This window comes from Phyllostomus hastatus, unplaced genomic scaffold (genome assembly GCF_019186645.2).
Source record: "Phyllostomus hastatus isolate PE091 unplaced genomic scaffold, TTU_PhHast_1.1 phas_scaffold_755, whole genome shotgun sequence".
NCBI lineage: Eukaryota > Metazoa > Chordata > Mammalia > Chiroptera > Phyllostomidae > Phyllostomus > Phyllostomus hastatus.
In genome coordinates, this window is record NW_025334039.1 from 3,616,901 (window position 1) to 3,687,550 (window position 70,650).

A 70,650-nucleotide genomic window follows, 5' to 3' on the forward strand; every position below is an offset into this window, starting at 1 on the left:
TTCTTCCATGCTCCATGCTTTTCCCCCATTCATTTAAAACTTTTATTCCCTCCCTGCTTGACTGGGCTTGGAACTCTTGTATTCAGTGATTTAATTCATTTGTAACTTGTCATAATGGGTGGGTGAGCTGAGCATCTGAATTGGTCATTTTCCCTAAACTTTTAACACTATGGAAGCCTCCCTTCCTCAGATTTGTAAAGATGAAAGAATTCTGATTGGTGGAGAGGTGAGGTGGTGCAGAGGAGCGGGGAGCGTTGCTGAAATTGCTTAGCTTAGGAAGCCGGTCTCAGAAATGACGAGGAATCGGGGAACTGCAAGCTGCTACTAGGTGGTAGAGTTTGTCTGGAATAAAGGGTCCATATATCGTAGTGATTCTTAACTAGGGATGGATGTGCCTGTTTATTACCACTCAGGGGCCTGGTCCTGAGTGGGTCTGCCTCAGGCCCGCTGTAGTGTGTGGGTTCTTGTCTTCACACAGGAGAGATTTTACAACCCGAGTCCAGGTGACTATGAGGATCCATTTATTAAAGCAGGGACAGTGAAACAAGGAAGGGCTCAGCATAGAGGAATCACAGGAGAGCCCAGGCCGGGCCGCCTGAGCTCCCGGGGAAGACAGGTTCAGGGGGTTAGCCTGGGATGCGCTGCCAGCTGCCCACCAGACGCAGTGCCTGTGAAGAAGGAGGTGGGGAGGCAGACGGGAATGGCCTGGGCTGCTCCCCAGGGGGAGTGCATGTGCTGGGTCCTTTAGCTTGAGGCTTTTAGCTGGGACTCAGGGCGAGGATCTCAGTAGCACATTCATCCGTCCTCTAGGTGTGCCTTTTTAGGGTCACGGTCTCCACTGATTGGTCAGTGACAGGGCGAGGAGTCTTTAGTCATTGCAGTTGGTTCTTCTGGGCTTGCCCACCTGGTTTTGCTGCTTTTCTGGGCCTGGAGCTGAAACGCAACTGAGGCCTAGATGTTATCTCCGGGGAGGCGACTGTCTGCATCTGGCTGCAAACTGCTCCGCCATTATGTTCAGCTTTCTGCCTCAGTTTCCCTATCCCACTTTCCAAGGAATTTTCCTTGCTTCTTACTATCCTGTCTCACGTTGATGGGGGAGTTAAAAGAACCACCCATGCCTTGGCTCTGTCATTGGTAGGTTTGACGCAAGGCAAGGGTTTATCTGTTTTTCAGATGCTCCCTGGGCATTGCCAGTGCAGGCCATGGCGGTGGAGACAGCTAGTCAGAAGAACAGGGAGCAGATTGAGAGAGGTGTCCATGCCCAGACGGATTTAGTTGTAGGTCCAGGAAGCCTCTGAGAGCAGAGTAGAAAAAACATGGGCTTTGGACTTGGGCAGATGAAGGTTTCAAACCCATTTCTGCCACTTGCAAGCTGTGTTACTGGGGTAGATTGCTGGTCCTCTTGGAGTCGCATCTTTCTGTCCTAAACGGTTCTAATAATATTTGTCTAAGAGGGTGGTGATGATTCCTCGGGAAATCAATGATAAAAATGTCTCGCTCAGCGCCTGACACCTTAATTCTCCCTTCTTCCTCTTGAGTGAGGCTTTGGCTCCAGCCATGCCTGCGTTAAGCCACCTTTGAGAAGAACTAATAACGCAAGACATTTCTAGAGAAAACATGCAAATACATGTCAGGGTGAGAGCGGGAAAGAGGTCTAAGGTGTCCTTCAATCCCCGGGGTCTCGAAACCTTCAGAGAAGCTGCACCTTTTTTGGAAAGGTACCCTTTCTCCTTAGAAAGGCGGAGAGATGCTTTGAACCTCACAAAGCTCTTGCCTTCATAAGCTTGGCAGAGGCAAAATCGGGCTTCCCTATCTGGCACCTGGGCTCAATAGCAAAGATAATCTCAGCCCCTGGGCAGTTTAGCATATAAAGCAAGGGCAGCTGTTGTGGGAAAATGCGCGCACGCACACACACACACACACACACACAGGTGTAGTCATTTTTATTAAAAAATCTCATGCAAATCTGCCTACAGAGCGAAGAATCTCCTTACTCAAGGATGAAAAATGCCATTACTTCTCAGAAGACCCTCCTGCTCTAATTTTGTGTCATTGACAGTCACTCGGTGATTGGGCAAATGTTTCCTGGTGTCACTCCTGTTGGACAGCTCCTTTGGAAGTGGCCTCTGCACAGTGCTCATTTAAAACCGGTTTTCCACACCGCCCTGTGTTACACGTGTACCCCACATATTTATTATTTTAGAATTGCGTCCTAATTAGAATTTCTTGGAGGTCACCCATCCAAAAAACAGCAGGGGCTGGTGAAAAAGGGAGAGGAATTTGGAATCACACACACAAGGTGGTCTCCAACCTCGACTCTTGATAGGGATGAGAGGTGTGAGTTCAGGCCAATTGCTAAAACACTCCGGGCCCCGCCTTACTTTTCTCTAAAGTGAGAATGCTATTCTTACTCTGAAGCTGGTGTTCTCTTCCTGGGAGGGCAGCCTTGGGTTGTGCGGAGAGGAGGAAAGAGCTTGTTCATTCTGGAAAGCAGGACTTGCGGGGTACTATGGGGGGCAGAGAGAGAGAGAGAGGGGCCTGCCTGCCCACAGTGGAGGGTATTATTTCGGGAACAATGAGAGAAAACACTGGGACAGGAAAAGAAGGGCCCTCCTGCTTTGTACACTGATCACATGCCAAAAGCCCTGGCCTTAGGACAGGTGCCTGGGAAGCCCCTGGAAGACAGATGGAGGGGCTCGAGCTGCAAGGGAAACAAATGCATTTTGAGTCACGTGGCGACTGAACTGAAAGCGTCTTATGAATAGAGTTCTTGTCTGCTTTGCCCTCCCTGGACATCAGAGAAACAGATCAAGAGAGGGATGGTATTTTTTTTTTCCCCTTGAAGAAAGAACAAGGGGACCTAGCTTCACAGGAACAAGAGGGGCTTAAATTAGACAGTGATACTGACTTCCTCGCCCTGAGAAAAGAGTATCCTCTGTCCTAAGGAGCCTCCTTTCTAAGAGACTTGACATCTCCCAGCTGGCAGAGGCTCAGGGAGGAGTTCGTTAGTTCATTAGTGACTCTCAATCTCTTCCACACACTGGACAAGTTTCCATAATTACTGAGACGATCATCAGGTTGGAAAGTTTCCTGGTGAGCTGCAGAGTTCCCACACTCCCGACCACTCACTTCCAGGCTGAAGCCTTTTCAGACGCAAATCTGAGCTGCCAAGAGCAGACCCTGAGTTCAGGCGGGTGGGGTCTCAGGTGACGTCCCCTCAGAGCCAATGACGATGCTGGGCCCGCCCAGAGCCCAGGCGCTGGCCACTCCTCTTAAGGGTCCCTATGAAGGGAAGGGGCCCAGAACTGATCGGAAGTCACACAACTGGAACAACAGCTTGACTTCCCTCTCTATCTTTCTGAAGGTTGAGAAATTCAACCGAATTGATATAATAGTGTGTTTATATAAATCCTGTTATCACTTTAAGGCCTAGGGATTTTCAGAGCAAAGGCCAGTGTGAGAAAACAGTATGTCTCCAGTGCAGCTAAACTTCAAGGGATAGCCAGGTGTCGATGGTGGAGGACACCCGTCTACACAGGACAGTGAGACTCAGTTCACAGAACAGTTACTGAGTTCTTACTAGGTGCCCGGTCTTGGTTTAGGTATTGGGAGGTGGGATGGAGGAAATCCAGACATAATAGTAATAATGACAATGATAATAAAAACAGCGACATGTGGGTACATGCTAGGCATTGAGCTCATTTATTCATTTATTCAATAAAAAGTGGAGGCTTCATAAATGTTTGTTGAACCGTTCACTTGCCCCAGCTGCACTGGCTCTCAAATGCACCTCAGGGCCTTTGCGTGCGCTCTTTTCTCCGCCTGGAAGGCTCTTCTTCCAATATTTGCGTGGCTGTCTCCCTCACTTCCTTTGCTTCCGCATGGAGACGACACCTTCTCAGAGGTCTCCTTGACCACTCTCCCTCCAGTTCCACAGACTTCCTGTCCCCCCCCACCCCCCAACTTGGCTCCCCCTGAGCGCTACCTCGGTACTGTATCTACCAATGCACTGCTGCCTGATCTCCCTTGCCGGTGGGAGAACTCCGGGAGGGCAGGGATTTCAGACTGCTCACCGCTCTAGCCCTCTTGCCTAAGTCGGATGCTCAAATTTGTTCGATGTGTGAATGGAATAGAATAATTTCTCAGTGTCAATTATGCACCCAACAATAAGCGCTAAGAACAGGGCCACAAACAAGGCAGACAGGTTTTTGCCCCCGAAGGCCCCACGGCCTGGTGGGAGTACCACACTAATCACACAGTAATCTCCAGGCCGCTGAGATAGAGCCTTCTGGACGCTTTACTGATATTATTTGACGGAAACCTCATCACAACCCCAGGCCATTGGTACTATAAGCCATGGGTTATAGACACTATTTCACTTTTTTCTATAGAGAAACTATCCAGAGGGGGCTCTGAATTATAGGGGGGCTGGGTTTATTTAGTGGACCCATAATAATACCTATGTATATGTAACTTCATTTACAATAGTCTTTTTCATATGCATTACGTTCCACGAACCCTGCGCAGTATTCATCCTACTCTATAAATGTGGATTCAGAGGAGTCAGAGAACATTCCAGAACCATACAACTGAATTAGTTTTCCAGATGGCATCCAACCCAATCCGTAGCCTTATTACTCTTCATTCGGAGGAACTCAGATGATGGAGGGACCAAAGGATGGGATGGTGGGGGGATGGGACAGGTGGTCAGGGACTCGATTTTCCTAGAGGGGGAGGAGGTTGGGACGTCAGGTTGGAGGGCTGGGGAGAAGGAGCTGAACAGCACAGGCTGGCAGCTGGCTGTAGGGCAGGGAAGGTAGGTTGCAGAGACTCCCCACTGGGAGCGGGGGCACAGTGCCCACACCCCCTTCCCACGAACACCCTCCTGGTCATTGTGAGTTGATTCTAATGAGGGGTTATGGGAGATTCCCGAGTAAGGCTGGGGACTGATGAAAACGGTCTCTGAGGAGTAGGGTTTTTATAGCAACTTCTCCATCCCATTCACTCAGTCACCCATCGTATCCACATGCCCCTTCTACTTTTTGGTTAAATTAGCAACATACATTTGTAACGTGCTATCTGAACCTGTCCTAACACACTGCATTTCCACATAACACCTACTTCTACTGAACTTCCAAACTCTGGTCCTTTCCCAATACCCCACCCCCTGAGGAGTGGGCACTCTGGCAGTGTGGAATGCTGCAAACGAGAAGCCTAGCATTGTAAGTTATGCACTGCTATCTCCATCCATTATGCATTAAGCGCCTCCTATAATCCAGGCAAATTACCTGGCACTGGGGATAAGAAAAGGAGCAGATCAGTATCTGCCCTGAAAGCTCTAGTGTGGATGGCAGTGAAGTACTACAAATAGACACTAGATCACCTAAGTGCTATCACCTCTCTGGGCGCTGAGGGGGTACCCAGGAGGGACACTTATGCAGGCCAGGGGTGGGGGCAGGAAAAGCATCAGGGAAGCTGAGTTCCTTGGAGAATGTGGCACACTAGGGCCCCGTAGGGACGTTCCATCTGGCTACACAGAGAAGGAAGGGATTTGAGGGAGAAATGAGGCTGGAGAAGGGGTCCAATCCTGAAGGGCTTTTTAATGCCTTGTGAACACAGGGACTCTCATTACACATTACGTATGTGATATGTGCAGCGGCGTGGTGAGAGGGAGTCGTTGTGGGAGTGAACTACCAGTGTCAGGTTGAGCTACAGGCCTGCCCAAGCCTTCCCAGTATGAGATGCATTGAGTGCTCATCAGCAGTCTGGGTTTTCCCCCAAGGCTGGCCGGCCTTGGACGAACTTCCCTTTGCCCTCGCATCTGACTATATACATCCCTGCACTGGTCGAGAGCGCGAGCTCCAGGAGCCGCTGCCTAGATTCCGGCCTGACTCCTGCCATTCTCAAATCGTGTCACATTGTGTGAGCTGTCCACCCTCACGGGTACACTGGATCAGCACACCCGCAGTGCCAACAACACCAGAGGCTCACTGAGGACAGAAGGAGGTGACACACAGTGGGCTCCGGGCGGGGTGCCGGCCAACAGTGAGCGACTGGCAGACGTCGACATGCTGTGATGTTGCAGCACCCCTGCAGCCTCATGTTGCTGGCACCCACCCCTTCTTCGTCATCACCGGCCCCATCACCATGGCCATCACCACCGTCACCATCGTTCCCACCGTCACACCACAGAAGTTCTAGGAGGTCCTTCCTCACTGGGCTCCTCCCTGCATACTCCTTCCTTGTGACTGTCTCAGGGCAAAGAAGGCTCTACCTGGAGGGACTTGAATAATATGAAATTCATAACCTTTATTCTTGCAGCAGACATTGTTCTAGGTACTGGGGATAAAAGACGGAGCTAAATAAAGTTCCCACACGTGGAACTGACAATCTAATGAAAAGAGACAGGCAATAATAATTAAACCTGCAACTCTGTAGTAGGTGAGAGAGAAATGAAGACTCCAGTGAAAAATAAGGCAGGGAAAGGAAGCGTCTCACGGTGGGCAGTTGTTACAAAGATGGTCCAGGAAGAGCACGCCTGGAGATGACCTCTGACCTGAGGACAAGAAGGACACTGCAAAGTGGAAGGGGTCAGTGGGGGCGGTCAAGTTCGTCAGGCACAGAGAACAAAACTGTAACAGGCTCAAGGGCGGACCATGCCTGGCACACTGAGGAGCAATGGGGCGGCCTCCGTGTCTGATGCCGGGGGTCCGGGGGTGAGTGAGAGGGGGTGGGATCAGATAGGGCAGCAGGGGGCAGAACATGGGGGCTGTGGAGGTCATTGCCAAAGTTTTGCCTTTTACTCCCAGTGACTTGGAAAGTCACTGCAGGGTTTTAGAAGAGGGCGTGACATGGTCTGACACATTTCCAGGGATCGTGTGTTGTCTGGCTCGTGCGTTGAAAAGAGGCCACGGGGCAGCAGGTGCTTCAGCAGAGAGGTCAGTGAGATGTTATTTCAAGAGTCCAATCGTTGGATGGAGTGCAGGCTGCGAACCAAAGCATCGCAGGTTCCATTCCCAGTCAGGGCACGTGCCTGGGTTGCAGGCCACGGCCCCCAGCAACCGCACATTGATGTTTCTCTCTCCCTCTCTCTTTCTCCCTCCCTTCCCTCTCTAAAAATAAATGAATAAAATCTTTTTTTAAAAAGTAGACTTGGTTTAAAAAAAAAAATGGTCCAATCGTGAGCTGGTGGCGACTTGGATCAGTGGTAGCAGGCGGTGCGGGTCGTGAGAAGTGGGAGGTGCTGGAGCTATCTGGAAGGAAAAGGCGAGATTTGCTAATAGGCTGCATTGGGTGTGGGGGAATTGGGTGACAGAGAGGAGTCTGGGATCGTCCCTGAGCAACAAAATGGATGGTATTGGCACGGGCGGGGGTGAGGAAGGCTATGAGCACAGCAGTTGTGGAGAGAAAAGCAATTTAATATGCACGTTGCCTCTACAATGTAAGGTGCCATGGTTACCTTAACAAACTGGGACTCGGTGAGGTGAAGCCTGTGGTCTGGAAGCCACACAGGGTGCGGGGAGGAGCTCCAAGACATAATTCCTCTACTGCATGGAGCTACAGGATTTGAAGCTGGGGAGCTGCTGGGAGTGTGAACCTGGAGGCTGGTGGGGCGGAGGAGGGGGAGATCCTAGCTGAGCCAGACAATCAGGGAGGCCCCCACCTCTAGTACATACCCTGTCTGCAGGGCATTCAGGCTCACACCTTGGCTCCTGGGCAGAGGGGTCGGGTGGGTCTTATCAACCTGGATCAGAGAAGAGGCAGCTTGCAGTCATAGGGGCTTCCTATTCAGGCATTCTAACTGAAGTGCGGAAAACCCAGAGGGCTGCAGGCTTACAGAGCTCTACCTTATAATTTATGATCCACGCAGTCCAACGACGTCCTGAAGAGGCTTTGCACAAGCTGGGGAATCATCCAACACTCTTGAGGGTGGATGAAGAGGAAAAGGGGTGGAGGAGAATAAATCCAGAGGAAAGGAAGGGCAACTTCCTCCAAATGCGTGCTGTGCTGACTCGGAAAATGGGGCAGAAGAATGGAAACCTCCGTGAAGACCCGCCGGTGCCTTCCTGTCCTAGAAGATGCACTTTCACGACTAATTACAACCTCCTCCTCTGGCCGCAGCCAAACACCGCACTGGAACCACGCTTCAGAGGAAAACACTGCCTGCTTTTTCAAGCGAAACACATCAGAGCCTGTGGTCTGTGAGCCTCATATGGTGCTGGGAGCTCCGAGAACTAGGGATGAAAGAAAATCATTGAAACCTAGACACAGAAGGTCTGTGCAGCTACACTTTCCCGCAATGACTCCGGAATTGTGTTAGCTGGCCTCTTTATTCAGTGAACCCTCTCCTGTGCCCAGTATTATATGGTGCCTCTCATTGAATCCTCACTACAACCCGGGGAAGCAGTTCTCATAACCCCATCTCACAGATGAAGACACAGAGACTCAGAGAGGTCACATTCCCCAGTCTGTCATGACGCTGACTTTGAACCCAGGTCAGCCTATTCCAGACCCTGTGTCTTAACCACTGCACTCACTACCTCCCAGAGGGCAAGGAGGAAGGAGGGAAACTGAAAACAGTATCAGACCCTTCCTCCTCCCCTCTATCCATCCAGGGCTCCGTAGAGTCAGAGCTGAAAAACCTCCCATTTTTATATCTGGCCTACAGTCTAAATCAACGTAAAAGCATTTAAATATTTAATTATTTCTGACAAAAATCAGATGACGATTTTCTCTAAGACGTAGATTAGTAATAAGAAAGGCCTTTAGAGATGCAGAAGGGGCGACCTTGAAATCCAGAGTCGAGGTTAAGTACGCTTTTCAAGGTCGCAGTTTGGTGGCAGAACTAAGGCTAACAAAGCTGGGCTCCTGCCTCCCAGGCCAGCGTGTGGCTGGCCCCCCAGAGCAGCTCTGCCAGTTATTGCTGTCTCTTCCCTGACACGGATGACTGCGTGAAGGATGATGGCTCTTTCTGTGTCTAGAGATTCTAAACACAGTCCGAACTTAGCTGAAGTTTCTAAATAAGGGTTTTCTAGCACCTTCTGATGAGTTAGTGGGTTTTTTTTTTCTTTTACCATCCTCTCCCCACCTCCCAGTCAGGGTCAGAGTCGTGTGCCCTGTTGAACCTGTGTGGGGCAGATGATTATATTTCTAGAACTTATTGTAATTTACTCTGCCCTCCCACACTGTGACTCTTCAGCCTGGCTGACTGGCTGGTTTATACAGACCTTTGCAATCTGGGCCCACTCCACCCAGATCGTATCTTTCTTCCCTATAGCGCAGCTCACACCCTTCCTATCAGACAGGTGGCCTGGGCTTACCCCATTTCCGGCCACAGAAATATCCTCTCTGCCCTCCTTCTATGCAAATCCATTCTTTGAGGCTTTGCTCAAGAGCATTCTGCTCAAGAAGACTTCCCCAAGTACAACCCAGTGGTTTGCTTTCCAAGTTCCCTTAGCATTTATGTTCTCAACCAGCTACTTTAGCCTCAAAATGTTTCTGCACATTTTTCCAAATGTAATGCAGGCCCCTTGAGGGTAGGCACACATGTGTGTATTCATTCACTGTAGATTTTTTTAAACCCTCACCTAAGGATATACTCACAGATTTTAGAGAGGGGGAAGGGAGGGAGGGAGACGAGAGAGAAACATTGATCAGTTGCTTCTCCCGCAACCTAAGCATGAGTCCTGACCACGAGGTGAACCAGCGACCTTTTGGCTTACAGGGCGATGCTCCAACCCCCTGAGCCACATTGGTCAGGGCTCATTCACTGTAGATTCTAAAAAGCACCTTACAAGGTGAGACACAAAGAGAAATGTAAGCAATGGTTGCTTCCTGTCCCCAAGGAGGGGGGACTCTAATAGTTTGCAGACGTCTGTCTGGCACATAGCGGGACCTGAACAGAGGTTTGCTACATGGAACATACACATATGTTCAATCATTTGCTGTTTCTAAGTCCCATGAGAGGTACCAGGTGGTGTGACAGGGAAGGCATCATGAAAGAGGTGGCATTTGAACTAGGCCTTAAGGACAGGGAATGTTTCTTAAAACCAGAATGGGGAGAACAGGCAGAAGGATCCGTGTTCCTTACAGCACATTGCTAGGCATACCCAGTGCCGGGCACACACCAGGAACCAGGTTCAGGAGGAAAGCAGTGGAGTCCGGCCCCTGCCCCAGCACCAACTAGCCTTAGTGAGAGGGAGCGAGTTGCTTCATTTCCACGGGGCCACGTTTCCTTCCCACTCTGAAGCGATTAAACGGCACAGGCTCTGGAAGAAGCCGCTGAAGGTGACTTTAAGCCAGTCATTTGGGGTAGCTGGTTCAGCCTCAGTTTCCTTCCGTTAAAATGGGTAAAATAATTCCTACCTTGGGAAGTTTTTTGAGGTTTTAAGAACACGTGTAAGTTGCTAAGCACAATACTGACATTACTGTATTTCCTTCTACCAAAGTAGGTGCGACAACCCTCTCTGCCTCCCTGTCAGTGCTCTGAGGCTGGTCCCTAGTAGGGGCTGTTGACAGACTGTGGGGGGCGTGGGGGAGGGGGTGCAAAGACAAAACGCAGTTGGCAGGGCTTCAGAAAAAAAGACAACAGCGTTGACAGTGGGCTGCCTGGCTGAAGGGACGCTCAATACGTGTGTTTCCACGAAGAGACTTCACATAGTCCAAGAATCTTTGCTCACTGTCCCAATCATGCCCTTCGGGGTTGACTGGGTTTTATACAGACAGCCCTTTCGGCCTCCGCCTTCAAACCCAGGGGATGAGACAAGGCCCAGACCCGTGGCGGGCTTGGAGGATGGCACGGAGTAGGGGGCAGGGATGCCCCAACTCCCAGTGGGAAGGAATGGTGGGGGTCTGTTCCCGCCTCCTTACTCCCACTCCCGGTCCGGGCAGGGCAAACGGGGCTCCCTCCTTCACTTCCTCTTCGCTCACGGGTCGAGAAGGAAGGGGGGTTCGCGCTTGGCCCACTGCAAGGCTCTCCTCCGTCCCATCCGCCAGGCCACCCCCACGTCGGCCGCCTACCCCTGAGGCCCCTGTGGACCCGCCCAGTCGCCAGTCTCCGACCCGGTCCAACCAGTCCTTCTCCCTTTGACCACCTAGGCTGCCCGCCCCCGGGCTCCGCAGACCCCGCCCGGCCGCTCTTCCTCCCTCCGTCACTTCGCCCGAGGCCCCCCCCTCCATCCCTCCACCCCGCTCCCCAGCTCCGCCGCTCCGAGGTCCCGGTTTGGCCGCCCCTCACCCCTCGGCCCCGCAGACCCCGCTCGGTCACGCCCCCGCCCCAAGGCCGCGCCCACCTCCACCTCCATTTCCATCACCACCCCGGCCCCCGTAGACCCGGACCGGCCCCTTCTCGCCCCCGTAGATCCCGCGGGGCCACCCCTTCCCGGCCCTCCCTCCGTGGGGTCGTGGCGCAGGGGGAGGGGCCGCCCCCGCCCCCGCGTGCGTGGCAGGCTCTCCCCGCTCCGCGCTCCCGGCCTCCCTTCCCGGGGGGCGGGGTCGGCGCCGCGGCGGCGAAGCCAGCCCCCTCCTCCTTCCTCCCTCGGCCGGCCTCCTTCCTCGCCGCCCGCCCGGTCGCTCTCTCTCGGCCGCTCCGACGCCAGCTGCGCCGCGTGCCGCTCGCCCTGCCCCGGGGGAACCCGAGGAAGTGTCCCGGGCCGCGCGTCCCGCTCGCTCGCCTCGCAGCCCGCGGCCTCCGCCGCCGCGCCCGCCATGCCCTCGGCCAAACAAAGGGGCTCCAAGGGCGGCCACGGAGCCGCGAGCCCCTCGGAGAAGGGCGCCCACCCGTCGGGCGGCGCGGATGACGTGGCGAAGAAGCCGCCGGCGCCCCAGCAGCCGCCGCACCCGCCGCCCGCGCCGCACCCGCCGCAGCACCCGCCGCAGCATCCGCAGAACCAGGCACACGGCAAGGGCGGCCACCGCGGCGGCAAGTCCTCCTCCTCCTCCGCTGCCGCCGCCTCGTCCTCGGCGTCCTGCTCGCGCAGGCTCGGCCGGGTGCTCAACTTTCTCTTCTACCTCGCCTTGGTGGCGGCGGCCGCCTTCTCCGGGTGGTGTGTGCACCACGTCCTGGAGGAGGTCCAGCAGGTCCGGCGCAGCCACCAGGACTTCTCCCGGCAGCGGGAGGAGCTGGGGCAGGGCTTGCAGGGCGTCGAGCAGAAGGTGGGTACCCCCGGCCCCCGTACCTACAGCCACGTCTTTGCCCAGCACCCCCGTCCGGCTCCCGAGTCCCCAGGCTGTCCCCAGACCCTCTTGGTAATGGCTGCGGAGGGATCGGCCTCGAGGGATGGACCGCCGGGAGGGTGGGCCGAGGGCCTGTCACAGGACACTAGCGGTGACCTGTAAGGAAGCCGGAGGCTTTGGGGAGCCCGTTCTTTCTGGGTTAGGGACCGTTGAGTGGGCAGAGTTCTCTGGAAAGGAGGTTGGAAGCCAGCGCATCCCTGGAAGCCTCTGGCAAGGCCGCAGGCACCTCAGCCTTCCCCGTGGGAGACATCTGAGCCAGTTTTTAATAGACCCGGAGCCTGGGGAAGGAAAATTTAGTAGTGTTCATTTGCGAAATTCCAACGAAGTGGTACATGTGTTCAGGCCCCTTCGTCCTTTATCGGACCAAGGTACCCATGTGGGCTTTTGGAAGCAGCACAGTACAGCTTTAGATGAAAGGAAAGGCCAAGAATAGTAAGCCATATGGGTGAATAATACCACTTATATGGTATTTAGAAGGTTTACTCACTTATTATCTAATTGTCATAGTACCTCTGGGAGGCGGGAGGGTGGTGGCAGTTTCGACTCCATTTTCCAGACCAGAAAACTGAGGGTTAGATTAAGTCAATGGATCAAGACCCCAGCTGGTGCATGGCAGACTGCATGAGAATGGCTAGGCCCCCGCCCAGTTCGGGGTCCGCAGGGGCCTATGGCAGGTGTGTGGATGGACCCAACTTTCAACACAGAGCCGCTTGGCGTGCACTCGTCTGTGTTTTTCCACACCGAGCGCAACTCCCTCAAATCTCATTCCTCCTCCTCCGTCCTCCACTTAATGTCATTGCTCAATGGAAGCTGGTTGCCTCATGAAACAAAAAATCCCGCCACCACTCAGGAGCCCGAAACTGCTGCCTCCTTTTCCCAGCATGCTGTCTGTCTTGCCAGGTCCCTTTCCACTTTTGCAGAGTACGCAGGACTCGGCATTTGCTCTTCAGACAGGCAGAGCAACTAGGATGAGTCAGCCTGCTCGGGCTGCAGGCCGCGGGAGGTGACTTTTGAGTCAAGTAGGCAGTGGTGCTTTGCCTGTCCCGAATGTGAAATCATTCCTAAGAAAATAGACGTGCTGCTGGGGCGGAATCACTAGGCTCCCATTTTCCTCCCCGTCGTCCACCCCCTTACTCATCAGTCATAATATTTATTGAAGTCTGATAGTCACATGGCTTCGAGTAGGCCCTGTGGATGGTAGGAAGCAGAAAAGACACAAATCATATTTGTGAAGCTGCACATAAGTGGGTTTCCATCCAGGGGAACTGGGGGAGTGTCCAGAAGGGAGAGGGTGTGGGGTTTGCCTAGGCCTCTGTCTTATCCGGGTGGTCAGTCGCGATCTCGTTGGTGATCCATAACTTCAGCGAAGGCATGAGGAACACACAAGCAGTGGACAGTCTTGAGCATGTTTGAGGGACAGCAGGTGGCTACTCTGCCTATGACAAGCAACAGGAAGTTGTGAGGGGTGATTGAAACTGAGGCCCCAATAGGGGAGGGAGGTCATGAATCCAGATTGAAGAAATTGGGCTTTATTCTCTGAGTCCGCCCTGTCCCTCCTGTTCTTTCCTTTCTGGTTCCCACCCCTTCTCCGTCACACGGCACAGCTGCACACAGATTACTTTCCTCTCTGGAGCTTAGTTTGTTCGTCTATACAGGGGAGGGTCCCATCTAGATTTTTAAGCATCTCCCTGGCAATAGAAGTATTGAACGAGCGATCACTATGGAAGATAGTGACCTTCCTTTTAATTTAGCATTGTCATCAAGCTCTTATTTAGTGCATCATATTTATGGTTCGCTCATGTCTTTCACAACAGCCCCCAAGGGACAGCAACTACAGCTGACCCTGGAACAACATGGGTCTGAACTGCATGGGCCCACTTATATGTGGGTTTTTCCCGATATCTGTCTACAGCACTGTAATGTATTTTCCTTATGATTTTCTTAATAGCACTTTATTTTCTCTAGCTTACTTTACTGTAATAATACAGCATATAATATGTACATATATCATGCACAGTGCGTGTTAATTGACTACGTTATTGGTAAAGCTTCCAGTCAATAGGCTATCAGTAGTTAGGTTTTGGGGAGTCAAAAGGTATATGTGGATTTTTGACTGCGGGGGCGGGGGGTTGGCACCACTAACTCCTGCCTTGTTCAGGGGCCAGCTGTGCTGTTGTCCCCCTTTCGCAGATGAGAGAAGCGAGGCACAAAGAGGCTAAGTAACTTTACGCAGTGACACAGCTGGTAAGTGGCTGGGCTAGGGTTCAACCCACATTTATCTCCTAGGATACTTTTCGTCACTCATCTGCTCATGTTTGTCTTTCCTGTGCCTTGCCTGGTCAGTAGTAGTGCTCAGTTTATGCTCATTCCATTGGTTGGGAAGTCAGAGCATGCCCAGAAGAGTATAGGATTTGCCATAGTGTGCAGTCACTTGTGTGTGCACCTCTGGGTAGACAGTGAATAAGTTATTTCACATGGAGGAGTGAGTAGTGATGGGTCCTCTGACAACCTAAGCTTGAACCCTTTTTAAACTTGCTAAAAGGCTTGGTTGGGGCTGGAGTTTGGTTCTCAGCTGGGACATATGTTTACAGTATTATCTATAATTAGTATTCACTATTATTCATAGTATCATACCTACAGTGTTGTTCATAGTTAGTTTTCACATATTAACACCAGGCATTCTGTTAAGTGTTTCCCAGCCATCCACTGAGGCAGATACCCTTTATTAGTTCACAGCTGGGCCAGCTGAGCCTGGAGTTACTCGTTCGGGGTCACACCAGACCCTACGTGGTGGAGTTGAAGGTCCCAGGTTGCCCTGGTGGATCCAGGGTGGCCTGAAGTGATTGTAGGAGTCGGCCCAGGCCTAGCGGGGGCCATTTAATGAGGCTGCTTGTGATTTGTTGAAGAGTGAGTTCACTGATAGTATTTCTTTGTTTTCCCATTTGGCTCTGGATCAGGAACTAGGGCTTTGGGTTTAGGGAGCATCTCCGATGCTCTTAGTGCACTTGGAACGCGCCTCTGCCCGAGCATGTATCGCACAGAGGCTAAAGCCCAGGTTCTGCAGTTGCACGTGCTGGGACTCCCTCCGGTGCGGGGCTTTGCCACCTCTCAGTCTCCTTGCTTGTGAAATGGAGATCAGAGGGAGCCGCTGGGGAGATGATTAGGAGGATGTCATGAGGTGATGCCTCTTTAATTCCACAGCTGTCAGACTGCCATTCAACTCTGTTTCTGACAGTTCTGAGTGACGGCTGTTCTGTATCTTCGTTGTAATTCTGATGTGGTTGTGTGAGGAGGTGAGTGGTGTGCTCATGCTGCCATCTTGACCGAAAGTCAGAGAGGATGTCGCTGAAGTCCTTGGCATAACTGTCGTGTACAGTGAGTGCTCTGTTGAGTGACAGTCAGCGCCGCCCCCTTCCCCAGGTCGTGAGCCCCTCGAGGGCAGATGTCCTGTCTTAGCTGTTGCTTTATCTCTGCCATGTTGCCCAGCACCCGCCACTTAGTGGCATCCTGCATATATTGGGGGAATACATGCACCCGTTGCATGGTAGTTATAAGAAGGGCTTTGCATGTGAAAATGAGCAACCGACAGCATCAGTAAGGGGACACTGTGTTCTTTTTATAGCGTGGGGACTTGGTTGGTTTGGTTTCACCCGTAATTTCTGATCTAGTCCCTTTCCCAGCCATTCGTAAAACGCCAGCCCAGGATGTAGGTGATAGTCAGGGATCAGAGAGGAAATGGACCAGCTCGGTCTGAATTCGACTTTGCTGTGTTAATTCATTTATTCTTTGATTCATTCACTGGTGAATGCCTGCCATGTTGCAGGTACTGCACTCACCTGCTCACACCTCTATTCTGAGAGCAGGCAAGTACCGTGATTACATAACCTACTTTCAGAGGTGAGCTCTCGCCAGTGTTCTGTATTACTCAGGTTATATTTGGTTGGGCAGGGAAATTGTCTAATATCCTAGAGTCCCTGAGAACCATAGTCTAATTTGTCTTAAAATCACAGGCTGGTGTGGAAGCCAGAAGGGACTTCGGAAACCTGTTTGTTAATAGACAAGGAGCTTGGGACTTGGGAAGCGAGTGTGACCACTGTGTGCTCACGGCCCTGGTTATTATTGGTGGGGCTGGAACTCGAGCCCGGGGGTCCTGTTCCCGTCCCTGAAGTGTGTTGCCTTTGGCAGTGAACTGGAGATGGTCTAGGAATCCCCAGACTTCTGAGCTACTTTAGAAGAAAGACGAAACAATAATGAAGATGACAGTTACCATTTACTGATCATTCACTAGGTGTTAGGCACAATGTAAGCACTTTACGTAGATCAGCTCACTTCATCCTCACAAAACAGTCCTGAGTCGGGGACCTTTGTTCCCGACCTGCAGCCGAGGAAACCAGGGCACAGAGGAAACCAGGGCACAGACGGGTTCAGTAACTTGCCCGCGAGCGCACGGCCGGAAGTGCCCAGGCTGGGCTATGGACGGAGGCAGTCTGCTTCTGGAGCCCGCACTGTTGTGTCTGTTCCCTTTGTACGATGGAAGTGTTGAAGCGTCAACAAAAGGAGAGATCAATATGATGAATCCCAATTTCAGCAATTATCTTTTTTCTCTAGTTGTATCCGATCCCCACCCCTTCCCACCTCTGTTGCAGTGGTCTGGGTCGGAAGCACTCTGCTCCACTGCCCTGCCGGGTCCCCACCTGGCTCCTCTCGTTCTCCAGCGTTGGTCAGTTTTGGGAAAAGGCCCAGGTCTTCCGAGCGGCCACAGCACGGGCGAAGAGGCTGGCCTGTCCTTACCGGGAGGATTCGGCGGGCAGCAGCGGGTGGAGGGCTTCGGACATTGTTGCAGTTTGGTTCCGGGCCTTCTGAAGGGCGCCAGCTGCCCTGACACACCTGGCGATAGTGGACTAGGAGCTATTGGGTTGGCCAAAAAGTCCGTTATGTTTTTTTCTGTAAAATAAAAAACAGGGTTTTCATTTTCACCAATAACTTGATTTAGATATTTTGAGTATGTTGGTTGTCTCCCACCATTGGCCTCTTGCGGGTAGAGGCCAGGGGCACTGCTAAACGTCTTCCAATGCACAAGACAGCCCCATAGCAAAGAATTATCTGGCCAAAATGTCACTTGTACCAAGAAACGTCGCAAACTGCTTTTGATACATTCTGTCAGTCACAGCACCTTCTCCATACACTGCACTATCATTTTTATTTATTTATTTATTTATTTATTTATTTATTTTTTAGAGAGGGAAGGGAGGGCAAAGGAGAAAGAGAGAGAGAGAGAAACATCAATGAGCGGTTGCTGGGGGCCGTGGCCTGCAACCCAGGCATGTGCCTTGACTGGGAATCGAACCTGCAATGCTTTGGTTCGCAGCCTGCGCTCAGTCCACTGAGCTATACCAGCCAGGGCCTGCACTATCATTTTTTGGGTTTCAGTTGCATTTTACCTTCCTTGAACTAATAAAGCACACTACACTGAAAATGTTGCATATTTTCTTCCATCTTCAACATAAAAATGGCTGCACAAAAATTCATCAATTTTGATAATTTTTAAAAGGTGCACAGCTGATAAGACAGCTGTCACAACATAGTCTAACAAAATTGTTTTAAATGAAGTTAAAGACAAGTAAGCACTACTAGAGCCAATGTATGGAAAAAATGAAATGGATTTTTGGTCAACTCAGTAATTTTAAAATTAATCTCTGACACATCTGGTCACCCAGACTATTTTAGGATTTATTTCTAAGAAACAAAAGTTTGTTTCCTCTTCTTTGTTTTCATTTTTTTTTCACAAAGCGTATATTATCCCTAACAAAATTAACAATTCTTTTTTTAAATTTATTTTTTACTTAGAGAGAGAAGGAGAAAGGGAGGGAAAGAGAAACATCGATTTGTTGTTCTGCTTATTTATGCATTCACTGGTTAACAGTAATTCTTGACTGTCTTCTAATATCCAGTCCATAATAAGATCTCCCTGATTCTCTCAAAAATATGTCTCTTTCACAATTGTTTTTTTTGGATCAGGATCCATTTAACTCCACACATTACATTTGATCGATGAATCTTAAATTTCTTTCAATCCATAATAGTCTCTTGTCTTTCTCCTTTTTTCTTTTTAAAGGTTTTATTTATTTATTTTTTTTAGAGAGAAGAAAGGAAGGAGAAAGGGAGAGAAATATCAGTGTGTGGTTGCCTCTTGTATACCCCTACTGGGGACCTGGCCTGCAACCCATTGGTTTGCAGGCCGGCGCTCAGTCCACTGAGCCACACCAGCCAGGGCTCTCTGTTCCTTTTAAAATGCCATTTACTGGTTGAAGATTTTGGTCACTTGTCCTGTAGAACTTTACACCTTGTGGGTTTAGCTGATTGTATTCTCCTGGCATGTTTGTCTCTGGTATGTTTTCTGTGAACTGGCGATTAGAGCTAAAGACTCGATAGGTTTAGTTCTTTCCCCCCGTGTGTGTGTGTGTGTGCACGCGTGTGTGTGTGTACGTGCAAGAAAGTGTTCTAGGTGGCCCTGTGTGCCAGATTAGGATAAAGCCGAGGCCATTACTCATCTGTCAGCTCCTCAGTGCGTGGAACCAGCTCCTTGGGGTAGTTCCCAGTTCAGACCTTGTTTAGGGTAGAATGTATGTACAATGAATGTGTAATGGCCAGCAGGATCATAAGGTACTCACTAAGCCCGGGCGTGCTGAGGGATCGTCTGGTCCACCGCCCCCATTTTGCAGGTGAGGACAGTGACTTTTCAGTGACTTCACTGCACAGCTACGAGGGGTGAGCAGAGCTCCGAGTCCTTGTCTCTGGCCTCCCAGCCCCGTGTCTCCATGTGCCTCAGCTTGTTTCCCTGTGAAAACGTGTGAGGCTCCTTCACCTGCAAAAGCTAGAAATGTAGCTCAAAGTATCCTTAGCGGGGTGGGGAGAACTTACTGGCTCAAACTACTCGAGAGTTGAAGAGGAGATATCTCCAGGTGTAGCTGTATCCAGGGATTCGAATCGTGTCTTCAGACCTTGATCTTATCTTGTTTCTCAGTTCTGCTTCCCTCTGTGCTGGCTTGATTCCTAGACCTGCGTTCTTCTCCGCTAGTCTGTGTAGCTCAGCTCCAGGCTGCCCTCCTTCTGCAGCTAGCAGTCCCCTGTAGGAGGAGAGGTTTTCTTTCCAACCAGATTTAATGGGAGTTCTGGTGTTGACTTGGCCGGCTCTAGGCTACATACCCACCCCCGGCTCCACTTTTGGGGACCGAGGTGAATTGGGTGCTGGTTGGTCAGGCCTGGGTTACAAACCATCCCTGGAGCACTTGGAGGGGGGCCCTCAGGTTGGTCCCCCAAACCACAGGGATCGTGTGTGTGAGGGCAGTTGTCTGAAGGAAAGTTGTGGAGCCCTTTTAGAAGAGGAGGGACCCGGAAGCCGGATGGACAAAAAGAAAAACATCTGTAGCTGTGTTGCCTAACCCTCTCAGCTCTTCTTAGTTAACATCTGGACTTTGGTTACAGGTGCAGTCTCTGCAAGCCACACTGGGGGCTTTTGAGTCCGTCCTGAGAAGCTCCCAACATAAACAGGAGCTCACGGAGAAAGTCGTGAAGCAAGGGGAGAGTGAGATCAACCGGATCAGCGAGGTTCTGCAGAAGCTCCAGAACGAGATCCTCAAGGACCTGTCGGACGGGATCCATGTGGTGAAGGACGCCCGGGAGCGGGACTTCACGTCCCTGGAGAACACGGTGGAGGAGCGGCTGACGGAGCTCACCAAGTCCATCAACGACAACATCGCCATCTTCACCGATGTCCAGAAGCAGAGCCAGAAGGAAATAAACGACGTGAAGGCAAAGGTCGCCTCCCTGGAAGACCCCAAGGGCTACAGGCAGGACTTGAAAGCCTTGAAGGAAGCTGTGAAGGAAATGCAAGCCTCTGAGATGTCCAAAGAAAAGGACCTGGAGACCCTGAGGAGCATCCTGCAGGCCATGGAGTCCGACGTCTACACTGAGGTCAAGGAGCTGGTGAGCCTCAAGCAGGAGCAGCAGAAGTTCAAGGAGGCGGCCAAATCGGAGCGCCTCACGTTGCAGGCCCTCACGGACCGGGTGGCCCAGTCCGAGGAGTCCGCTGCTCGCCTCCCGGAGGAGATCAGGAGACTGGAGGAGGAGCTGCGCCAACTGAAGGCCCAGGCCCTCGGGCCGGAAGAAGACCGGGTTCTCAAAAACTCCGACGCCCTGGAGGCGCTCCAGAGACAGAGCGAGGGCGTGGACTCCCGGCTGCACACCGTGGAGGACGGGGTCCGGGCCGTGCAGACCGCCTCCGCGCGGCACGGCGAGAGCCTGGAGGCCCTGCTGGCCAAGAGCGAGGAGTGCGAGCAGCGCCTGGCCGCCCTGCAGGAGCGCCTGGACGGCCTGGGCCCCTCGGCCGAGGAGGCGGACAAGGGTGGCCTGGCCAGCACCGTGAGGAGCCTGGGGGAGGCCCAGCTCGCACTCTACAGCGAGGTGGAGGAGCTGAAGAGAAGCCTGGGCGAGCTCCCCAGCACGGTGGACACGCTCCAGAAGGTTCAAGAGCAGGTCCACGCGCTGCTGGGTCAGGACCAGGCGGCCCGCTCGCCTCCTCAGGACTTCCTGGACAGACTTGCCTCCCTCGATCACCTCAAATCCTCCGTCAGCCAAGTGGAGTCGGACTTGAAGATGCTCAGGACTGCCGTGGACAGTTTGGTGGCCTACTCAGTGAAAATAGAAACCAACGAGAACAACCTGGAATCCGCCAAGGGTTTGCTCGATGACCTGAGAAGCGACCTGGATAGGTTGTTTGTGCAAGTTGAAAAAATTCATGAAAAAGTCTAAGTGGATTGTGTTTTCAGGGTGCGGATTGAAAGTCCAATTTCTCATGACCAAAAAAAAAAAAGAAAAAAAAGTGTTGTTTTTCTCCCGTGCGCCTCCCCCTCCCCCCACATTCTTGTCCCCTCTTAAAGAGCAGTGGGCAACACTTGGAACACTGCAGCATTTTGTGTTTCTGTGCCCGGTTAATTTATTTACAATGATTACCACACACCACTGGTTTTTCAAGTGCTCTGCTTCTGCTTTTGGTGGGTTTCCTGGAGGCCCAGCCCCTGGGGATCGGAGGTGCCTGTTCGCAGGGATCTCTCTGGTGTCCAAGAAGAAGGGTAGTGGTTCATCCGAGGATTAACAGAAGCAGATTAACCTCCAAAAGGCCTGGCTGGCTGGCAGATGTCAAGTGCAAAAAAAAAAAAAAATGGGGGGAGGAGGCATTATTTTTCTTCCTAATTGTCTTTAAGGGAAAATTAATTTTACTTTTTTTATACTTCCGGCCGAAGTCTTCAGGGGATGTCACTCATGTTTTGTCTTCCACTTTAAACTGGTTAAAACAGCGTCAGTGCCAGCTCTGAGCCGGGGGGCAGCCCCTCGGTGGCCAGTGGAGAGAAGCAGCTGCTTGACCGTGGCCTCCCGTGGCGTGGGTGCCTCCTTCCTTTCCCGAATCGTATCTCACGATCTCAAAGGTAACTATGCAAAGAATCCAGACGGTTCTGAATGTGAAGGCGCAACACCCCCCCAGAGTCCCCTGTGGCTGACCTGCGTCACCTCTTGGTAGGGTCCCCAAATGAGGCGTATGTTTATCATCCCTGAAAGGCGGGGAGTCCTTGGATTCTTCCAGGAAGTGTATTTTGGGGGCTCTTCATAGGGCTTCCCCCCTGGGGGACGGAGGCCACGTCTTTTTATTTTGCCACGGCGTCCGTGCGGAGGCCCGCGGTCAGAGCGGGCCCCGGCTGCCGGCGAGGAGCGTGTGCGTTTTCTGTAGGTTGCTGTTTCCCTTCCCCTTCGAGCTGAAGTGTTCTTCAGTGGCTGTCTTGCCTTCAAAAAAAAAAAGGAAAAAAAAGAAAAAAGAAAAAGATTTAAAAAAAGGTTTGTTTAGTTTACTGTGAAATGAACTGTATGGCTTATTTACAGTATTTTTAATTCTTAATAAACACTTGAGCTTTGTTACAACTTTTCCAGAGTGGTTCCTTTCCGAGAATTTAGTAATTATGTGTATTTTATTAATGTGCAGTGTTGAGGATTAGAAAGGCAGGTATGTTTTCGATTTTCAGACCCTGTTTTTTCAATTCTGAAACCAAGATGGCCTCACTCAGGCCTGGGGACATACCTTTGATTGACTACTAGCAGGTTTGCCTGTAGGTCATCGCTAGACTCCAACTCTTGTTCGCAGAGAGTCTCAACCCCTACGACCTCTGTGGACTGACCTGAAGCTTTAACCATGCCTGGGCCCGTCCTATGAGTGTGGGAGTAAGTGCGTGTAGGAAGGGCTGGCACTGGAGTTTTAGAGGCGCCGGAGCGGACTTGGATGTGCCACCAGGTTTGAGACCCTCTGTCTCAGAGCATCTGAGCGGCCCTCAGGCTGCCGCAGCCCTGGGCACAGTTGCTTCCCACCGCACCCTCCCTGCTGGCTGGTAAAGGGCTGGTGATTGAGCACCTGCGTGCCAGCGTTATGCTAAGCACTTCACAGGCCTCTGTGAGTTCTTCCTCATATTTCCAGGAGGTAAGTGTTATTTTCCATTTTACAGAGGGGCGGCAGGCTGGGAAGCTTCGTGCAAGATCATTAGCTAGGATGTGGACGTGGCAGGGCTGAGGTTTGAACCCAGTGTCTGTTTAAAAAAAAATTCATTTTTGGAGAAAAGGAAGAAAGGGAGAGAAACATCAATGTGTGGTTGCCTCTGGCACACCCCCTACTGGGGACCTGACCCACAGCCCAGGTATGTGCCTTAGACTGGGAATCAAACCGGCAACTCTTTGGTTTACAGGCTTGGCGCTCAATCCAAGGAGCCACACCAGCCAGGGCTGAACCCAATATCTCTAAACAGCATCCTTCAGCTTCTAACGCCGCCAGTGCAGGAACCCTTCTCTCCCCACTAGGCGGTAGAGGGGAGCAGGAGCTGAGCGCACGTGTAGCTTCATGCCCTCCTTCCTGGCCAGAGGGCTCCTCATCTCTGAACCACCTCTGTCAATCATTCTGGGTCCCTGAGGCAGCATCCCTGAGGTGTCACGACCCTGAGCAAGTTTGTTTTCCCCAAAGCAGTTCTCGAATCAGGACTGGCCCTTTGTAGGCATTGGAGATCATTTGTAGTTTTGTTTTAAACTCTAAGCATCAGTGTATGCAGTACAAGAACTAGTTTTGCCCTTGTTTGGGGAAGGGGTTGGGCCACACAAAAAGTACAGAGAAAGTAAAATTCAGTTCTTTCTCAGGCGGTTGGTTGCATCAGGGACATTCTTGCTCTTCCATCATTTCTGCCGTTTCTAATCTCAGACTGGAGGGAGAATGAATAGATTCTTATTTAACAGAGCAGAAGACACCTACAAGGGTCGGAGAGGTAATCAGACATACATTCAAGGGGTGAAAATAAAAGGGCTGCGTTATGGACTCACGTTCCTGATGGTGGGGCGGTTGGAGCTCGATCCAGCCCCAAGTGGTGGTCACAACTCGCTCGTGTTCACGGGTCTGCTCACTCAGCTACTCCGCGGGCATTTGTTGAGCCCGTAGCTGTTTGTCAACGAGGTTGAGGTGGACGTGACAGGCTCCTTGTCCTCCAGTGTCCCCGCATCCCAGTGGGGGTGCCAGTTGTGGAAACGGGTGGATGTCGTAAGGAATTACAGGTGCTACAGCCAGGTGTGATCGGGTACAGGAGGGAGTGGCCGGTTCTGCCGGGGGCTGGGCTGGGGGTGGTCAGAACAGGTTTGCAGAGGCCAGTGGGAAGTCCCTTGGAGTGCTTCCAGGAGTGATGGGAGACCTCAGGAAGCGAGGTTGCCTTGTGTTTTGAACAAGGAACGTGTACAACGTATTGAAGGTGGTGATTAAGTTGCAGAGGACCCAGCACCGTGATCAGAGGCTGCCGTGGCCTTTTCCCAGACGAGATGATCTGCACACTCAGGAGAGTGTACTGCTCTGCCCCTTCCTGTGTGTGTGAGCGTGGAGAAGATGGGGAGGAGGAGGACGATGCTGGTGACGGTACCTCACGGGGTGGCTGTGGGGTTGCAGTGAGGTCCTGGGTGGGGAGGGTTGAGCTTAGCCCAACACCTGGCACACAGCGAGCGCTCCAGTGCTTGTTCCTGTGCAGCCAACCGGAGGTTACAGGGCTGAAATACTCTGTGCTGCCTGGTATACATAGCTGTAGCCCCGAGCCCCCTGGGCGCCTGCCTCCCTTGGGACTGCTAGACCTCCTCACAGCCCAGTAACTTAGAGATGAACTAACACCTCAGCACAGTGAGGGCCCCCGGGCCCCTGCTCCGGCCCAGTGGCCACCATTGATTCTAACGGGTGGGCACCCATGCTTTGCCAGTGGTTAAATAGTTTGAAATCGCCCTGTGTCTTCCTCAAAGCATCTCACTGCTCTACGGGTCTGGTTTTTTCCCCAGTAACATCTGGACACACACACACACACACACACACACACACACACACCTCACCAGGTGTCCCATGGGGCTCTGGACCAAAGCCATGGTTCCCCCCCCAGAGTCAGTGCGACCATTGCCCCCTCACGGCTTGAGCCCTTAGCTCAGGAGTCAGCCCCAGTCTCTCTGCCTCTGCGTCTTCCTGCCTCTCCACAGCCGCGTGGCCTACCTCTCGCAGCCTTCCCTCCGCTCCGTCGTGAGACAATGCCCCCTCGCTGCACCCCCTGCCTGTTGATTGAGAACGGAAATGTGGTTTGTGCACTGAGTATTCATTCAGTAATGCTCAGAGAGCACCGCCCTTTGCCGGACACAGAGGAGGTGACTGAGCACAGGACAGACACGGTTCCTGTCCTCCGGACGCCATCCGGCTGGGAGGAGGCCAGCAGTGAATACAGTCTGAATGTACAAACTGGAGCATGTGTCTTGAGGGGCGGGAACAGCCCTCAGCTGGCTTCCCTGTCTCTAGCCCGGCTCCCGATCAGAGAATTCCCTGCAGGTGACCAGCACGGTCTTCCTCAAAAGAGATCTGCTGGTGTCCCTCCCCTGTTAAATCCTGCAGGGTCTCCCCTTTGGCTTCGGGAGAAAACCCCAGCTCCGTGGTGTGGCCGAGAAGGAACTTCGGGCGCTCTCTCTCCCTGCCGTCCGGCTTCCTCTTCCACGGACTCTGCCCGGAGCTGCGCTGAGCACCTGGACCGTTCCTCGTGTGCTGCTCGCTCGGTCGCCAGGTGCCTTTGCACATCCCTCTTCCTCCTGCTAGAGTCCCCCCTGCCTTCCCGTCTGTACCGGAACCACAGGCTGAACGCGGGAGCTCTTCCTGTGGGCTCCCCCGCTCCAGGCTTCTCGCTGTCTTCCCACCGGATGGTGCAGTCCGTGGCTGTGTCTTCTTTCTCTGTGTCCAGAGATCACACTATACTTGACTCATAGGTGGGGATAACTAACATTTGCTGAGCACTTACTAGGTGCCAACCACTGTCCCGAGGGTTTTGCAAGGATTAACTCATTCCAGTTGTCACAGTAGTGAAGGTACTAGTATTCATCCCCATTTTACAGATGGAGAAACTGAGGTGCAGAGTGGTTAAACAACTTGTTCCAAGGGCTTGCTAGTCCCGGTGAAGGAAGTGGCAGAGCCAGATTTAGAACCTGGTTTTCTAAGTTAAAAAAACCTGTGCTCTGAATTAGTCTAAACTGGTTTCTTTTCTCCACTTTAGAACTCCTCACACTCTGGGGTTTACTTCTCATCGAAGTATAACTTCTGTGCTCTAAGGCATATGCGTCTGAAGTACTCAGACGATGAATTGCCCCACACGCCACGCCGAGTACGAACCGCCCCGTGAAGACATTCCCCGCTCCCAGCCCTCCGGAGGCTCTCGTGCGCCTCGGGCAAGAGCTCCGCAGGTCACCACTCTTCCGACCACTGTCACCACGGGCTACTTCTGCCCAATCAGGGGTGTCAGACTCATTTTCACCAGGGGCCACATCAGCCTCACCATTGCCTTCAAAGGACCGAATGTAATTTTAGGACTGTATAAATGTAACTCCTCCTTAACAGTTAAGCGAGAGCTTGGCACTGCCGCTGGGATAGAAACAAGGTGCTGGGCCAGATAAAAAAAAAGGTGGAGGGCAGTATTTGGCCCGTGGGCCTTGTGTTTGCCACCTGTGCAATAGATGGAACTGCAGCATGTAAGACCTGTAGTCCTTTAAGAAAAACAACAGCCTGGCTGGTGTGGCTCAGTGGATTGAGTGCTGGCCTGCGAACCAAAGGGTCGCTGGTTTGATTCCCAGTCGGGGCACATGTCTGGGTTGTGGCCCAGGTCTCCAGTATAGGGCATGCAGGAGGCAACCACACACTGATGTTTCTCTCCCTTGTCTCTCTTAAAATGAATAAATAAAATCTTAAAAAAAGAAAGAAAGCCTATTCACATCCCATAAAACCCATCCTATTGAAAGGTATAACTGTTCTTAATGTATTCACAGAAGCCTGGACACATTTCTAGCTTGACAACTCTCACCCCGTCACACATAAAGAAGATGCAGCACCCAGGTGTTCAGTAAGCAGCAGCTGTTTGAGTCCATAGGAACTTTTGAGCTAGACAGTGTGTTTTGGGGTGTTCGTCTTGCTGAGAGGCAGGAGAGTGAGCTGTGGTGGAAATGTTCTTTCTCCTGCCTGTGGGGCTGGGTCCGCACTGGGCTGAGGTGAAAGCCACAGAGGCCGGGGCTTGACTGCCCTTCCCCATCCTCAGGCTACGTTTGGGCAAGGGGTTGATTCCACTGTGGCTGTTGGTCATGACCGGGGGCCTGAGCTGTACCAACTTTGGGGGATGAGATGAAGGATGAGGTCTCCTTTGCGTGGAGATTCCCAGCTGAACAGGACACAGGACGCCATAGTCATGGTATAGGGGTGCATATAATGGGGAGTGGCGGGGTCCGGGACCTTTGTTGCTGTTGCCTTCCCAGCATCCAGTCCCCTCTTGCGTGTTAACAACTTTATCTTTCTTTAGAGAACCACCCTGTCCCCACGCTCAATCCATTTGGCTCTGACGAAACTGACTGGGATGAGCACATGACCCAGGTTTGGCCAAATGAGAAACCCCATTCTCCTGGATAATTGAGTGTCCCAGTCTGGTCCATTGACTGCTGCTGGGCCTTTCCAGAAGCCAGCAGGATATAAGCCCAGAGCCTCTAGGGGCCATTACTGAGGGGCAGACCACCGAGAATGGAGCCAGCAGAGAAGAAAACAGAGCTAAGAGATGGCATGGGTCAGGCTCCAATGGCATAGTATGAGCACCTGGATCCAGCTGTGCCTGAAGCCCCAGAAGCCATGTTCTTTACCACACAGGATCTCACACCACTGTACCACCTTCTTTTTTAAAATATATTTTATTGATTATGCTATTACAGTTGTCCCATTTCCCCCTTCACTCCCCTCCACTCTGCACACCCTCTCCCACCCACATTCCCCCCTTTAGTTCATGTCCATGCGTCATAAGTTCTTTAGCTTCTACATTTCTTTTACTATTCTTGCCCTCCCCCTATCTATTTTCTACCTACCATCTATGCTACTTATTCTCTGTACCTTTTCCCCCCCTCTCCTCCTCCCACTCCCCTGTTGCTAACCCTCCATGTGATCTCCATTTCTGTGGTTCTGTTCTTGTTCTAGTTGCTTGCTTAGTTTTTTTTTTAGGTGTGGTTGTTAATAATTGTGAGTTTACTGTCATTTTACTATCCATGTTTTATCTTCTTTTTCTTAGATAAGTCCCTTTAACATTTCATAAAATAAGGGCTTGGTGATGATGAACTCCTTTAACTTGACCTTATCTGAGAAGCACTTTATCTGCCCTTCCATTCTAAATGATAGCTTTGCTGGACAGAGCAATCTTGGATGTAGGTCCTTGCCTTTCATGACTTGGAATACTTCTTTCCTGCCCCTTCTTGCCTGTAAGGTCTCTTTTGAGAAATCAGCTGACAGTCTGATGGGAACTCCTTTGTAGGTTACTGTCTCCTTATCTCTTGCTGCTTCTAGGATTCTCTCCTTCATTTTTACCTTGGCCAAGGTAATTATGATGTGCCTTGGTGTGTTCCTCCTTGGGTCCAACTTCTTTGGGGCTCTCTGAGCTTCCTGGACTTCCTAGAAGTCTATTTCTTTTGCCAGAATGGGGAAGTTCTCCTTTATTATTTGTTCAAATAACTTTTCCACTTGTTGCTCTTCCTCTTCTCCTTCTGGTACCCCTATAATTTGGATGTTGGAACGTTTAAAGATGTCCTGTAGGTTCCTAAGCCTATCCTCATTTTTTGAATTCTTGTTTCTTCATTCTTTTCTGTTTGGTTGTTTCTTTCTTCCTTCTGGGTCCACTCCATTGATTTGAGTCCCAGTTTTCTTCCCATCACTATTGGCTCCCTGTACATTTTCCTTCATTTCACTTAGCGTAGCCTTCATTTTTTCATCTAATTTGCGACCAAATTCAACCAATTTTGTGAGCATCCTGATCACCAGTGCTTTGAACTGTGCATCTGATAGGTTGGCTATCTCTTAGTCGCTTAGTTTTATTTGCTGTGGACCTTTGATCTGTTCTTCTGTTTGGACCTTTTTTTTTTGGTTTGTTTTGTTTTGTCGCACCTGTTACATAGTCAGGGGCAGAGCCTTAGGTGCTCACCTGGGCAGGGCAACCCAGTCGCTGGCTTGTGATGCTGTATGTGGGGGCGGGGTCCGAGAGGGAACAGTGACGCTTGCTTTCAGTCCCTCCTGCTGCTTCCCCCAAACAAAGTGGGCCCTTCTGGTGCTGATTCCCGTGTGGGTGGGCTTGTGCGTATTCTAGGACCCCGTGGGTCTCTCCAACGAACTCTCCTATGGGGCTGGGAGTCTCTCCCTGCGCCTCAACCCACAGGTGTTTTCAGTCAGTGGTTTGAGGCTTTATTTCCCGGCGCTGGGATCCTGGGCTGCTTGGTCTGTCTCACTCCCCAATTTCGCCTGGTTTATCTGAGCGTGAATGTGGGACCGCCAGGACAGCCAGCCACCTTGCGCGCAGTGCCTCCCTTTACAATCGCCCCCTTGCTGGGTCTGCCCGTTGCTACCCCAGGCCCGGGGTCTGCCAGCCGCCACCTGCGTGCCCAGGGTCCGCCCGCACGCTGCGGTCTTGTGCGCCCCGGATGCCTTACGCGCCCGGGATGCCTTACACGCCTGGTGCCACCACTATCCTGGTGCCACCACTGTTTGTGCCGTGACCCCTCTCCGCCCCGCCTCCTGACTCCACCTTCCTATTGGTCTGGATGAATGTGTCTATTTTAACTCTTTGGTTGTCCGACTTCCATACAGTTCACTTTTCTATCAGTTCTGGTTGTTCTTTTGTTTCTAAATTGTTGTTGTCCTTATTTTGGTTGTGCGAGGAGGCACAGTGTGTCTACCTATGCCTCCATCTCGGCCAGAAGTCCTGCACCACGTTCTGTATGTACACAAGGTGACAGGAAGCCATGGAGAGAATGGGCACAGCAGTGCTGCTGAGGACTGAAGAACTGGAAACACCTAAAAGGTCTGGCAGCCTGATCGATAACCTCATTGTCACTTGTTCATACAATGGGCCTCAAAATAATAATAGAAATACATAAATCAGAATCATCCCATGTATCAGGCAGAGGAATCTCTTCATTACAATCTGAGTGAAGAGAAACAAGCTAATGAAGGGAATAATATGAAAACTTGCATATAAAATTAAGAAACTAGCCCTGGCTGGTGTGGCTCAGTGGGTTGAGTGCTGGCTTGAGAACCAAAGGGTCGCCGGTTTGATTCCCACTCAGGGCACATGCCTGGGTTGTGGGCCAGGTCCCCGGGGGGTGGGGAGATACACGAGAGGCAACCGCACATTAATGTTTCTCTCCCTCTCTCTTTCCTTCCTTCCCCCTCTCTAAAAATAAATAAATAAAATTTTTAATAAAATTAAGAAACTATGCAAAAGAATATTATCTATTGTAGTGAAAGTGTCAGTAAATGAGTAGGAGACAGAATATCCAAATTCAGACTTTTTGATTTCTTAGGCTAAGTCAGGGCTGCCTGGGCATTCATGATATTCTTCTTAATACTTTGTTCTCTCCACATTGAATTATGAAAATTCAAACAGAAAAATGGAAAGACTTGTCCAGTGAGCACTCATATCTCTACTATTTCAATAGCACAATGCTGTATTTATATATATGTGTGCATATATGTCTCTATTTCCCCATATTCTTGATACCTTTTTAAATGTCAGAAAGATTTTGTAATTAACAATTTTTTAAAGATTTTATTTATTTATTTTTAGAGAGGGAAGGGAGGGAGAAAGAGAGAGAGAGAGACATCAATGTGCGGTTGCTGGGGGCCATGGCCTGCAACCCAGGCATGTACCCTGACTGGGAATCGAACCTGCGATGCTTTGGTTTGCAGCCCACGCTCAATCCACTGAGCTACGCCAGCCAGGACATAATTAACAATTTTTTAAAAGGAGAAGAAACAACATAGGGAGAAACTCACACTTCTATCGTTCACAATAGCGTAGGTCAGAAAACAAGTGAAGACCTCCATGTACTTCATGAAGTGCCATATGTAACTACGATTAATTGGTTTTCCTAGTGATGGTGGCTGAAGATCCGTGTGCCAAGCCTTGGCTAAGAGGGAAAAGGGCTTCCGGTCTAACTCCCTCACTTTACAGATGGGGAGACTGAGTCTCAGGGAGAGGAAGTTTCTCCCTGAAGCTCACACACTCACTGTTAAGGAGACTGAGCCTTGTTCCCGCTTGTCTCCCCCACGATTCGTCCTGGCTTCACCCCAGCCCCAGCCAAGACCCTTCATGCCCACAAGGAAGCGAAGGATCAGGGCGGCCGAGTCCCTGCAGGCAGCAAACTGCATTCTGGGTGGGAAGGGAGGGGCGCCTTGGCCAGGCTGAGCCTGTTGGTCATGAACATCCACGAGCAATACTTGTTGGGCAATGGCCTGTGGGGAAACTGTGGCCTCTCTGTGTTTGAATACCTGGTAATGTTCTGTTGAAATGCCCTTTACCAATCGGGGGTAGCAGCCTGGTGTTCAGATGCTTGCTGTTCCACGGAGTCACTCTGAGAAACTCAGGAGCATCGGTCTTTCTCTCTCTTTTGCTGGTGTGGTTGGTCCCGGTTTGCTCTCCTGGGGCAACTGGAGTTGTAACGGCAGCAGGCAGGGTGGAGAAGACCTGGAATCAGGAGGCTGGTCCTGGTTCTGTCTGCTTGCCTGCATTGCCTTGGATGATAATTCACCGCTGTCTCTGGGCCTCTCCCCCATCTGTAAAGTGAGGTGGTGATAGATGACCTCCAAGTTCTCTTCCAGCTCCAACTTTCATCGACTCTATCATTGTATATGATTCTTTGGGAGTTTCCTGTGGGCAGTAGGAGCCCTGAGGGAAAAGGACGAGACCGTGGGCAAGTCCCTGGAGGGGGACTGGGGGGCAGGGATGACTTCTGTCGTAACCAAGGCAGGGCTCCTAGCTTGCATCAGTGTCTGGTATACAGTGGGTGCTCAAATATTTTCTTTTTTACTGAGGTGGGGCCAGAGATTTATTAGATTTGTTATTGGGGGTAGTTGCCAGGCTGGGCTGACATCTTGTAAAACTTCATCTGAAGTCTGTTTACTTTCCGAAGATGCCTGAATCACTAGTAGCAAATCTAAAGTAGCCCAAACGTTTGAATTTTCAGCTGAAGAGTATCTCTCCATAGGTAGTAGGACTGGTGGCTGTGGGAACCAGAGATGCCATTTAAAGTGAGAATTTGGCGCCATCTAGTGTTGTGTTGGGGATCACAGAAGTGATTTCTTTTTCTTTTTTGTTTTTTAGCTATTGTTTTACAAGACAAATAAATCCAGTTGCACCATTAAAATATGCCAAGAAAAATCACTATTTAAAAGGCCTGTGAGTGCATTTTATGTGACACAAACACTTTCTAATATGTATACTCTCCCCTTAATTAGTTCCTCCGAAAACGTATATACATTAACTAAGGGTTCTGTTCATTGGAATCTTTTGTTACTAGGAGCTTAGAGTGCCCGGGGCTTTTATCGTCTCCAGGCCCAGCTGGTTCAGAAGGCCAGGCCCTGACCCTCAGAGCAGCCGATGCTGCTGCTGAGTCGCTGACAGAAATAGTAGCAGCCGCCCATGACGGTGCATCTGTGCTTTATGTCACGCGTCAGGTCGAACACATTTTTTATCTCACTTAATCCTGACAATTATCCTAGGGAGTAGGAACAGCTGCCTCTGATTTGCTGAGCAGTCACCACAGCTAAGAACGTTTCACTAATGGGTCCTGGGGTCACGCAGTAAGTGGCGAGGCCACGGTTCAGCCTCACATGTGCCTGTCTGTCTCTGACGACTGTTTTCTGCTGGCTTTCACAAAACCACCACCACTCCCTTTTACAGCGTGTCCAAGGACACAACTCTGTATCCTTCCACTGCGTATAGAATACTAGTGGTTAAGAAACCATGTTCTGAAGCCAGACTGTCTGCTTTCAAATCCCAGCCACCCCGCTTTCTCTCTGTCCGATGCAGGGAAAGCTACTGAAGTACTCCGTGACTCACTTTCCCATTACCAGCGGGGTTAATGCTAATGATAACATCCACTTCAGAGGGCTGTGTGAAGCTTGAAAGCGTTACTACATCTAAGGCGCTTAGAACAGTGCCCATCACAGACAGAGTCAAGTGCTCAGTACATATGACTTAAAAGTTGACTGTAAGGCAGCAAATTGAAAACGTGAGGCTGGTGAGAGGAAGCACGACATGGAGAGATGCAAGAGAGAGATTTGCAAAGAGAGGCCCTGTCCAGAGGCTCACCTGGCTGCAGCCACTGCCCGCAGGCGAGGGCAGAAAGAGCTTCAAGACAGTCTCGAAAAGTAGAGGCCGACCAAAAAGGCAATTTCCCATCATTGCCAGAAGAGGGCAGTGCAGTGCAGAGGACAGAGGGCAGAGGACAGGAGCGGCAGGTTCTAGCCCAGAGGGCTGGGAGAGAGCTGTGCTCTGTAAAACAAGCGTGGCCCAGTTTTTCCCGGTGGCCCCTTCTAGCTCTGAGGTTCTGTGATCCCGTCAGGAGAGAATTGTGATGAATTAGCCAAGAACTCCAAGTACGTTTGTGTAAATAAGAAACCAGAAGTGGCAGAGAGGTGGGCGTGGAGGGGAAGGAGGGATATGGGTGTGGGCGCAGTGGGAAGCTTCTTTTGTGGGAACTCCAGTATCTCTAAGTGAATCCAGGGTGGGTGGGAAATGTCTCCAAACATCTCCCTTAGGGCCACGTGCTCGGATCGGGCAGCATGTCAAACCACCTCCAGTAGTTTGGAATCCACCATGACAGTCTGCCCTGCCCTTGTTGGGACAGATGCTCAATCCCAAAGAAACAATTGAAGTCATAAACACCACACACCGGTGGTTTTGCCCGTCTCTGCATTTTATAACAACGAAGCCTGTATTTTTTTCCCCTTGGTGGAAATTCCTTCCTGAAATGGCTTGATGCAGAGTCTGTGGTGGCCGTGGGGTGCCCCTTGGCAGGGATAAAAAGTGAAGTCAGCAGGCAAAACCCTTTCTGGCTCATCCCAGCGTCACTGAACTGCCTGCTTGTGCTTTAGAAACCCATCAGGGTCCTGGGGTCACCCAGTGACTTTGGGAAGAGCCTTTCTCCATTGGAGTCCTTGGAATGGGTGCCCTGGGAGTCAGGGACAATAAGATTATGTCTCATGAGACCACTAAGGGTCTAGCTTGTCACTAGGAGGTGAATGGGTATTTTGGGTGGTTTGTGGGTATATGCATCTCCACTGGGGCCTCCAGTTCTGCCAGACGCACCCAAAAGCCAGATGCAAAAGGGTAAACTCTGGGCAGGTGACTGCTGTTAGGAGCTTCCCACCACATTCCCCACCTTCCAGCCTGTTCCTGCATCCCTTGGCTGTGGACTGCCTCTCTCACTCCCTGTCACTAACTTCCCTTGGGTTTCTTGGGGGCAGGAGAGCCTAGTGGCTTGACCACAGGCTCTGGGGCTGGATTGTCTGTCTGGGTGTGGGACTCAGGTGGAATTACTTCTCATTGCCCCAGCTCCTCACCTGTACATGGGGTGAGCATCACAGTACCTCACACAGTTATTTGTGAGGACTAAAGCGCTTAGTGCATTATAAGCAGGCGCCTGATAAAGATTTGTTGAAAACGTACATTCATGTCTATGTGATAGAGACTAATGTAGGCAAATACAAAATCCCAGGAAAACATGCATTAAACATCATTCTTTCTACTGTGGAAGAAGACAGGCACTGCATTTGCCCACCCATCTGAAAGAACTAGGTACTAAGCACAGGACAAGTGGTCATTAAATGTTGGCCGATGTTATTGTGTTTATGCTTTCACTCGTTTATCCCTTACGACAGGTATACGAAGTACGTCACATTGTTAGTCTTATTGTACCACTGAGGACATTGAGGCTCGGAGAGTTTACACGACCTGATCAAGGTCAGTTAACAAGTCAGGGGCAGAATCAAGACCCAGACTTTCTACAGCACAGGTGGCAAACACAAGGCCTGTGGGCCGAATCCGGCCCTCCGCCTTGTTTTATCTGGCCAGCACCTTGTCTCTACCCGGCAGCAGCGCTGAGCTCCTTGCCCCTAGTTAAGGAGGAGTTACACTTACACAGTCCTAAAGTTACATTCGGGCCTTGGAAGGCAACCGTGAGGCTGATGTGGCCCCCGGTAAAAGTCAGTCTGACACCCCTGCTCTAGAGGCTGTGTTCTGGACCACTGTGCTACCCTGCGTGAGCCGGCAGCTAAGTGTCCAATAATATTTGTCGAAGGGATGACCCGACCACCCAGCATGAGACATGCCCCATCCTCCCCCTCACCCCTGTGTCTTCGGCCTCATCTCTTCTGGCTCTATCCACTCAAGTCTTGAACGTGTTTGTTCATCTCTTGCCTGTTCATGAAAAAAACAAAAAACAAACAACCAGAGAAACCCCCAAAACAAAAAACAAACCTCCCGTGCCTGTCCACCTCACGCCTGCACTCCACAGGTAAACTTCTCGAAGGAGTCACCTGAGTTGTCACCTTTTCTTTCCTTTCCAGTCCCCTCCATCTGCATTCCCCTCTGGGTGGTCAGAATGGTCCCTGCAGAAGCCCCCAGCGGTTCCCAAGACCCAGACCTCTCCCTCCTCACCGCCTTTGACCCCCACGGCTGCAGGCGCCCAGCCCCTCCCTTAGCGTCCACCCTACTTCATGCTTCTGGTTTTCTTCTCACTTCCTTGGCCAACTCCTTCTTGGGATCTCTGTGGGCTTCTCTCCTTGTCTAGACCCAAGGTCTTGGTCATGGGCAGTCTCTGCCCTTGCCCTTTGCTCCCTTCCCGGGTGATGCCATCTGTTCCTGGGCTCAGCACGCCACCTGCACAGGCTGAGAACACCAGGGTTTCATCTCTAGTGCAGACCTTTCTTGTGTGTTCTGGGCCCGCTCTGGGTTAATGCACACTTGACATTTCTCCCCGGATGTCTGAAGACCTCACAGCAGACTCTCCGTTACTGGAGCGCCCTTTCTACTGGGCGGGGCGGGGGGGAGAGACATGCATGCCCTCTCTTCCAGTTCTCAGCCAGTCACAAACGCGCAGCCTCAGGCTCTTGCTCTTGAAGGTGCAGCCATCATCGGAGGTTATTTACTGTGATACTGAAGATGTTGAGCATCCAGGGATGAGGTGGCCACTGTCCAGGGGTGGCGATGGCCCTGGCAGCATCACATGGACTGATTTCACACGAGCTTTGCTTCCCTTGTGTCTGAACACTTTCAGGGCCTCCGGCTCTCCCATGAGCCGGGGAGCCGCCAGCTGTCCTTCCAGGCCGGGCTGTCTCGTGCTGCTGCAGCCTAGACCTGGGACGGCGACAGCCCATTAAATCCACTGTGCCCCCAAGGAGCTCATGCTCTGTTCCCCCTCTTCCTCCTTTCCTTCCACTGTCTCTCTTTCCCAGTCCTCTTTTTCCTTCTTCACCCACTTTTACCAACCCACCCTTCCTTCTCCTTACACAAGACTCTCCTGTCCTTTGTTGCCACTAGTTCTTGGACTGTGTTTTCAAAGCACATGGTGTTCAAAAGTGCCCAGCTGACTGGAAGGCTCTCCTGCAAGGCAGTTTCCAACAGGTGTGCCCCATTGAGCCCAGAGCTCTGCCAGCCCCAGGCCCAGCCCCCACCCAGCCCCCACCCAGCCCCAGCCCTGGCTCTCATTTCTGTCCAGCTGCCTGGACCCGCCCCTTCTCTCTCCCCACCCACCCCCAGCCCTTGCTGAGCACGACAGGGGGCTGCCTTTAGCAGGTGTGGTCCTGGCTGCCAAAAACCACGCTCCTGGTGCCAGGCAAGTGCTCTCCACATGGCAGAATGTTTATGGGACTTTTCCTCAGAAAAATCTGGAGCCTAGTGGTTTTAACTGTGGGGCAGGGATGGGAGAGATCCTGAAAAACATTTTTTGTGTGTGCACTTTCTCCAAGGCACTTTTGCAAAAGCAAAGGCAAATCACATTGTTGATGGAGAACAAAAGAGGAGCACACGAAACCAACAAGGCACAGGGTAATTGCAGGGGGCGGGTGAATCGCGGTGGGAGGCCACTGTTGTTTTTTCCCTCAGCACTCTTCACGTTGGATGCAAAACAGCCATGGCTGCGCTAGATTCCTGTGGATGGTCCCGTTTTCTTTCTTTTCTTTTTCTTTTTCTTTTTTTGGCCAGGATGGGGCTGGTTGGGATGAAATCTTTTGCTTCTGAGTAAGGATGGAATGCGTAAGTGTTTGTTGGGAAGATAATTCCTTGGCCTTCTCCAGGCCCTGGGACTCCCGGGGAGCTGGGATTTGGAAGCTCCCGGCTCAGCTTCTGTGACGTCTGGCTCTGGTCTAATGAGGATGCAGTGACCCGCGGCCCCTGGGTAACAAAGCCCCGTGTTTACGCTTCCTCCCTCTGCCAGAGCCTGAGCCACCTGCTGACCTGCCGAGTCGCTCACCTGCGATGTTAGTGGCGTAGGGACGTGAAAGCAAGCAGGCAGAGAGCGGCTTTTCAAGAACACAGGAGGTCTGGACGCTGAGAGAGGTCTTGTGTAGCTCTCCTATGGCTGCCGTAACCAGTGCCTTCAAACAACACGGACCTGCTCTCTTACAGTTCTGGAAGTCACGGTCCAGCATGGGGCTCACTGGGCTAAAATCAAGGTCTTGGCAGGGCTGGTTCCTTCTGGAGGCTCTCGAGGAGAAACCGTTTCCTTGACTTTTCCAACCTCTGGAGGCCATCAGCGTCCCTTGGTTTGTGGCCCCTTCCTCTGTCTTCAGAGCCAGCACCGGGGCATCTTCCAATACGCATCGCATTGCTCGAACACCCTGCTTTCTTCATCGCCTTCCTTCTCCGATGCTTTTCAGGACCCCTGTGCTCACACTGGACTCACCTAGATGACCCGGGATGATCTCCCCATCTCCAGGTCTTTCACTCGATCACGTTTGCAAAGTCCCTTTTTCCCCTGTAAGGTCACGTGGTCACAGGCTTCAGGGACTAGGGTATAGACATCTTTGGGCGACCCTTACTCTGTCTACCACAGCCCTCGTTGGAAAACAGGTCCTTAAGTCATGCAATGAGACCGAGAGGACAGGGGGGACTTGCTTAAAGTAGGAAAGCCTGTCATTGGCTGAGATGGGATTTGAATCCTAGTGAAGGACCCCCTGTCTTTTCACGACGCTAGGATTGGAGGCTGAACTTCTGAGGGTGGCTGGGGACCCCTGCGATGCAAAGCTCAGCCCACTTACAGAGAAAGGGAAGGGGTGGCCAAGCCCAGACAGTGTTGGAAGGACGGATTGAAAAAGTGATAGAAACCATAGACTGAACTCTAATTTGCGCAAAGACTATGGTAAGTGATTAAATGCCTTACTTCACAAAATCATTCCCCAGACACTGTGCAGTAGGGACGATTATTAGCTCCACACTACAACTAAGAGAACCAAGGGTCAGGGAGATTAAATAATTTGCTAAAGAAAGCAATAAAGACAAGATGCAACACTGGGTCTGTCTGACTTCGACACTCATGTTCTTAGTGGCTGGGCTATAAAGGGAGCCTCATAAAACAGTCTGCGGGTTGGGGAAGGAAATTTTGCTAGTTCTCCTGTTTTACCTGCAAGGCTGAGTTAGTTCACTGTCACTCAGAGGACAGAACAGACGTTGATGGAAACACTCTAGGCAGAGAGAGGTTAAATGACGTGCCTGATGTCACACAGCCAGGCAGAGGCAAGGCGGAGAACAGACGCCTGCAGCCATCCGACCGTGGGGACCTCCGTGCGAAGGGTTATTTATGGTAAGAAAAGGATGTGAGTACCCGTGCTGCTTCATCCGTGACCTTCTCCAGTACATAGAGAAGAGCACACTGGGAGGTAGACGCACTGAAGACGGTAGGGAGAAGTCTAGCGCCCCCCTGTGGCCAACTAAGCCCTCCGTGAGGACTGGGGCCCCTGCCTTCTAAGCACGCCTCCTGACTTTCCGCAGGGGCTTGCTGCGCCCCACCACACTGACCTTCCTTCAGTTATGCCGATACTCCAGACTCCTTCCTGCCTCGGGGCCTTTGCGCTCATTATCCTCCTGTCTCAAGTCTTACTTGTCTGACAACCTCTTGCCATTCAGACCAGTCACCTCGATTGTCACCTCCTCACGACCCTCCGTCACCACCCAGTGAAAATTGTCCCGACACTTCCCACCTAGCCACCACTGTCTGCCATGCCACACCGTAATTTTTCATTTTGCTGCATTTACTGCTATTTGGTTTTCTTACTCATTTGCTTTTTTAATTATTCGTTTTTCCCCTCTTACCCCAATAATCTTCACTGAGGGCAAGAGGGCTGGGCCTGATTACTTACAGCTGTGTCCTGGTGCCCCTCGTGTGGTACGTCCTGGGTAAATGTTTGTCGAATGAATGAATGAGAGTTGGTTAGGTGAACAGAAATGGAGGGGAGATGTAGGAGGACTCTGGGTGGAGGGAGGAGCGTTTGCAGAGGCACAGGGCTTTGAGAGAACAGGGGGCGGTGGGGGGTGGTCGGCTGGCTGCTGTGGCTAGAGTATCAGGGCTGAAGGGGACGGTGGAGCAGGTAAGCTGCCGCGGGGGGCGGGGCCAGCTCTCTCGCGCAGGGTCCCATCTGCCAGCGCGAAGAGCGGGCAGTTTCCCCTGACAGAGATGGAAACCACTGCGGGAGTCTGGGCAGGGACGTGTCACTGTCAGGTTCTCATGTTTTACGGTCCATTTTGGTTGCGTGTGCAGAATGGACCAAGCCAGCGTGAGTGAGGCTGGCGGCAGGGTAACAGGTGGGAGGGGGTTGCACCGTCCCGGGGAGGGGTGAGCCTGGATAATTTGTTTAGTCTGAAGATGTTGCCAGTGGTTTTGGGTGGTTCCTGTAACTTATACGTTTATATATATGTACAGAGACCAGCACAAATAACACTCCTTTTTATTACAAAATCTTTTATTACAAAATCATAAGCATGTAACTGTGTAACATAACAGTATTGCACTGAAGCACACCATATGATATTTTAGGTGAAATGTTCAAATTGCTGTCCGTCTTGTGCGAGATGTTCATGCACCCCGCCAACCACACTCAAGCAGGCCTTGCTTCTGCCGGACCCTGTGTGTTGGGTCTTCGGCCCCACTGGCCTCCTTGCTGTCTGCAGTGGACGTCAGTGTCCTGCCCACAGCCCCTGTCCGTCCCCATCCTACTCCAGGCCCGAGGCACCCGGCAGGGACAGGCAGGGGCAGCTCTGCCTGCTGACTTGCCTGCGAGGTAACACCTGGGGAGCAGCCACCGCCAACAGAGCCAGTGTCGGCAGATGAACAGCCCAGCCTCCTCCCACCCCAGGGGAACAGCGGAGACCTGTGCAACACCATCTCCCAGATGCCCCCCACCCCCACCCCCGGGGTAACTGCTCCGGAAAGAACCACTTTATAACGGCTTCCTCCCCTTCCCTGTCTCACGTCCTCATTCCCCTCTCAGTGTCTCTGGGATCCACTGCCAATAAATTCCTTACATTCAAATCTTTGTTTCAGGGTCTGCTTCTCGGGGGCTTTCGCCCTAAGACCCCGATCCTCACACCGCATACACATTCCGGTTTGGGGGGCTTGGGATGTGCTGTCCCTGGCTTCCTGTCCCTGAAGGTTCACTCCTTGGACTCCCCAGTGCTCTCCTGAGACATCACCTTCATCATCAGTCAGGATGGGTTCGTTATGCTGAGGTAACAAACAGGCCCTCATCTCAGTGGCTTAACCAACAAAGATTTATTTGTCCTCCTGCCACTTGCCTACTGGATGTTGGCGGTGGTGGGGGGCTCTGCTCATTAGAGACCCAGGCTGATGGGTGCTCCAGGGCAACGTGGGTCTCACCACCCACACAGTGTGATGAGGGCCGTGGAGACTCGGCAGTCCTCCCTTCTGCTCCTAGGCCAGGGCGAATGAATGGCTGCAGGGACCAGAGAGCTGGGAGCATTTGGTCCACAGCTCCGGGGACTCCCACATCTCAGGGAAGCTGGCCGTGACGACTGGGCCCCGCAGATGCCGGTCACGCTCTGCGTCTGGAGCCAGGTGCTCGTTACACGGCCACGTGACCTTTGGGAAACTTTGTGGAGCCGAATACTCGTGCTTTGTTCACTTTTCCTTATGTGTATGACACTGCCCTAAGAAGCCCCCCAAACTGCACTCGAGTGCTGACTCTGCCTCCCCTGCATGTCCTCCACAGCGTGTATCCCATCTCACCGACTGCAGGGTGAGCGACCTTCTTTCGTCTCTCCCGTTGCAAGGCCAGCCCCTGAAGGAGAGAGGGCATTTTCAACGTCTTGTTTCATCCAGTCCATCACCGCCGTTTGACCAGGTGGTCCTGGCACACAGTAGACACTCAATGCATACGCATTAAGGAAATGAATATCTGGAACCAGATATAACATTCAAAATAGGCCATGCCTGGGAGGCAGAGACGTGCTCCGTGGGGGATGGGTCCTCAGCGTGAACAGCCGGCGCGGCCCTCCTGGGCATCTTGGCCGAGCGTGAGCCCTGACTGGGACACTCAGCGTAGCCGTTGAAAATCGTTTTCTCACCTTTTAGCCGTGGATTAAGCATGATCTGGCAACAGGCAGTCGCCAGGGCTGGTGTCACTGCAATTAGCAGAGGGAAGGGGAACTCGCGCCTACTTAGCATTTCACCTTGAGCCAGGTCCGGGGCTGGGCAGTTTATGGTTATTATTTAATTTAACTTCATGGCCTGGGTTATTTTATTTCACGAGAATCCAAATTGCCTACCCCAACATTTTTCTTTCCCTCTGGGCCCCTCTTTTCCTCCCCGTGCCCACTTTAGAGATGCACCTGGCAGGTGAAAAGGTGCTCCTGGGACCTCGGTGGGTGATTGGAACCAGGTTAGGAAAAGCGGGCTGCCGTGCCGGTCTGGCTGGGACCGGCACCTGCGACCAAACCACACAACGCCGACATGGAGCGGGTTCACCTCGCATCTTTCCCTGCCCCGTGTGATGCCGCGGCTGCCCGGCTGGCCCAGGGCTGCGTAAATAATGGCAGAGGAGTTGTTACTCTTTCAACTTAGTATTAGTGCTTTTACTGAAGGAGTGGCTTGAGAGTATAAAGTCTGCTTTTTATGAATTTTGGCTTGCTCCAGGACCAGACCTCTGGGTCTGGCTCAGACACTAACTCTAGCTCAAAACTTCACAGATCTGACACATTCAGTTCCTCCTTGACTGGCTCACTGGACTCCTCAGCATCCTGGGAAGTTGGTCCAAGAACTGGGCAGGGGTTGGGTTCCGTGAGGCTTTTTAAAAGGGATTGTTGGTGGTGATGGCGCCAGAAAAGAGCAGGGACTTCAGGATCTAGAGCGGTGACAACTCTTACCCGGGGGATCATTTCATTTCTGTGATTCTGCCCCACCCTCACGGGGCCCCAGAGCTGAAAGTAAATTCCTTCTGTCATTCAATCCATCCACAAAGTTTGGTGAGCGTCTTCCCCTGCTCCAGGCACAGGACCTGGAGCTGAGGTGCGGGGTGGGGCGGGGGGAAGCACGGAACAGACAAATGCATGTGTATCCATCATTCATTCAATGACTATTCACTGAGTGCACACTGAGGACCAGAACGTGCGTTGAGTGCAGAGGACCATAGGCATGTCTCTGCCTTACAACCCAGTCAGACAGACATAGGTTCAAATCCCAGATCTGCCCTCTGAGCTGGGTGTCCTCGGACAAGCTGATCCACCTCTCTGTGTTTTAGTTTCCACGCCTGTAAAATAAGTGCAATAGTAGTGCCTACCTTATAGGGCTGTTGTTGTTAAGGGACCTAAATGTTGGGTTTTTGAAATAGCATCTGGCAGGTGTTCAATTAATGTTAGCTATTAATAATAATAATAATACTTATTATTCTATTCTTAATCTAGGGAGACCAATAGGCCAAAGCTCATTATGTGATAAAATCTATAGTGAATGAAGGGTTATGGAAACATAGAGAACAATAAATTCTTCTAATGGTACAAGACAAAGCTTCATACAAAAGGGACTTTGGGGAGTAGAACTCAAGGGGCAGGAAGAACTGGGGGGCAGGGAGAACTGGGGAAGGAGAACCAGCAAACAGAACAACATGAGTGAAGACACCGATGTCTGGGAACTCAAGCTGTGTGAAGAAGACTGAGGAACCTGAATAAGGAGACACAGGAGGCAAGACTGGACCAAACTCATGACAGTAACATGGAATCTGGAGCCAGGCTGTCCTGAGTTTGAATCCTGGTTCTGCCACTTACCACCTCCGTGTCTTCTGTTAAGTTATTGAACCTCTTTTGTTTACTGCCAAAGGGTAGTTCTTTTGCCTGTGCCAGGCAACCCATGTTTTCCAAGCCGTGGGTGGGAAACGTGGACACGTGGAGATAATGTGGTAGTGTGGGCCAGCCCTACGCAGTGTGGAAGTGGATGGCACAGAGGTGTGAGTGCCAGGGCTGAGCAGCTGTGGGGACTGTCTTGTAGGATGCTGGCTACTACACGGTGCTCTTTAGACATGGAAGCGACACAATACAATATCTCCTATCTTCGGGAATCAAGTTGATGGAAGTGATGGATTCTGAGTTGGACCTAGAAGGCTGGAGAGTAGACTAATAGTTAGACAAGACAGGGAGGTAGGGACCGATCATTTCTCTTTGTTTCTTCACCTCTAATCACTATCATCACTGCTAACTGACATCATGGCTGCTGTTAGTCGTCATTGTCATCATCATGATCATGATCGTCCTTCTTGAGATGTCCTAGACTCCTCCGCAGGAGTTTACAAGCTATGATTTTAAAGATAGCAACAGAGGTATATGAAGGCCTCACACGTATAAAGTTAAATCTATACTGTATGGCGCAAAGCAGAGGCTGTTTGGGACAAGTGGAATGGGTGAATTGTGGGTGACAGCAAAGAGCTACTTACATCCCTCTTAGAAAGCCAGTGTCTCCTGAGGCCGAGCGAAGGAGGGGCCAGGTACCCTGAGGGCTGTGAGGGGGAGATCTTAATAACTGCAGTGGGCTGGCCCGCGGCACGCTTGCTATATGTTCCCTTGGCACTCCGAACTTGTAATGTCTTATGTAACAGGATGTTATATTCGACTTTTGCTGTCTTGGCACAGTACCCAAGGGTTGAGCCCATCTGCGCAGTACATGCTAAGAGGTTGTGAAATCGGTTTTTATTTGAAAAATTCTTAGCTCATCACGCACACGGAGGACACGCAACAGGGTGGGGTGGGAACCCACCGGAGAGACCGGGGAGCCAGCAGTGAGAGCGAGGGAGGGAGGGAGGGCGTGCTTCTCTCCCCTCCCTCCCAGCCAAGCGCGGGGGACTTCTGAGAATCATCTGGAAAACCCCCTGGCATCGAAGGGTCTTTGTGACTGGCGCACAGCTCGTGCCCGGAGAGTCGAACGAGAGAGGCCGCCTGGCGCTGCCCTGACGAGAAAGAGCGGAGGAGCAAGGGCTGTGCTAGCGTGAGCCAGCCTCGCAGCAGCAGGGGGGCCTGGACACGGCTCCGGGAAGGGCGAACCACACAGGAGTCGTTCTGAGAGGGGCCCCCACCCACGAGATCCTTTCTGAGGCACAGGTGACCCCAACCGAGCGTGTCTGAATAGGATCGTGGGCAGAAGTGAGAAGGCGAGAAGTCAGTGGGAAGAAGCCCTTGTGGGAGGAGGTACCAGCGTTTGGACCTCTCCCGCGACCGTGACCGGGGATGTTTGAGTGGTGCAGGCGACCCTGGCCCCACGAGACTTTCTCACTTTCCCTCTCCAGTCTCCCCGTCCTGCTCTCTGGACTCCTGACCCCGCCCCAGGGGAGCCTAAAGAAGCAGAGTGAGTTGGAGAGAAGGGCAAGAGTTAGCCAAGGAGCCCACACTATCCCCTCCCCTCGTGGCAGCTCTCAGGCCTGGGGCAGTCCCACGCTGAGGGTGGCACAGACCTGTTAAAACTGAATCAGGGATTGCAGCTTTGCCATTGAACCAAACGGGGACTTACTAATGACCTGAAACAGGAGGCTGTTCTTTGATGTCTAAGAGTGGCCAGGAGAGTCAGCTACAGGACCCATCTAAGACACCTAAGATTCCCAGGGAGTAGGAAGGTGGACACAGGCTTGAAGCGGCAGTGATGAGAAAATAAAATTGCTTTCTGCTGAGTCCAGTTTATTCAGCAAGCTGGTTACATCTTCAAAGTCGTTCTTTTCGCTGCACCGTAAGCTCCCCAAGGGCAAGGTCTCGTGATAGTCTTGCTCACCACGGGGTTGCCAGCCCCGAGAACAGTGTAAGTCCGTAGTAGGTGCTTCACTAATCTTGGTTTAACTGCACCGAGTTCAGTTAAAGGGATTGGAGAAGAGTTGGGCAAACCAAAGGACAAGAGTAGTGATCTCACGGGAGAGAGAGAAACCACCGTTCCCCGCCGGAGAGTCCAGTGAAGGATGAACAACACGACAGCAAAGAGCCTGGTGTTCCAAGCTCTAGGTTCCAGTGCTGGCTCTGCTCCCGGCGGGCTGGTCTTGTAGGGCCTGTCTCTGGAACTCCGGGCTTCCGTTTTCTGGTCTGGAAAGCAAAGGCCAGTCGGGTTGGTAAGTGGGTCCCAATCAATGCTGCGTGGGAGCACCATCTGGGTTTCCTGGGAACACAGAGTCTCGGCTGCGCAGTCAATCACTGATCCCCTTTCTGACTGGGGTGGTGGTGTCTACCACGGGGCCCCAGATTCTGCAGGGTTTCGAAGGTAATTCTGATGTACAAGTCCGCCTAGACACCACCGGTTAAGGTAATTTCTAAGGCCTGCTCATGCTTTAAAAATCACTTCCCTTGTATGAACAATGGGAATAATCTTAGTACCTGCCCTATAGGTCGATGTGAGGATTAGACGGAATGACGCACGTTAAGGGTCGGGAGCAGCTTCCGGCACATGCTCCCTACCCGGTAAATACGATCTCATAAATAATAAAAATAGCCATTTTCCAGTGGAGTAGAAATTGTCAACTCTAAACTTGGTTTTAAACCCACAAATATAATGCCAAATTTCTTCTTGTTTTCATTTTCTTTTCTTACACACTTCTAGCCTGGGCCGTGCCCTTTCTCCCTCTCATGTGTTTGCAATTATTTTCTCTTTAAAATGTTTTCTTATCCCATTCCACCCACACCCCACACTTGCAGTTGCATTTCCCTTACACTGAAATCCTGGCCATTTTTCACTAATTTTCTAGTTCTCAGGGCAATCTTCCACAAATTCCTCCGCCCCAGTGTCCCTGCAATGAAATGTCTTAGAAAGTCCCTGGCGTGCAAGGCGAGTTTTCTGTAAGTGGCAGAGCAAGTTGAGCGAGGACCTAGGCCAGTGGGTAATTTAGCTTCATGGTCAAGGCCTGACGGACAGAGGGGTTGCTGTTGTCCTGGTGAATGTTGATCTTGGTCATGCTCAGCTTCCCGGCTGGTTTTCATTGCATCCTGACTTGGCCCAAGCAGAGCATTTTGTGCTGGGCCAGCAGTTGTGAAATCCACAGCAGATCCAGTGTGAGTGTGCGTCTATTTTTAGACGCCGTGTCCTCGGGCCACAGAGAATGGGGGTTCTGTGGTATTTCGCTGCCTCTCTCGGGCCTTGCTGTCAGGGAGCTGACCTCATTTTTCACTCACCATCCGTAATTGACTGCAGAGCCATCTCTGGACTTCTCCAGAACCATCTCAGACTTTCTCCCCGCACCCTCTCATTACTGAGCTGTAAGTACACTGCCTGACTTCTTGGACAGAAATGGATTCTGGCCTGAGGCACTGCTCCAATACATTTTTCTATAGCTGCAAAGAATAGGCCAAAGGCCAGGATATCCTAAATCCCTGCAGGTCTCTGTTTTTTGATGAACTGTTAAGTAAGGGAATGATTAGAATTGGAGAGAGCGGGGTTGGGGTAGGCTTATTCTAAGGGTTTTCAAATGCAGTACAAGGCAAGTGGTAGAAGGTGATGCTCTCATACTCTCTGTTCTCATCGACCCCCCGTTACTGACACTGTTGTAGGCTTAGCAAACTGCCCTGTTAGTTGCACATGCATTTGTCTACATTTGTAAGTAGTTTATAAACTACCTTGGCCCAGGCACATGGTGGGAGCTCAGACATGATTTGCTGATTGAATTTTGAATAAGCTCCATCAGGACTGGCTCCTGCCCACCATTTCTTTCCAGTTTTTCACAGGGCTTGGAGACGGTAGGTGCTTTACCGTATTTGTGAATGAATGAACCTCAGCATCTATAACTTTTGGAGCCTGACAGATATGGTGTCAAATGCTGGCTCCACAATCTTCCGGCAAAATCGATCAGTTTCCTTTCGGAGTCTCACATTCCTCATCTACATGATGGAGGTAACAGTACCTGTAACACAGAGCTTGCCTTGAGGGTAGGATGAGCTAATGTATTAGTTAAAAAAGAAATGCAGGAAAGAGGGACCTTCAGAGAGTTGATGGTGACTCTGGGACAAAGGGAAATGGGGACAGTAGAGCCAGAGGGATGAGGGTAGGAAAAGAGGCAAGACGAGGTGAGGGCCAGCGAGGGTAGGGAAGCCGTCCATTTCCCTGTACTAGTGTCCATTGGTGCCTAGTCTGCTCTCTCCTTCTGGATCAGGGACTTGGAGGTCCAGTGGGGGAGACTGGCGAAGGCTCCTTCTTGGCTCCAATATCCACCTTGGGGTACATAGACCCTCCCCTGACCCCACTGAGGGAGTCTGTGTTGGAGGGGGTCCTGGGACTGGAGGCGGGTCACTGGGTCCAGTGGAATCCCAGGACACTGGGGGGCTGAGCGCAAACCCAAATGCCCAGACCTGGAAGATGAGTCCTGGTCGCACTGATGTCCGTGGGTGTTTCACACTGTGACTTCTCCAAAAGTTTAAGTGTCTATAATCTGTTTATACACTTAGTTATAGACGGTATTGGCAGAACAAAGGTCTGGGTAGCCGAGTGTATGGAAACAAGGCATCTGCTGTATGTTATGTGTTCTCAGGAGTGCCGCAAACAGGGTAGAGAGGGGGAGACACATGGCACTTGAAAAATATTCTTAAAAATTCCCAGTTACCCTGGAAAATGCATGTAATAAAGGTTACTTCCATACATATGAAATCTATCAGTGTCTGACACCCTCCAGATGATTAGTAACCATTAGTTTTTGTTCTCCTATGTAGGATTAAAAACGGGTAAGATAGGAAAACCATTCAGAATGAAAGGAAGGAGCCCCAACCTGCTATTCCAAATCTAAGTCTCTAAGTTCAAAACATGTTGCAGACTCATACTTTCTGGTGCTTGTTTCCAAGGCTCTGTCCGATCACCCCAAATCAACTTTCCGTTTTCACTGGATGCCTGGAAGGAACAAGCTCCAATATTGATTCTGGAGAACTTTCTCTTGTACCCTATCCTCCCACTCTCTGTGCTGGGAAATGTACTGTGCAAGTGAACGGAACAGGACAGAGGGCCCTGAGCTATCGATCCCTCTTCCCTTGCCAAAGTGGATCTGCAGGGAGCAGCAGGGGTGCAGGGGAGAGCTCTGGGCTAGAAACCGGGAAGCCCGGGTCCTCGCCCTTGCTCTGCCACTGGCGACCCCTGTGCCTGTGAGCGATTTGCTTCACTAACCAGGGCCTCAGCTTCCCCATCTGTCAATGGGATACTTGAACCAAAATCACCTCCAAAGTCCTGGCAGGGGTTCCTATTATTGTTCCGATTAGTCACCACCTTTCTCACAAGAGGATTGTATCTCCCTGCCCATGGCCACAGGGCTTTCAGCGCCTCCACTGATGTTGGGCTTGGCCACAGCCTTTGGCCAGTGGAATGTGGGCAGGTGTGACAGAGCCACCACTGAGCAGAAGCTTTAAGAGCCACCAAGTGGTCCAGTTACTGTTCCGTTACTTTCTGCCATGAGACTAAGACAGGAGCTGCCCCCAGCCTGGATCCTGGAGTGGGGAAGATGTGTAGGATGAAGCCACAGAGCTAGAGTGAACCCGCTGTCCGTAAGCGATGGGAGTGAGAACTAAATCTTTGTGGTGGGCCCTCGGCAGCTTGGGGCTCTCTGTGACTGCAGCCTTCCCTGCGGACTGTGGACTAGCGCACTCCGGACTTGGAAGTTCTGGGTCTCCCTGCCTCCCCTGCGGGGTCCCCTTGGTCATTCCTCTCCCAGCAGATGCCATGCCTGTTCTAAAACCAGAGCTGGCTGTACCCGTTAGGGCTCTTTTTGTTGCAAGTTCCAGAGAGCCCAACTCAACAGGTACAAAAGCTTTTTAGTTTATTTAACTGAAAAGCCCAAATAAGTCTGGCCCAGCTTTATCCAGAGGTGCAGTGTTATCATCAGGACTCCATCTCTCCCCGTCTCCTGGCTCTGCTTTCCCATTTCTGGCTTCATTCTCAGGCTTTGCATGCTAGCAAGATGGCTACTTTAGCTATTTTCTCTAGGCTTAAACCCTTCTAGTCCAATCCAGCCTAAAAAAGACAACCTTTCAACAACAGTATTTACGCAAATCCCAAGATTCACTCTGATTGGACCCCCTTGGAAGTGTATCCACCCTGAAACAATCCCTAGGAAGCCTCAAAGATAGAATTGTTGTGATAGGTTTATCTCTAAATCAATCACTAGGGCTTGGGAAATTCTGTGCTCTGATTGGCCAGGTCTGGGTCCTGTGGCCTTTCCCCACCTCTAAAAGTTATGGAGAGGTGGTTTAAAATCTGAGCTACTGTGTCCAGGGAAAGGGGATAGATCTTGGAAGGGAAATTAGTAAATAAACATTATGCAGATGCTGTCACTAGCATGACATTAAAAAAAAATAAAACCTTAAAAAACAAAAAACAAATCCCAGGAACAAATCCCAACTCTTCGGTCTGGCCTGTGTTTACTTTGCTGACTTCATCTTCTTCCCCACCTCCAGGAAATCCTTCCTTCTCGGCCAACTTCACGCCCTCAGAGGTCAAGAGAGGTGCCTTGAAGAAAAATGAAGACATGTCAAAACAGGGCTAGAAATATTGTGGTATATTTGAAACATTTTGGTTAAGTAACACTCTCCACACATGCGTCAAAGTTCAATGGTCATACCGTCTCATTTGATGATGAGGACCGGAAGCCTGAATTTGGGGCTCTTTGCAGTCTCACCAGTTACAGTGTCTGAAAAGCATGTACTTTTCCAAGTGCTGTTCCCTAGATCAAAACACCTTTCTCCTGCGCCTTTTTTAAATTTTTTAATTTTTTTGCTGGATTGAATTTGTGCCCTTTAAATTCTAGCAACCAGTTCTTCAAAACTCCTTGCCTGCATTCCCTGGTCCAGGGGTCATTAGTCTTTCTACGCCTTGGAGCCCATTGAAAGAAATGACTTAATGATACAGTAATATATGTTCCTCTTTACTAATGCATTAAATAATAATACCCAGCAGCAAGGTTAATAACAACTAATGTGGTTTTGATGTATTGATGCATTTAAATGTCAAGGTTTCTGCCACAAATGCAATTTGACATGAGAATATGTGTGATTACAATTTGTAGCAAAATCACAGGTACTGCTAATACCATGGGGTTTGTTGCCTCTACTCATAATAAAAAGACGTGCTGCCTTTCCGTTAGAGGTTAATAAAAATCAAGCTAAAATTTTTCTTGCCACGTTTCAGCAGATGTTGGGTTACAGAAGGCAAGTTGATAACTCTGCCCTAGTCAGAGTTAGATGCCCTTGACCTGAAAGCTGAAAGCATTTTATGTGTCTCTGTATCATGACCCTTTTCCTCTTTTGCTGTCGTCAAAGCTGGACTGAGACATACGGGCACCATAAGCCAGCCCACACCCTGCTCTTCCACCAGCGACTTACAGGAGGGGCGGGGTGGTGGGGGAAGATGGAAAGGAGGTTGGTGCTCTGCTGGCAGCCCGCATCCTCAGCTCCAGCCCCGGCTCGATTCGGTGTCAGCCCAGGCTGACACACTGCACCCAGTAACACTCCCACCCTTCTCAGAGAGCAGTCTAATGTTTCTAAAGTGATGTTTCCCGAGCTTGACTCTTGGAGGAAGTGCTAGAAGTTTCTTTCTTCAGAGGCAGTTTCCGCTTCCCCAGTATTCATAAGATCTTCCCTAAAGAACTCAGTGACCACCTTTCCTTCCTGACTCGGGGGCTGGACAGGGAAGGAAGGGTTTCATGAGATGCTAAAGCTGGGCGAGTTTTTCTTTCCTTTCTTTGTTACAAATGCTTACCACCTAAAACGAGTGCCTGGCTGGATCTCTTCCTTAGTCTGGCAGAACGGAAATCAATGACTGGTTACCTGTAAGTTATCGGGAGACAGTTCCCAGCATGCATTAGATAGTCAATATTTTCAGAAGAAGAACTTCTACGAACCAGTAATGGTTAATGAAGATTAAGATCTCAAGAATGAGAATCTGAAAGGGCAGATTTTTGCTTGGGCCTCAGGCTTTGACGCAAGCATCTTTATTTATCAAACCAGTCTTTCCTCTTTCTGCCCCTTCTCGCTCCCACCCAATGCCGTGTCCTCGTGCAGCGGGTTGGCTTTATAACCTGGTGCCAGGAAATGACAGGAACCACAGACCTCCCAAATGAACACCTGCTCCCTATATTTTTTTTGGGGGGGGAAGGGATTGAAGGACTCTATGGAAGGGCTGAGAATACATTCATTTAACAACCTCAGCTCGAAGAGAATGCTGGTTTTTATATATTTTCTTTTTACTACCAACAGGTTAAGAAATAAAATGGCTGTGCAGCTGGTACCTACTCTTTTCACAAGGCCCTTTTCCTCGGGCCCCAAGGGCCTCGAGCCCATTTGTCCGTGTGGCAATTTGGTTCAGATTTAATTTGGCAGCTCTTTTGATGTCTCCCTTTTGTTCTTGGCCATCCATCCATTGGTTTCTTCCTGCAGCCACCTGGCGTGCCAGGTGCTGTGGCTTTAGTTATAAACTTGGTTTTATTGAGGTTGGGGGAGCTGCAGATTATGGGGTAGACCAGAAGTCCTAGCAGGTTGCTGGTTTATTCCTCGGGATATTAAAAAAAAAATTGGGGAATAAGAGGCTTACTTTAAAAAGTTTAGAGATTTTGCATTAAAAAAAATCCCTCTTTCCAGCCTCTTTTGGAAGACTGGAAGGCCTGGCCACACTGGACCTGCTGCCCCACGTTCCAGTGCCTGGCTGGTGTGCAGCGCGGCTGCCGCACCTTCAGATGCCTTTGCTTGTCCATCGCCCACAGTCACGTTCCGCCCTCTCCGTTTAAAACCTCCCAGGCTTCCCGATGCTCTTCAGATACAGACCAACACTCTTTCCGTGGCCCACAAGGCCTGCACAGCCTGACTCCTGCCTCCGTCTCCCAGCTTGTGGAGTAATAATAGCAACACATGCACAGCACTAACCCTGCCCCAGCCTCTTTGGACCCTCAGGACAGACCTGGGAGGGAGGTGCTATTATTACCCACCCTCTACAGGTGAGGAAAGCAAGGCAAAGAGAAGTCAAGTAACTTGTCCAACGATGCACAGTGGGGAAGAGTTGGGGCTGGGATTCAAACCCAGGCAGCTACCCCTTGGAGACTCTGCTCTTAACAGCTCTCTGCCTTTGAGTTACAGTCACATGGTTCCTACCCTATACAGGCTTTTATGGGTGTTCTTTCCCCTGCCTGGCGTGCTTTCCTGCCCTTCCCCCCACTTCTGATTTCCCCTCCACCCCTGATTTCCCCTCATCCTTCGGTTCCAGCTCAAACACCATGTGGTCAGGGAAACTCTTAGTGTCTAAACCCCCAGAACCCAGAGGCCCTTTCCTCTGAAACAGTGCTCTCCAGTAGGAGATCCTGTGATGATGGAAATGGTCTGTGTTTATACTGAGCAGTACGGTAGCCACAAGCCACATCGGTTTTTGGGCACTTGGTTCAAGTGATTAAGGAACCAAGTTGTTCCTTTTGTTTAATTTTAATTAATTCAAAGTGAAATGAAAATGCTCACAGGTGACAGTGGCTACCATGTTGAAAGGCGCAACTTCAGAGCGTCTGTCTCACGTGGGAACGATGTTCCCTCGCTCCTGCTGGTTTTGTCTCGGTGTCTCAGCCACGGACCGTAGCTCCCACTCGGACCCTGACCCCTTCCGAGGTCGGTGCCTGCCACACCCCGGGTCCTGGCTGAACGGGTAAGCTAAAGCTTTTGTCTCTGTCAGAAAAGACTGTGCTAGAGACTGGCAGTCTGAAGCTGCAGGGCGAGGGGTGACATCGACACCCTGTGTACATTGGGGGCGGAGCTGCGCTGGAGCCCAGGCTGCAAGTGACGAGCTCCGTGAGTCTCAGTTTTGTTTTTCAGAAAAATGGAAACGGTAATACTTTCTATTTTCAGAGGATTGTGGTGATGAATAAATGAATGATTATTGATGGTAACAGTTAAGATCTATTGTGAGTTTACCACGTCTTCTAAGGGTTCTCCACGTACCATTTCACTTGGTCCTCTCAGACAGCTGAGGCGTGGAGGGTCCTGGGGACATGGGGACGTGTCGGGGGCACAGTGGTGCCGCCACGTTTGAGCTCATCTCTTTCCCTTCCCAGCACCTGCTCTTCCTTGTGGTGCAGAGAGTCCTGCTTGTGGCAGGACTCCTAGCGTGTTTAACTATTGCTCCCACCCCTAACTTTGACCCCTCCACCCCCGCCAGCTCCTCCTGGGTCCAGAAGCAACAATGACACCCCTTGGTGTGTGAGCCCCTTTTGGCAGCAGCTCCGGGCAGCTGGGGCCTTTGTGGGGTCCAGGTGGCTGAGCCCAGCACAGTGAGGGGACTCTTCCCTCACGATGGCCCCGAGGACCCCGAGCATAGGGGCGGGCAGTGCAGCAGGGGTCCGTGAATGGGCTGGCAGCCCGGCCAGTCCCTCGGGTGCCCCTGCTGCTGGTCCCGACCTTGCATGGCTCCACTGGTCACTGTGAGCTGGTCCAGCTGTGAAAGGTCAGCCTTGCTAACCTCCGGCAGGCTCCCCGGAGCCTCCTCTTTGTGGGGTTCAGACTTTGAGGCTGAGAAGGTGGGTGGAGCAGAGGGGAGGGAGTGGAGTGAGAGGAGGAGGGGGAGAGAAGGGGAGGGGGAATGGGCTTTGGGGGTGAGAGGTCAGCTCTGTCTGGGAAATGGGGCATTGGGGGATTTGTAACCTCTTGGGCAGCACTTTGCAACAAAACTAATAATAATAGTACTAACATTTATCAAGCACGTGAAATTTGCCAAGCAATGTTCTGATCCCTTTGCCCTTGACAGTCTGTTCTCTGATTTAATCCCACTTGACAGATGGGGGAACTGAGGAGCACGGAGGTTACCTAACCAGCTCCAGATCCCACAGTGAGTGGCGGAGCCAGAATTCCAACACAAGTGGCTGGACTTGAGAACCTAGGTCTCTATGAAATAACAAACTCAGATGATCTCATCACCTAGTGCGTTTTGGGAACCCCAGTGTATCCTGTTCATTTCATAGCGGCCTCGTCAGAAGACGAGAGAGGAGGCGTCTTGAGGGTTTGCTCAAGAACATACCTGTGACTAGAGATAGAGCTGGGCATGAACCCCGTCCCTGACTTCTACTTCAGTCACATGTTGCAGAAAAATCAGGACGCACCTATGCTAAAGCACCCAGAATTCCCCCTCCACTGTGACTCCCCCTAGAAACTCGGCGGGGGAGGTTTCTGGAAGCATGTCCCCGCAGGTGACCTGCGAAGGAAGTGTCCACAGGTAGGTGTGGTCCGGGTGGTGTCTTGCAGAGCGTCCCAGTGTGCACTTGCTCACTGAAGGCAAACTCTCTACATCAGTTTGATCACAAAGTTTTAGTGGAATGCTGGGTTCAGTGGCACTTAGAGAGGGGCTGAGGGTTGGGTGAAGGAGACAGAAATCGGACAGCAGTGGGAGGGCGTCTAGCGTGGGGGAAGGGCTGTGGCGGGCTTGTGGAGATTCCTGCTGGTCTTGACCGTGTGATGTTGGGCCACCGACTGTCACCTCCTGGGGACGCCACTGTCTCCCACGTGTGTGTGAGCCTGATGAAGTCAGAGAAACACCTGACACGCAGCGGTCTGCTTGGCCGGGGGTAGCTATGAACACTTAAAATAATGAGCAGCCACTCCAAACGTGCTGGGGGCTGTAGGTATTGCTTCACAGAAGGTTCTTGGACCAGGTAAGTTTAGAAAATACTCAGTGGAGAAGGGACTCCGGTTCCTCTCTGCAGGACTCTCCTCGGTGCCTCCGGCTGGTTTCTATCTGACTCCATCTCCAGTCAGCTTTCTTAGGGTTACCAATTCTTATTTTTTAAAAAATAATTTTATTTTAATTATTGTTCAAGTACAATTTTCTATCTTTTACTCCCATTTATTTTTTTTAATGGAAAACTACTTTACCATTTATCTTTCAGAACTGTCTTCCCTTTGTGTCCTCCAGGTTTTAAAGTCCCTGGAATCTTTTGTGGTACTTTGAACAGTAACTAGTCGGGTGTCCTGAGCTGAAGGGACGGTTGGCATGTGTGGCACCCGAGGCGCCGTGGGGGGTGGAGCCAGCACTGACTGGGTGAGTGAAGGCTTCCCTGGTGCTGGTTACTCTGCAGAAGTAATCCTACTTATTTCCCACAGAAGTCGTGTGTGATTTTACCGACTGGGAAACTGAGGCTCAGAGAACCCAGATCGTGATGGCCCTGCTGGGCTCAAAACCCAGCGTCAGGCAGACTCCCAAACCCACGCCCTTGGAACAGTGGGATGAGCGTGAACTTCAAGGACACCAGAAAGTGACAAGCAGCCAAGTGGAGAGAGGAGCCTGTCTGTGGGCAATCAAATGCAAACACAGGAGCCCCCTGTGGGCGAGCTGGGCCACACGCTCACCTCCAGCGGCTGTGCGAGGGCTGGGGAGATAATTGAGTAAATGAAGCACAGAGGTCAGTTTCCTAGAGGTTTTGACAAGCCGATAAAACGACCGTCTTCATCTAGATTGGAGGATGGAAAACGGGGGTAATTGGAAGAAACGGGCTCTTCTGCCTCCTTCGGCTGAGCGCTGGCAGGCCCTACGTATGTCCCGTTTGGATCCGTTGGGATTCTTCTGCCCTCTTGGTCGTCATTGGGTTTATCTATTTATTTTTTTTTGGTAGTTTCTGAAAAATGGCTTTGAGGCTAGTTTCTGAGAAATGACTTTTTCATATTATACAGGGTTGCTTTAATAACTTCTTATTGCTTATTGTTATTTGCAATAATTTCTTGGATATTAGAAAGGAAATCTTTAGGGGACAACACAGCTTGCCTCTTTCCCATTTGGGACTAATGATTTTTTTTCATAAAAGAATGAAATGGAACTTAGGAGAATTAAGTGCAGAGAGGGAAAAATGGAAAGTGGGCTTGAAGTCAAAGCATTTGGTTGGGTTTTAGTCCTAGTAGAATTCGGACCAGAGGCAAGTAGGTCCAAGTAGAATTAGGGCCTAGCTGTGTGACCTTGGGCAAGTTCCTTAACTTCTCTGGGTACCAATTCCCTCCTTTGTTCAATGAGGGAGTTGAACCGGGTCATCCCTCAGATGTCTTCCAAGTCTAATATTCTATATCTATGAGCCCGTTGTGTGGGCACAGGGTAAATAAACAATAAAACAAATATACAATATCAATAAATACACAATAAAAACTCAGGGCTACTGGTGAGATCAGGCTTGGGGTGCTGGGCTTGGGGGGAATCGAGGGGGTCTTTGGGCAGGTGAGATCTTCTACATAACCTCGAGGATTGGGGGGCACTACCCCCCCAAACTCTGAGTCCTACGCCATAGCTTGTAAAATGGTCATAGGAAGGCTTGCGTCTCAGCCTGGCCACCTTGTGAGCTCAAGGACCTGGTCAGATGACATTTCCAGACTTTAAAACAGTGTCCCAGAGTCTGCGATACATGGTCAGTTCTGGAAATCTCTGGGATCAGTCAACTCACAGGCGTTCCCCACCTCTAAGGTGGTTTCAGATCAGTTATTTCCTTAACCCGTAAACCTGAAGTGATGCCATGTACAGGCCGGCAAGGGGGGTTCAGCGAGAGAATGTGTGAATAGTGCCCCAAGCACAGAAAACGGTAGGCAGGTGTTCAACACGCTCCTGTCCTCCCGACTCTGTGTGTTTGGCTGCCAGCTCCGGTCCAGTCCAAGGCCTTTCTGCGCCACCCAGCCCCTCCCCCCAACTCCTTAACCCTCACAGATGTCCCTGTTGTCCACCTGCTTCCTCCCTTGTCCCAGAGTAGCTGTCCCCTTTCCCGGGCACCTGCCTGTTGTTGGGTTGGGCTGGCCATTCGGCACGGTCCGTTTCCCTGTTTTCCCAGAGGGTTTCGGTTCCCTGCCTTTCTTGTCCGAGACGGGAATTCTGAAAGGGTTTCTCTGAAATGAAACAGAGCATTTCCTTTTTATTATCTAAGTGACCCATACCCACAACTGCAAATCTGGAAAACAGAAAAGAAAAAAATTAAACTCTTGTTAGTGTAAAACTAACAGCCAAATACAGTTACTGTTACCTCTTGGGTCATGTTTTCTTGCAGTCTTTTTGTCCAGATGAAGTGTGTTCAGACACCATTGCAATCATATCATACATATAACTGTATACCTGGAGTTTTCCTATAACATTATAACAATCACTTAAGATATTATCACAAACTCTTTTTTGATACTTTTTTAAAAAAGTTTTTATTTATTTATTTTTTAGAGAGGGAAGGGAGGGAGAAAGAGAGAGAGAGAGAGAGAGTCATCAATGTGCGGTTGCTGAAGGCCGTGGCCTGCAACTCAGGCATGTGCCCTGACTGGGAATCGAACCTGCGATGCTTTGGTTTGCAGCCTGCGCTCAATCCACTGAGCTACGCCAGCCAGGGCACAAACTCTTAAGTGTACTTAGTAAAGGGTATTTAATACAAGGTCTGTCCAGAAGGTATCCATCCATGTAATATAAAAAATAGAGACATTTACTGAAGAAGATACAAGATACAAGAAACATTGTACACAGGACAATGACACCTCAGTTCCCTTCAAAATAGGCACCTTGGGACCTCACACAGTTCTCCCAATTGCCATCAACTCCCTGTCATATTTCCCTGAATCTCATTGATGGCCTGAAATCTCTTTCATTTTGAAGGTGATTTTAGTTTTGGGAAAAGCAAGAAGTTGCAGGGCATTAAATCTGGGCTGTAGGGGGGCTGAGTCACCTGGGTGATTTGATGTTTTACCAAAAAACTGCATAAGACGTGATGCATGAGCAGGTGCACTGTCATGATAAAGCTGTCAATCACCAGTTGCCCATAGCTGCGGCCTTCTGAATCATCTGAATAGTTTCTGGGGAGGAGTGTTCAAGCTTAATGCAAAATTTGATGCAGATTCGTTACTCTACTTGCTCAGTCATTTTGTATGTGACGACCACACAGTACACATGCTCACTCAATGGCATCTACCATCCCCACTGACTAGCACAGTGAAGGCGTCATTGTCCACATGTGCTCATTCCAGTCCACTCTCCTTGGCTGCCAGTTTATTTATAACCATGTCACGCAAACCGTCCCCATTATATTAACGACGGCTGGACTTTTTCTGGACAGACATCATACCCCATCAAGATGGGTGACCCATCATTTCTTTAACTATTACCTTTTGTTCATCAGAAGGATGTTTGTTGAGGGCCCAGGCTGGGTCAGGCATTACATGAAACATTAGACACTTAGGTAGGCTGTGCTCATTTTTATAATAATATACATATAGTCCTGGGACAAATAATTTTATACATAATATAATTTCTCCCCAAGTTTGGGATTATCTTCTTAGGCTAGATTCTCCAAAGTTAGAGGCGGCTGACTGTGGTGGGTGGAAAAGCCACAGGTCTCCATCTTTCCGTAGCTGGATGGCCCTGGACGAGTTACGTGCCCCCTCACACCTTTGCTTTCCCATCTCTAAAACGTAGGTCCGAAAGCCTCCTCCCTGGACTTTGGTGAGGATTCAATGGCATGTGCTGGAATGAGGCCTGGTACCTAGTGAGTGATGAACAGCAACCGTCACGAGAAAACATATTATTGAGTCGGAGTGTACGAGCACTTCAGACAACTGACAGGCTTTTTCTCAGACTAGGTCAAGGTATGTCTTGATTGCCCTTCTCAGCTGTCACCTCACTTCAGCTCACCTAGGGCCTGGGAGAGTCTCAATTAGCCCCTTCTCTGTCTTCATGTACCCAGGAACACCTCTCCATGAGGCCTCAGGGAAGGAAGTGGGCTAAGGTGTAAAACAAACAAACAAACAATTATGTGCCTTCCTTCATGGCCTCCCCACCTGGCCTCCCTTGGTGCCCAATATCTTCACTGTTAGGGAGACTTCTCTGGCCCAGAGAGGAGCTCTGGACTTTTTACTGGAGAAGGCAGTTTGAAATCCGTCTCTGCCCTGGAAGACCCTGGGATGGAACCTCTCTGGATCCAGCCTCCTCCTCCAGGGGAAGCCAGTGCGCCGTTCCCCACAAAACTGGAAGCAACCACAGGGGCGTGTGAAGGCCCCATCCCACGTGGCGCCCGTTGGAACTGATGAGGTTTGGCTGCATGGCCCCTGCACCTTCCACGTTCCCCTCTGCCCAGGCACACAGCCCTCCGCCCAGGTCCAGCTGGTGCTTGCCTTCTGGGATTCTTCCCCGGTGCTGCCAGGTCTGATTTTTGAAATGTAGGCCAACATATCCGGATTTCAAAACCATGTGTAGAATAATCTCCCAAGTGTTACATGTTCTCGAAGTCTTATTTTGCCTTCAAGACGTTTCCCAGCTATCACTTCTTCTTGGGGAGCTGCCCCTGCCCCCAAGTCTCCTCGGCACCCCCACACCTTCTGCTTCTGTCTGTCACCCCACCTCATCACCTTGCATAACTTCTCGGGGTTGCTTACCTGTTCACCTCTCCCATTTGTCCCTCAGTTATGTGAGACTGGCCACCTGGCCCGAGTCATGTGCCTAGCGCAGGGCCAGGTACATCAAGGGGCTCAGCAGACATCTGCAACGGATGGACAAATCAATGACCGATGAGCTAAAGCAGGAAGATGTTATGCTATGATGTGGAACTTGCAAACTCAAGACCAGGCTGTTTCAAAAGAACATTCCTCAAGCCGGCCCCCATATGTGAGACAAAGGGTGTCAGACTGCCTGTAACATGAACAATCTAGTTTCTGCCCTATCATGTGGGTTAAGCAAACTGCCCAACGAAACACCCCTGGGGCCGGTCGGCTGCCATCCTTGCAAAATCTCTAAGAGGGAGCAGATCACACTCTTACTCTGTGGAACAGCTATGCTCGTGTGTAAACACAAGAGAAAGAAACAGGATGTCAATGACGTCAGCTGTCGGGGTAGCTGGAGATGGTGAAGTTCTTCCCATTAAAGTTTTTATTGGGGTTATAAGGAATAATATGCTTAGCTGGAACTAATTTTGATAGTGAAGAATGCAGAAAGGTACAAAGAATACCATAACAGACATTCCTGTAGCCACCATTTGGAATTGTTGCTAACATTTCACCCAAGTTCCCTCAAGTGTATTTAGATGAACGAAATTTTAAAACTACAGATAAAGCTGGAATTCTCTTTTCCCTTCTTTCTCAGTCCACGCCCCCCTACCTCCTTGTTCTCCCCACGTTATCCACCTCACGTGCCGCAGGCCTCCTGCGTTTAGTGGGGTTCCCTCCCATCTTCCCTTACACTTGGAGACGTTTTTGAACATAGAAATGAGAAAACAAACAAACAAAAAATCTTACCTTTCTGTATCCAATCCATATCCTTTTAGAAATCAAGATGTGAGGCCTAACTCAGTTTGGGGGGCTAGAATATTCTAGTAGGCATCACTAGGAGGAGAGCGGTTCTTAGACCAGGACGATGCTTCGCAGTGTTCCATGTTCAGCAAGATTGCACGAGTCCGTTGCAGCCAGAAAAATGACGATATGTCTGAAGTTTACAACATGGTGGGGACTGGAAATAACGCAACCTCATTTCAGCTTTCCAGAGGTATGTGAGGAAAGGGTTCGACTCCCATTTTCCAGATGAGAAAACGGAGTACTAGGGAGGTGATGAGATACCCCAGACCACTCAGCTAACCGCCAAGGCTGGATTTGAACCCCGGTCTGTCCGACGTCAGCTCTCGGGCGGGTGGGAGAGCTGAGTGGGACGGGGTGCGGATGGATTCAGGCTGACCGCGCTCATTAGACGGGGCTTCAGTGTGGTGCCGTATGTGTGTGTGTGTGTGTGTGTGTGTGTGTTTTTTTTTTCACTCACTCATAATTTTTCTGAGAATTTCTCTCCTTAGGGTAACATTTTCCATCACCAAAGGTGCTTTGTTTTGGAAAAGGCTGAGTGAAAACAGCTCTCCATTTCTTGCTTCCCAGAGAATGGAAAAACACACGCTGTTCGGTTATGTTTCTAATGGTTCCTTTAAGAAGCAGCACACAAACACTCACATAAATTACTTCTCGTTTGTTAATCATTTTGAATGCCCTCCACAGGGGTTTCAGAAAGTAGCTGGGAACATGAGTTAAGAAATTGAGTGATTATACTTTCCTTATAAAGTCTGTATCCTCTGCTTTAGAGAAATAAATGTGCTTGTGATCTCTCAACTTGGAGTTATTTAACATCTTCCGAGGATTGGGAGACTTCTGGGTGCTTTTTGGGCATTCAGGCAGATACTACCTCTATCTATGGGATTTTTATCTTAAAAATATAAGATGAGCAAAGATATACAAATGAATGACAGCTAATATTTGTACAGTGCTTCACAGTTTAAAGAGCAGGTTCACATGTAGTATTTCATCGACGACCTTGGAAGGTAGGGGAAGAGACATTATTATTCCCATTTTACAGAACAGGTAAGCGGGGCACTTATGGCACTGAGTGGATGGACTAAGTCATGTGGCTAGTGAACAACAGAACTACCCCTCCAGCTAAAGCCGTCTGACTCCTGGGTCCGTGCTCATTCCACAGAAAGATTGATTGGGGTCTGAGTTCTGACTCTGAGGCTTACCTGATGTGTGCCCTTGACGAGACACCCAACCTTGCCAAACCTCACGTCTTCGTCTGTCAAAGGAGGAACTAGGATATATACATCCTGAGGGAGAGGAGAAGAGTCAGGGAGCTGAGGAGACACCTGAAAGAGTGGATGTCTTGGTTCAGGCTCACCCGGTAGTGTCAGCAAAATGGGTGACCCACTGGGAGGAGAATACTAAGGTTCCTTCCTTCCTTCCTTCCTTCCTTCCTTCCTTCCTTCCTTCCTTCCTTCCTTCCTTCCTTCCTTCCTCTTTCTTTATTTTCCTCCTTCCCTCCCTCCCTTCCTTCCTTCTTCCTTCCTCCTTCCTTCTTTCCGTCCTCTCTCTCTCTTTCTCCTTCTTTTTACATTAGCTCTTTTAATTCTTTTTTTAATTAATTTTTTCAATTACAGTTGACATTCAATAGTATTTTGTATTAGTTTCAGGTGGACAGCATAGTGGTTAGACAGTCATATACTTTACAAGGTGTTCCCCCTGGTATTTCTAGTACCTAACTTACATTTCCTATGTTGGACTATAAACCCCATGACTATTTTATAACTGCCAATCTATACCTCTCAATCCCTTCACCTTTTTCACCCACTAGCAAGGCCCCCAGCCTTCCTCCCCCTAGCAACCACAGTCTGTTCTCTGTATCTATGAGTCTGCTTCTATTTTTGTTTGTTTATATTGTTCTTTAGATTCCACACATAAGTAAAATCCTATAGTATTTGTCTTTCTCTGACTGACTTGTTTCCCTTAGCATAGTACCCTCTAGGTCCCTCCATGCTGTTGCAAATGGCAAGATCGCATTCTTTTGTATGGCCAAATAATATTCCATTGAATATATGCACCACAGCTTTTTTATCCACTCATCTATGGGTGGGCACTTGGGTTGCTTCCATGGCCTGGCTGTTGTAAACGGTGTTGCAGTGAACAGAGGGGTGCGTATCATCTTTTGAATTAGAGTTTTGGGTGTCTTTGGATATATTCCCTGAAGTGGAATCGCTGGATAATCAGGCAGTTCCATTTTTAATCTTTTGACAGACCTCTGTTGGGAACTGCCCTGCCTGGTATCAGAAGCTGTAACCCCTGCCAAGGCTAAGGCTGAGGGAATGACCTTGGACCGTAAGCCAGCAAGGAGACAAAAGCTTATCTCCCTGGCAGGAGCGCCGCTTCTGCTCCTTTTACTTCACCCTGCCTGGCCCCCAATGCTTGGTCAGTTAGCCAATGAAGAGTAAGATTCCCCAAGGGGGGAATGATCTAAGACAGGCATGATCATGTGGGAGGCCCCCAAGGAAGGACTTTGGGGGCTACAGCAAAAAGGGGTGATGGACTCTTGCCTCTTGGCTTTGACATAGCCTGAGTCCTCATTGTCTGCGAGAAAATCTCCTAATCTCTTGGCTGCCTTACTTCCCTTGCTCCACCTAAGCCTGAAACAATGACGGAGGGTGGTGCCTCCCTGTGCTGGAAAGGGCGGGTTCCCTGGGTGATCAGGTCTAGGAAAGAACATGTAAAATCCTGTGAAACTTGCTTTGTTTAGAATGCTCTCAGTTGAATGATAAGGGTCCAGGGAAGAAGTAAGTTTGTTCCTCAAAGTTTTACAGTTCTTTGACCCTGACTCAAAATAGGCCCTCAGACTTCCTTGTTATCTATTGTTTGATCCTTACTTCCTAAAAATGAGTAATGAGCTTTACCTGAATTCTTATGCAAACGAAACCAATAGAAAGCCTCTCCGGTGGGGGGAGGGGCACTCCCCACTAGAGGGAGTGGCCATTCCGTTCCTACTTCCCCACAGGACCTGGTTGTCTCTGTGTATGTTTTTCTCGTGTGTGTACGAGCCATCTGCAGCGTCCCACAGTCACTGCCGGTCGGTGGTTGTGACAGACCTCCATACTGTTTTCCCCAGTGGTGGCACAAATATGCAATGGATTTTTTTTTTTTAATGAAAACCAAGTACGTGCCTCCCGTCTTCCTCCTCCTTTACTTCCCCCCCAATTTCTTCCTCTGCTACCCTCCTCCCTGTCCCCACCCCACTGGCATCTCTTCTCTTCTTCTCAATCTGTCTGTTTTCTTCTGTCCCTCCTCCCCAGGCTTTCTCTGCTTCTCTGGATGCAGGGCATATGATGGCCACCTCAGCTCCTACCTGTCCTCTTGGTTCCAGCACCCACAGAGAAGAACCAGCATTACTGAGTACTAATTACAAATTTTAGAAAGATGAAATCCAATTGGCCCATTTGGGTTCTTGGAGGGGGACCACGGGGGCATAAGTCAAGCAGTCAACAAGCATTAAATAAGCGCTTAGGCCCCAGGCTGTGGGCTTATTGCCATGAGCTGATTAGATTTTTTATACTTCTGTTAATTGAACGTTTCTGTGAGTTAGGCACTGGGCCTGCACCCGTGACTTTATTTCATCCTCACAGCAGCCTTTTGAAGGAGGCATATTTTTACCCCCATTTCTTCTTACCCACGAGGAAACTGAGCCTCAGAGACATTGAACCATTTGCCCGAGATACATAGGTAATAAGAGACAGAGCCAAGATTTGAACTCAGCTCTTCGGACTGTAGAGCGGGCACAATGTAACCACCAGGCCCTACTGCCTAGAAGACAGTGACTGCTTCTGTGAATATTCAGGGGTGAATGAAGGAATGGGGGACTCCTTCACCATGACCTGAAAGATGTGTCGGAGTAGGGGAGAGACATGTTTCCTTCCAAAGCTGTTCCCAAGCCTCGTTGCTCTGACTTACGGTTGTTCCCGAGTCCTCATTTAATGTGCTTCTCGAAGCTGTCTTGGAACGTTATCTGCTGGCTCTCCAGCTCTCGCTTACTTCAACTCCAGCCCCAACTCAAGTGACAACCAGAGCCCCCAGCGGCGCCCTGCCCTCCAGCCTGCACTGAAGTCCCAACTCCTGTCTTTGCACCCCTCAACCAAGATAACTGACAGAATAGGACTATATCCAAATATAACTGTGCCTTTTCCAGATCCCTGCGTCGGGGGTGAGGTGAGAAGTCTGTTCATCGACTATGGGGTAGTCTAAATGGGCCTTGATATTCACGGTTTCACCTACTGAACCATGCCAGACCCCTTTGTAGAGCTGAGACTGGGGCAGGGGGCTTGTATTGTTTATATTGTTCTTTAGATTCCCCACGTAGATTCTTGGTGAAAGTGGTAATAAAACCACGGAGAAAGCTCTTGTCTTAGTAGCCAATAGACAGGAAGAGAATTCCTTTTGGGGAACGAACCTGTTTATTTGTGAAAACATTGATGAAACCAATTGGGGTGAGATCCCTTGGAGCTCAGACAGAGAGTATTAAGAACTGCCCAAAAGCAAGGATGGATCCCTTTTCTAGGCTGGGCACAACTGTTTGATCTTTTGAAATAAGCAACAAGGAAGAAGCGTCTGGACACCAGGAGATGTTAGCAACCACTCGGATTATTCTCAGGATTAACTCCAAATAATATTCAGCTAGTACTGCATCGCTTCAGTCCTCAGCTTGGTACACGTATTTAAATTTTGATCTTCCTGAAGAGATTTCCCCAGTTTGGGTGAGGAAGGCCCAGAGGGGCTCCCCACGCCCCACAAATGGATATCTGCTTTGAAGGCAGGAATGGCATTTTTATAAAATCTTCTGGGGAAAAATACCATTAGAAGGATGATAGCAGATTATTACTGCACACAGTCAATTGAGGTAGCTTTGATGGGTCCCCCTTAGCTTTCCAAAATGAATATTAAACAACAAGAATGGCCCAATTTTTGAATAACTATTACTTATAAGAATGTTCCAGTATTCCATGTTTCATTTAGTAATGGAAAAATTTATCTTTCTGAGATACACACAGATCGTAAGTGCAACTCACTGGAAGCAGGGGGAGAGAATTAAATCTATTTTCACCCTTTTCCTGAAAGAAAACATTCTTTAAATGAATATTGAGTTTCAAGAGGTTCAGTCGGGAAATAATAAAACATACTAGGTATGTCTAACAGAGGGAATGTAATACAGGGTATTGTTATGAAGATGTTAGAAGGGCTGAAAAAATGAAAACCAGAAGAAGGAGGGGGGCAGGAAGAACAGAAGGAGACCCCTGGGCACCCAGCGCTGCTGGTGTGCCAGCAGGAGCCCCCTCACTGTCGCAGTGACGTCTGGGTCAGTTGAAGAGGTACCTCCTCAGTTTAGGCTGGGACAGCTGACATGGATTTGTTTCTGCCGCGGTGGCAGGAACCCCAAATCTCCCAACCCCTGCTGTCTCGAGAGCTAGCCCCTGCAATTCCACCTGTCAGGGAGTCAGAGCAGGGAACCTCCCACTTCCTCCCACCAGAGCCTCCCATTGGTGGAACTAACCCGGAAGCCAGCGGGTAAGGGCACCTGGGAATTGTAGTTTGCAGGTTCCCAGCTCCAGTGGTATAGAGCACAGAAAGTCAGGGGCAAGCCTACAAATAAATAGGTAAATTATAGGCCCAGGCCTATCAAAGGGGGATTTGAAAAAGGGTCTCCTGGGTCTTCAGGGCTTCAAAGAGAGTGGTGGAATTTGAAAGGGAGCTGGGCGATGGGTGTATCGGGAAGAGCCAGGAGGATCGAGGATCGATGGGTTGGAGGATCCACAGACAGTCATGTAGTCGAGGTATGATCCCTTCCCACTACCTCTCTTGGGTAAACATTCTACTTATTTAGGAAACAGGTGAAGGGTTTTATTTTATTTACTTTTAATATTTATTTATCTTTAGAGAGAGGAGAAGGGAGAGAGAAAGACAGGGAGAGAAACATCAACGTGTGAGATACATTGATCTGTTGCCTCTCACCTGCCCCTCATGTGCCCCCACTGGGGACCAGGCCTGCAGCCCAGGCATGTGCCCTGATGGAATCGAACCCGTGACCTTTTGGTTCACAGGCGGCACTCAATCCACTGAGCCACACCAGCCAGGGCAGCGAAGGGTTTTATATCCAATTTCATGTCAGTGTGGGCTAAGACAACTCATGAAGGCCCAGGACCCTTGAGGCAGAGACAGGAGTCCATGGATGACTGAGTCCCTGGGAATGTGCCCACGTTTTGGACAGAACTAGTGTCCTTTGGCTGTGTCTGTGCCTCCTAATGGCAGTCCTATATAGATCTCAAGGGTTGGGGGCCCCAATTTACATCTAGGTTACAAATAGAGTTTTTGCTGGGAATTAGAAGACCTAATTGGTGCCTCTGCTCTGCCTCTTACTGGTTCTATGACCTTTGAAAGGAAACTTGTCAAAGTTACTTACATCCTCTATTTAGCATCTCCGACTCCTCCTCTTGGAAATGGAGGTAACTATGGTTGCTTTGCAGGGTTGTTCCGAGGATGCAGTGAGATAATGAATGCATAGTTCCTTGAACACTGCCTACCGGGCATGCTTCCCCCCACTTTCCTGCAATTCCCTCCTCTTCCAGCTGTACTTCGGGAATGTCTTCTCTTCCCTCAGGGCCCAGCTCCCGTGTCACCTCCTCCAGGGAGCCTGCCTAGCTCTCAGGCAGAGTGAGATCAAATTTCTTCTGTGTTCCCACTGTCCTTTGTGCTTTCCTTTCTTGGGTACCTCCCAGCAAAGTGTTCTAAGTGAAGCATTCGGTTTTATGCCTGGCCCCTGAGCTCACTTGAAGTCATTAAAGGGGGTAACTTCACTTTATTGGCGCGCTCATTCTTCTTTTCTAATAGAGTCCTTAACTGAGCACATGGCTGTCCACAATAAAGCTCATTTCTCAGCTGTCCTTGCAGCAAATGTAGCTCTGTGATCAAGTTGGGACCAACGGGATATGTATGACTGGGTGAGAGGATGGTGGTCTGTCCCCTCTCCCCTTCCTCTTCCTCCTTTCCACTGGCTGGAGTGGACAGGGCAGTGAACCATTCTGAACCATGTGGAGGAAGGCAACATCTCCTTTTAGTTTCCTGGAGCTGCCGTAACAAAGTACCACAAACTTAGTGGCGTACACAATAGAAATGCAATGTCTCAGAGTTCAGGTTGCCTGAAGTCCAAGATCAAGGTGTCGGAGGAGTTAGTTTCTTCTGAGGGCTGTGGCGAGAATCTTCCATGCCTCCCAGCTTCCGGTGGCTTGCTGGCAAGCTTTGGCATTCCTCGACTTGTAGCAGTGCGACCTCAATCTTTACCTTCGTGACATTCTCTCCACATGCATCTCCATGACAAATCTGTCCTTTGTAGAAGGACACCAGTCGTATTGGACTAGAGACCCACATTACTCCAGTATGACCTCATCTAATTACATCTGTAGCCATCCTGTTTCCAAATCAGACCACAGTCTGAGGTACTGGGTGTAAGAACTTCCACATGAGTTTCCATGTGAATTTGGGGGGAAGACAGGTCAACCCCAACAACCTTGGTGGAGGCTGTGGTGTACCGCTCAGAGTACTTTTCAGTGCCAAAGAATGTATTCCCACGGCTGCCAGCCGTCAGCTGTCAGCCCTTGCTGAGAATTGCTCTCAGGTGAAGAGAATCTTCTAGTCCAAGGTCACACCCCTTCCCGCGGGCAGCCAGTACCCCATGGCCAGTCTCTCTGTGTTTGTATAAGGCTTTGTCTCAACTCGGGCAACTCTGAAAAGGCCATTACAGCTTCAGGGCTCCTCTAGGGGATGGCTGAGGCCTTGGCTGTGACCACATCACAGCCCAACACCCACCCCTCTGCCCAATCCAGCAGGTACCCTTTTCCATAGATGCGAGCCCTGCATGCTAACCTCTGTCTCGGAGTCCTTCTGGGGGGTTCAAACTGCAATACACCCTAAAGAACCCAAAGCAGAGAGGAGTCCTGTACCCCCAACCCCAAGGAGCTTCCTTATTAGTCAGTCCTGCATCGCTTGCTCCCGGATTGTGATGAGAGAAAGGAATAGACTGCCCTGCACTCAAGGTGCTCCTATTTGCGGTCTCTGTCATCGCAGCAGGAAGGGCACCCGTAGCACCTGGGGAGGGTGCAGAGTGGTGATTTGCACTGAGCAGGTGATTACACTCGATGAGCTCAGATGGTCCATCCAGGCTGCCGTTTCCAGAATTCCCAGATATTGTGAACACAGCCTAGGGGGTCGTGGCCTCCAGACATGTGCGCCTCTAGGGAAACTAACAAACACTTTTCTGGGGTTACATCCAAGACCTCCAACCTTCTTGCAGTGGTTGTGAGGGTGGTGAGGGCGGTGAGGCAGCCAGCTGGGCAGCATCTGCAGATGGCATTGGGGGTGCACTGGTGCGGTGTGTGCGTGTGGGGGGCTCACTGAACTGAGGGGACTTAGTTCCAGCTCTGAATGCCTCTCTTCCCACCTCTGTTATTTTCCAGGCTTCAGTGGCCTCATCTCTAGCACAGAACGAAGTGATTTGAAAGTCCCTTGCTCCTCCTCCCTCAGAAAGTTGCACAAGGCCAAATTGAGCCCAGATGAAGGGCTTTGGAAGGTCAGCGGCGCTGTCTAAACACACGAGGTGCGATTATCATGATTGGTATTGACATTAAAAGGCTGTTTTGGTCACAGGTTGTGCGAAGCGATGCTTGACAGATGGTATTCCCATAATGCTCCCAGCGGCCTTGTTACTGGGGGATTTTCCACTGAACGCAGTTCTCTTTCAAAGTTTTGTTTTGAAACCAGAGAGCCAGTGAGGAGCCTCGGTTAATCCTGGGTGCGGGCTGAGCAACTCAACCAGCTGAGCATGGAGCAGGCCTTTTATCTCGACCTGGACCTTTTGTTGACCTGAGAAGAGAGGCTCTTTCAGCCCCTAAGACAGCTAGCTGGCTGCGGTGGACCAAACGTGAGCTCCAGGCTTACGGCATTCTCCGGACAGAGTTGAGCCAAACTCTCTGCCTTTGTCTTGATGTGCGTTCTTTGGGGTGGGGTGCGTGTGTGTGTGTGTGTGTGTGAGTGTGTGTGTGTGAGAGAAAGGGGCAGAGGGGAAGGAGAAGAAACGGAAGGGAGAGGGGATTATAGCATACTGTAGCTGGGGGGTTCCTTAGAGCCATCTAATCCAGTCTCTTCATATTGCCAGTCATGACACAAGGCTCAGAGAGGTTTAGCATCTTGCCTACCATCGCACAGCAAATTAGGAGACAGCTCGGTGCAGAGCACAGGATTTGTTAAACTTCTAGGCCAGAGCTGTCCCCTCTCCACCTCTCCCCCAGAGAGGCTGTTGACTGAGCTCTCTTACAAGTTGATTGCTGCTATCTTGCAGACAGCACAGCTGGGGAGTAGGGTAGAAGGCTTGGACTCGTTTGCTTGGAGCCCATTTCACTTCTGATAACTGGTTCCTCCCTCTGGTGTTGCTAGATCCTGGTTAGATTAGCTGCTGCTGGAAAGCAGCCAAGGGCACTGACCCAGCTGACCCTGGCTGACCCTACTTTGAAACGCAGTAGAAAGCCGATTGTGGTCTGGGGCTGGGGCAGCATGACACCCTCTGGCTCTCAACAGGCTGCGCCAACCACTGCTGGAATCCCTCCATCAAAGGCCCTCTCTGGGGTTGCCTTTCTGTGATTCCTCTATTTAAGATGTAAATACCCCTGGGAGCGGTCACCCTCTTCCATCTGACCTGCTATTGTTGCCTGAGCGTGTCTGGGATGGCAGAGCAGGTCCTGAGAGAGAACTGAGCTGAGCACATGTGGAGTGGGGTGAGGTGACAGGGAGAGCATGGAAGGCAGGACCTGGGTCGTGGGAAACACATTTTTCTCATGCGCAACTGCAGGGAGGGCTGGTGGGCTCTGTGGGCCCCGTCCCTGCCTGGGGGAGGGGCGTTTGACTTTCTTGCCTGGTAATCTTGACCTAACCCTAATTTCACGTAGACTGTCTGGGAAGTCCAGGCTGTCCCCAGAGTTGGCTCCTCCCGCAGGCGGGGAGCGGGGGGCTGGGAGGCAGCAGTGCTGCACACCTGAGAACAGAGGCTGCTGGGGTTCAAGGGCCCAGGCATAAGTCTCGCTGACACTTGTGGCCGTTTGGGGGCCGTGGAAGGACTCCTGAGGGCCTTTCTTACGTCCAAGGCCTCCAGGTGGCCTCAGAGAGAGAGCAGAAGGCAGGCTTGGTGCTCACTGATGGCTGT

The 70,650-nt window shown here is 50.6% G+C and overlaps 1 protein-coding gene and 1 long non-coding RNA gene across 2 annotated transcripts; one reads left to right on the plus strand and one right to left on the minus strand.

The window, feature by feature from the left end:
* Nucleotides 1-7,151: 7,151 nt before the first annotated feature.
* Nucleotides 7,152-12,240, minus strand: LOC123810737. Its single transcript, XR_006784303.1, has 3 exons — nt 12,177-12,240; nt 7,848-8,234; nt 7,152-7,253 (listed from the first exon to the last, which is right to left on the minus strand). It is a non-coding gene; the product is annotated as an uncharacterized LOC123810737 (long non-coding RNA).
* On the plus strand, nt 11,412-21,611 carry CKAP4 (cytoskeleton associated protein 4). Its single transcript, XM_045826694.1, has 2 exons — nt 11,412-12,153; nt 19,720-21,611. Exons 1-2 carry the CDS (start codon nt 11,707-11,709, stop codon nt 21,043-21,045), a joined length of 1,773 nt encoding a protein of 590 aa, XP_045682650.1. The 5' UTR covers nt 11,412-11,706; the 3' UTR covers nt 21,046-21,611.
* Nucleotides 21,612-70,650: the final 49,039 nt, after the last annotated feature.

Bases quoted from the DNA above. Each gene is read 5' to 3' on its own strand.
- CKAP4 (XM_045826694.1), top strand. From the start codon at position 11,707: ATGCCCTCGGCCAAACAAAGGGGCTCCAAGGGCGGCCACGGAGCCGCG. The intron at 12,154-19,719 runs GTGGGTACCCCC...CTTTGGTTACAG, and splicing joins TGCAGGGCGTCGAGCAGAAG to GTGCAGTCTCTGCAAGCCAC.